This window comes from Erythranthe guttata, chromosome 2 (assembly GCF_056151865.1).
Source record: "Erythranthe guttata isolate IM_541 chromosome 2, IM_541, whole genome shotgun sequence".
NCBI classification, from domain to species: domain Eukaryota; kingdom Viridiplantae; phylum Streptophyta; class Magnoliopsida; order Lamiales; family Phrymaceae; genus Erythranthe; species Erythranthe guttata.
The window spans coordinates 7998693-8070781 of NC_142534.1; the positions used below are offsets into that span (position 1 = coordinate 7998693).

At 34.2% G+C, this 72089-nt stretch overlaps 5 protein-coding genes, 3 long non-coding RNA genes and 1 pseudogene across 10 annotated transcripts; 7 read left to right on the plus strand and 2 right to left on the minus strand.

Annotated features, from left to right (window-relative positions):
- Window positions 1-1588: 1588 nt before the first annotated feature.
- Window positions 1589-2285, plus strand: LOC148772249 (secreted RxLR effector protein 161 pseudogene; annotated as a pseudogene).
- An 8436-nt stretch (window positions 2286-10721) lies between these two features.
- LOC148772250 (uncharacterized) lies at window positions 10722-13668 on the plus strand. Its single transcript, XM_088814953.1, has 7 exons — window positions 10722-10871; window positions 10961-11131; window positions 11721-11800; window positions 11899-12028; window positions 12098-12156; window positions 13404-13524; window positions 13615-13668. Exons 1-7 carry the CDS (start codon window positions 10722-10724, stop codon window positions 13666-13668), a joined length of 765 nt encoding a protein of 254 aa, XP_088671079.1.
- A 179-nt stretch (window positions 13669-13847) lies between these two features.
- On the plus strand, window positions 13848-14320 carry LOC148772251 (uncharacterized). The gene is made up of 3 exons (XR_016030071.1): window positions 13848-13922; window positions 14005-14082; window positions 14170-14320. It is a non-coding gene; the product is annotated as an uncharacterized LOC148772251 (long non-coding RNA).
- Window positions 14321-27655: 13335 nt separating this feature from the next.
- Window positions 27656-32575, plus strand: LOC148772252 (uncharacterized). The gene is made up of 2 exons (XM_088814954.1): window positions 27656-31697; window positions 32241-32575. The coding sequence occupies exons 1-2, from the start codon at window positions 27656-27658 to the stop codon at window positions 32573-32575; spliced, it is 4377 nt and encodes a 1458-aa protein (XP_088671080.1).
- A 97-nt stretch (window positions 32576-32672) lies between these two features.
- LOC148772253 (uncharacterized) lies at window positions 32673-34063 on the plus strand. The gene is made up of 3 exons (XR_016030072.1): window positions 32673-32941; window positions 33067-33112; window positions 33680-34063. It is a non-coding gene; the product is annotated as an uncharacterized LOC148772253 (long non-coding RNA).
- A 1025-nt stretch (window positions 34064-35088) lies between these two features.
- Window positions 35089-38803, plus strand: LOC105958245 (Protein phosphatase 2C family protein). The gene is made up of 8 exons (XM_012982250.2): window positions 35089-35305; window positions 35804-36075; window positions 36164-36335; window positions 36435-36652; window positions 36740-36847; window positions 36944-37069; window positions 37142-37374; window positions 38253-38803. The coding sequence occupies exons 2-8, from the start codon at window positions 35854-35856 to the stop codon at window positions 38464-38466; spliced, it is 1293 nt and encodes a 430-aa protein (XP_012837704.2). The 5' UTR covers window positions 35089-35305; window positions 35804-35853; the 3' UTR covers window positions 38467-38803.
- A 12850-nt stretch (window positions 38804-51653) lies between these two features.
- LOC148772254 (uncharacterized) lies at window positions 51654-55441 on the plus strand. 3 transcript variants are annotated; one of them, XR_016034866.1, is made up of 3 exons: window positions 51654-52981; window positions 53630-54379; window positions 54980-55441. It is a non-coding gene; the product is annotated as an uncharacterized LOC148772254 (long non-coding RNA). The 3 variants fall into 3 exon arrangements; XR_016034867.1 differs by having other exon boundaries at window positions 51655-51995; XR_016034865.1 differs by having other exon boundaries at window positions 51658-52948.
- Window positions 55442-56682: 1241 nt separating this feature from the next.
- Window positions 56683-59509, minus strand: MTSSB (mitochondrially targeted single-stranded DNA binding protein). The gene is made up of 6 exons (XM_012982220.2): window positions 59242-59509; window positions 58820-59001; window positions 58499-58707; window positions 58301-58401; window positions 57285-57344; window positions 56683-56953 (listed from the first exon to the last, which is right to left on the minus strand). The coding sequence occupies exons 1-6, from the start codon at window positions 59315-59317 to the stop codon at window positions 56937-56939; spliced, it is 645 nt and encodes a 214-aa protein (XP_012837674.2). The 5' UTR covers window positions 59318-59509; the 3' UTR covers window positions 56683-56936.
- Window positions 59510-65809: 6300 nt separating this feature from the next.
- LOC105958246 (PRP38 family protein) lies at window positions 65810-68745 on the minus strand. The gene is made up of 6 exons (XM_012982251.2): window positions 68268-68745; window positions 68036-68157; window positions 67843-67933; window positions 67463-67598; window positions 67308-67378; window positions 65810-66407 (listed from the first exon to the last, which is right to left on the minus strand). Exons 1-6 carry the CDS (start codon window positions 68555-68557, stop codon window positions 65954-65956), a joined length of 1164 nt encoding a protein of 387 aa, XP_012837705.2. The 5' UTR covers window positions 68558-68745; the 3' UTR covers window positions 65810-65953.
- Window positions 68746-72089: the final 3344 nt, after the last annotated feature.

Genomic DNA, 72089 nt, shown 5'->3' on the forward strand with positions numbered 1-72089 from the left:
CAAAAGATGAGGCTTTTGATATGTTTATTTTCCCACCAAATTTTCAAGCTTCTGTGAAGAACATGGAATAATTCATCAACAAACTGCACCCTATACTCCACAGCAAAATGGATTGGCTGAAAGGAAAAATAGGACGTTGGTGGATATGACAAATTCGATGATTTTGAATGCTAAAGTTCCTCTCAATTTATGGGGAGAGGCTATGCTTTTAGCATGCCATATTCATAATAGAATTACGTCAAACAAAACTCATGTATCACCTTATGAAATGTGGAATGGAAGAATACCAAATCTAAAGTATTTTAAAGTGTGGGGGTGTTTAGCCTTTTATAGAGTCCCTGATCCAAAACGATTGAAATTGGGACCTAGAGGTATGAGAAGCATTTTTGTTGGCTATGCAGAAAATTCTAAAGCCTATAGACTTCTAGATTTGGACTCCAAAGTCATAGTTGAATCACGTGATGTTGAATTTCTTGAAACCAAATTTTGTAGTGATTCAACAAATGAAAATATAAGGCCTATTTCTTCTAACATATATTCCAGTAGTTCACTTAGCAATAAGAGGAACAATACAGACATTGCAAATGAACCTAGAAAAAGTCAAAGAATAAGGAAAGAAAAGAATATAGGTCCTGACTTTATATCATCTCAAGCTCTTGTTTTTCTCATAGAAGGTGATAGAAACTCTGTTTATAGAAAAATACCTATATTATTAAATACAGAAGAAGATCCAAAAACATATTCAGAAGCCGTGTCATCGAGGGATTCTACATTCTGGAAAAAAGCTATCAATGACGAAATGGATTCAATATTATCCAATAAAACTTGGATTCTTGTTGACTTACCATTAGGATCTAAACCTATTGGGTGTAACTAGGTATTTAGAAGGAAATACAATACGAATGGTATAATTCAATCTTTTAAAGCTCGGTTAGTAGCTCAAGGATTTAGACAAAAAGAAGGTATCGATTATTTTGATACTTATGCACCCGTGGCAAGAATAGCTTCAATACGAGTTTTAATGGCACTTGCGTCAATCTATCACCTCCATCTACATCAGATGGATGTAAAAACTGCATTCCTAAATGGAGACCTAGATGAAGAGGTATATATGAAACAACCCGAAGGCTTTGTTTTACAAGGAAATGAAAATAAGGTTTGCAAATTAGTAAAATCTCTTTATGGTTTGAAACAAGCACCAAAACAATGGCATGAAAAATTTGATTCCACAATTCTTTTTAGTGGATTCAAACATAATAGTGCTGACAAGTGTATTTATTCTAAATTCACTCAGGAATATGGTGTAATTGTTTGTCTTTATGTTGATGATTTACTAATCTTTGGTACTAATATGATTGGTATATTAGAAACCAAAAAGTATCTTACTGCAAATTTAAGATGAAAGATCTACATGAAGTAGATACAATCTTAGGAATTAAAGTAAAGAAACACAGTGATGATTATGCTTTGTGTCAATCACATTATATAGACAAGATGCTTATTAAATATACTCATCTTGGTATTAAATAAGCAAATACCCCATACGACCCTAGTTCAAAACTTGCTGAAAATTCCGGAAGAGCTATTGCGCAAATTGAATATGCTGGTGTAATAGGAAGCTTAATGTATGCAATGCGTTCCACTAGGCCGGATATAGCATTTGCAGTATGTATGTTGTCGAGATATACTAATAATCCAAACATTGAGGATTGGAAAGCTATTGGAAGGATATTGGGGTATCTTAAAAGGACCAAAGACTTGGGGATTTTTTACAGTACTTTTCCATCAGTATTGGAAGGTTATACCGATGCTAGTTGGATTACAAATGTAAGTAATAACAAATCAACATCTGGATGGATTTTTACTCTAGGAGGGGGAGCCATTTCTTGGGCTTCAAATAAACAAACGTGCATTTCACATTCTACTATGGAAGCAGAATTTATAGCACTAGGTGACGCAAGCAAAGAAGCCGAATGGTTAAGAAACATGTTGCTAGATATAGAGTTGTGGCCACAACCAATGCCAGCCGTTTCTTTGTATTGCAATAGTGAAGCGACAATGTCTAGAGCCTATAAAAGGTTAATAATGGAAAGTTGAGATATATAAGTTTGAGACACGAGTATGTTCGAGAATTAATTCTAGATGGAGTAATTTCTATTGTTTATGTAAGGTCAAGTAAAAACTTGGCTGATCCTTTGACTAAAGGTCTAAATAGAGACATGATAAGGACAACAACAATAGGAATGGGACAAAAATCATTTTTTGATAGTCACCAGTAATGGACACCCAACCTTCATTAGTACATCACTATTTTAAGGTTTAATGGGTAATAACAAGTTGTTGTTATGTGACTGAATAATATTGATTAATTAACCCAAACAACAGTGTTATTTGCTACTATTAGGAGGATGAGTTTACACTCTTAATGAAGTTAATATTGCAAGGATATATCTTATAGTAGCAAAAGATATTTAAATAAACTTCACCTATATAAACATTGAAGTGGTGCCGCTTCTAAATAAGATTTTCTGGTTTATTCTTATAAATGTTTATGAAACCAGGATGAAGCACATGGCCATAATGGTGCTGAATTTTAAGTTTCTCATTTTGGAAATAAATAAGTTTATGTGTGTAATTTCTCTAGTTGTAATATAAGAAGTATTGGTTTAAGCTAAGGCCACCAAATATTTCGTTAAAACTTTGAGACATTAAAACACTAACTTAAGGTTAAAATCAAGAGATACCTTGAGATATGCATAAATTTATAGAACTGATATATGTGAGTTAATATTCTCAAACTAGTGGGGGATTGTTGGATAGTTTGATAATATAAACATGTTTTATGAAGTGGTTCAAAGTTTCTAACAGCCATTACCAAGCTCCAGCGCTCCAAATCCCCTTTAAGACTATCAAGATATTTCTCAAACCAAAGATGCAACAAATCCCATATCTAATCCTTGCTCTTTAATAGTCCAAAATCACTATAAAATACATGATGCCCTTTTTCAAAAGAAAACACTTATCATCTTGAAATCTATACCGTGTCGTTCTTCATCAAAATAGCTTGGCTAGACCTCCAAGCTTGAAGAGGTAGGACTACCCCATTCGAGTTCTAAAGCTCCATCATCATCATCATCTTCTTCTTCTTCTTCTTCTTCTTCTTCTTCTTCTTCTTCTTCTTCTTCTTCTTCTTCTTCTTCTTCTTCTTCTTCTTCTTCTTCTTCTTCTTCTTCTTCTTCTTCTTCTTCTTCTTCTTCTTCTTCTTCTTCTTCTTCTTCTTCTTCTTCTTCTTCTTCTTCTTCTTCTTCTTCTTCTTCTTCTTCTTCTTCTTCTTCTTCTTCTTCTTCTTCTTCTTCTTCTTCTTCTTCTTCTTCTTCTTCTTCTTCTTCTTCTTCTTCTTCTTCTTCTTCTTCTTCTTCTTCTTCTTCTTCTTCTTCTTCTTCTTCTTCTTCTTCTTCTTCTTCTTCTTCTTCTTCTTCTTCTTCTTCTTCTTCTTCTTCTTCTTCTTCTTCTTCTTCTTCTTCTTCTTCTTCTTCTTCTTCTTCTTCTTCTTCTTCTTCTTCTTCTTCTTCTTCTTCTTCTTCTTCTTCTTCTTCTTCTTCTTCTTCTTCTTCTTCTTCTTCTTCTTCTTCTTCTTCTTCTTCTTCTTCTTCTTCTTCTTCTTCTTCTTCTTCTTCTTCTTCTTCTTCTTCTTCTTCTTCTTCTTCTTCTTCTTCTTCTTCTTCTTCTTCTTCTTCTTCTTCTTCTTCTTCTTCTTCTTCTTCTTCTTCTTCTTCTTCTTCTTCTTCTTCTTTTCCTTTTTTTTTTTCTCTAATTTTTGAGTGTTTCTTAGAAGGGTCTCAAGTGTTAAGATAGTAGACTAAAAGTCTCGCTTTTAGCTACATAATTTTATTATTGAATTAATAATATAGTTTATTATCATATTATGAGAATCTGCACTAGGGTATTCAATGCATTTAATTGATTGTTTGTCAATTAATTAAGAGCATAAGTCTAATATTCTAATAGTATTCGAGATGGTGTGCTACGGCTCACAGAAAGATCATTTCGAAAGTTCGTTTAGAATATAAAGATAAACGTTCACAATCTAGATGGAAATGGACTAACCATTGGTAAAAGATTGTAGCACAATATTTAAGTGATTGGTCTTGATCACAGTAAACAGCGAATTACTTTTGTAGTTATTGTTTTGACTTATTGTGCTAGCACACCCGGCATGTGTTGAACCAGACAAAGTGAAATAATTATTTCATCACTGTTCATAAATGAAACAGTATTATTTCTAGTTGACAGTCTTAAACCCTAGATAATTAACGTACACATTTAATTGATGATCTCTACTTTGATGTCACAATGGGAGAGATTCATATATTGAGTCAAATGGCCCCCGGTGCGTTGGGTAGAGACATTAAGAATTAATAGGTGGAAATTAATTATCAAAAGGAATCCACATCTCTGAAATATGAGATTAATAATAACCCTTGAGTAGCTTATAAGATTTGTTTATGCCAAGTCCTGGCAAGGTGGATTTCGTATCCGGCATACTCAAATAAGTTAAGCGGGTAAGACTCATAAAAAGAAACCATTTAATTTATTTAGCAGTAAATAAATTATTTGGTGGTTATAAAATATCTTAATGTGGGGAGAATCTAAGTAATGATCGACTGGAGCTCGAATGTAATATTTGAGAATATAAACAGGAGTTCAATAATTATTTGGTAGTGGAAAATAAATAATTATTTAATGATTAATTAAATGAATTCTTTTAAGATTTTGGATTTAATTAATTATTAGTTGCCCGATTTATATTTTCTCCTTTAGTCCCTATTGTATCCCAATGGATTTTCTAATTAATCGAAAAATAAAAGTTCAACCAATATTATATATTGGAATTAATATAGCCGAAAATTGAGTCCCCATTGGATTGAAATTTTCGACTAATAGAGTTATATAAGGAGTGGGATTTGTTTCTATGTAATCCTCTCTATGTGTGACTCTAATTCCTTGTGATATATAATTAAAATTGGGTTGATGAGAAAGAATAAGTTTTGGCTACACGCCTATTTCACGTTGGAAGAGAAATATTTTTTGTCTTCTTCTTTTCTCTCTTGGTTTCTCGATTATAGATTTAGATTTCTTCAAGTACATGTTCACCATTGTAGAAGAATTATGAATCCGGGATATGCAATAGAAGACTATAGGTTTTTAAAGCAAACTATTATTCCCAAAATTTCTGAGCAGTCCTGCGAAGAAATTCACCATAAATCAACCGTTTGTCCGTTTGGCTTGAAATTTATACAGTTGCTTCTAACCCATAGTAGTACAATCTGTCTAAAGAATTTCAGAATCCTATCAACCATCTTGGAGATATCGTTGAAGGAAGAGAGCTGTAAATTTCTAGACAGCAGTTTCCGAGGATTGAAGGCTTGGTGTGGATCCTTGTTCGTGCGCCGCGGATAGAAATGAATCTGCTCGCGAAAATTGTAAGTTGCTAGATTAGATTTATTCCGCTTTAAACGAATCTAATCAAAGCATGTCAATAAAATTAAAACCGGTTAATCTAGAACCTCTTGCGAATTTTCATTGAATCTTGGGCTTCACATCCCAACAATTGGTATCAGAGCTTCTTTGATTAATTTGTTTGAGGTTCACCACGTTGTCCAAAATTGCATGAAACGGAAAATTCATATGTTGCATGTAGCGTTTTATTTCTGACTTTGTTTTGCAGAATAGAAAATCCGCTATTATGGTAATGAATGTTTTATTTATGTTTTATGTGAATGAATCCCACTGCCTCGAGAGTGGTTACTTGTCGGTTTTAATTTCCACCGCGAGATATTGATGGAAGATTGTGTGCCTACGATATTTTTTTTTTTTGTAATCTTTCTAGAGGAGTTTTAGATAAAAATTACATAGATAGAATAGAGCAGATTTTGTTCTCGGAATTGTTTGCGCGACTGTGCCGTTTCTGTTATCACGGCCTTGTCCACCGTCGGATCGAGCTGAAATTTTTTATGGAGGTTCCTAATCATTGGCGTAGAATTTGACCGTTCGAATCGTATATCGGAGTTACCCAGATAGATATATAAATTTCAGAACAAGGCTGGAAGTTCCAGGACAATACCAAAATTATAAACCGCGCGGGGTCTCGACATCAGGCAGCGCGCAGCTTTCCGGGCAGCCCAAAATTCGAGAATTCTGGATTTTACGGGGACTTTTGGACTTCCTAATTTTAAGGAGTCTAAATCCGGGAGTCCCAACTTAACCATAATAGCGGAAAATTAAATTGCTTTATTTAATATTTTATGGTTGATGTGTGCTTATATTTGTTATAAGCATGATTGCATGCATTATTCATGTTTATTATATTTGGGCTTAATTTTTTTATATGATACCCATGACATATAATTGGACAACATGAAATTTGGACATGCATAAATTTGCATTTAATTTATTATGTTCGTGTTCATCTATGTGAATTATATTCGGTTATAAATGTTTTTATGTGATACCATGGATTATAATTAGATAACATAGATGACTTTGTTGAACATGATAAATTTATCATGATTCGTAGTTTTTCTATATTTGTTATATAGGATGATTAATTTGTGTATTAATAGGATCCCATGATATATATATATAACTAGAGAACATAAAAATAGAACACACTCAATAGGTGTCCATAGTATTTCTATGATTAATTATATTGGACATCGTCATAGATTTTAGATAATATAATTGATTATGAGAAAGGAGATTTATCGAATTCCGCTTCCACTCCGGGCATAATTAATTATAGACATTATCTAGAAAAACTCCTAACGGATAATTTGGAATTGATTATAGTGATACATTATTTTCTCCATTTGGTGGAAAATAGATATCATAGAATAATCAATTTAAAATTAATTGATAGTCCAAAGACATATAATTAGAGAATCTAGAAATTGAGCATGGTAATTATTTTCATAGATTCCCTCATGAAAAATAATTTTAAAAATATTAAGTGTATCGAGGAGTTTATTACTGATATGCCTAATTGGGCCAACCCAATGGGCCTACAATTTCTTTATCTAATGGGCCACAAACCCAATATTTAAGACCACTATCACCGAGGCCCAATCACCTTCAAGTAAGGTTTGGGCTCGACAATCTCAACTAAGCTATAAATAACGGTTTGAACTCATTCCTTAAGGTACGTCCTATTGACTGAGTAATACTATCAACTGTATTCTCTGGACTATTTCCACTATCCGCACGTCTGACTTGAGCGTCGGAGGGGTTTCCGCCGGACCAACCCCCGGCCTAGTTCACGTGTTCTGTGATCGCAGGTATCTCAGGGTCATCAAGCTCGTGAGCCAGTGATCCACTCTGCTCTTCCAGCTCATCCTACTTCAACTATCTAAGGTGATCTAACTTTAGCATCATCATTTTGGCGCAGTCTGTGGGAAGGGAAACAAGATCACGATGTGCGCAAGATGGCCTTGAGACTTCTGCTCAGGGGAGTGTGACACTGCTAACAACCTCCCACCTCGTGGAGGCTCTGGCTTGCCACTTCCTCCTCTCCATGCTCGGGATCCACCACGAGATCCTCCTCGTGATGTCCCACTAGATCCTCAACAGGATCCACTTCTTCCCGCCCCTCGATCGGTTCAGAGTACCAAGGAGGCCATTCAACGCCAAGGGTTATCGACTCCCTGGGGGTTTACAGTGCCCCCTAAACATTTTAGGCGCCAAGGGTTATCAACTCCCTGGGGGTTTACAGTGCCCCCAAAACATTTCGCTCACCAAGGGTTATCGACTCCCGGGGGGTTTACAGTGCCCCCAAAACATTTTGCGCGCCAAGGGTTATCGACTCCATGGGGGTTTACAGTGCCCCCAAAACATTTCGCTCGCCAAGGGTTATCGACTCTTGGGGGCCTACATCCGCCCCCCTCAAACTGTTAAGATAACCGAAGAGGACCTTCAGCGTATGATCGCCGAAACTTCAGCAAAATCAACCCCTACTTGCTCCCTAACGGTTCAGATAACCGATGAGGACCTTCAGCGTATGATCGCAGAAGCTTCAACAAAATCAACTTCTACTTGCTCCTCGAACGGTTCAGATAACCGATGAGGACCTTCAGGGTACGATCGCGGAAGCTTCAACTCGGGCCACTGAAGTAGTGGCACCATACATCATCGCAAAAGAAGCGAACGCTCCCATCGCGAGGCCCTACTTGGTCCTCAACATGATCAACTTCTCATTGCTCCTCGAACGGTTCTGGTAACCGAAGAGGACCTTCAGCGTATGATCGCAGATGATTCAACTCATGCTGCCACTGAAGCAGTGACACCATACATCGCCATAGCAGGAGTCAACGCCCCTCATGCGGCTCCAGCCGTAGCACAACCACCACTATAACGTAACTCCCACCAAGCGAGTGTGTCGTGGGCATCTACTTCGAACCTTCAATTCCGAATACAACAACTCACCGTTAAGCGCAAACTGCGCGACATCGCCTATGTTAACCTCGGAGAGCCAACACCTCTCCCTTACGAGCTCCTCATTCCAATGATGTCAAAGATACTTGGAGTTCTACAAAACCATAACAGGGTTCGTGATCGCCTCACCTAAGATGGGGGCTATCTCACCTCAAGGTTTGACATCACGCATACCATTGGTTGGACATCTTAAAAATTTTAAGGGTGATACACCCTCTTACATTTCTAACCAAAAGAGACATTCCATCCTAAGAGTTGCGTATCATCTCTCTACCACAAGGATAAAAAAATTCCAAACAGTGTGGATATCAACAAGCTATAAAAAAAAAAAAAAAAAAAAACGGGCACGATTCCTGAGGCAGCCACGTGCACGCTTCCCGAGGCAGCCGCGCGACACACTTCTCAAGGCGCGCGCGGGCACGATTCCCGAGGCAGCCATATGGCACGATAAACGAGGCGCGCGCGCGCGACACGCTTCCCGAGGCAAAAAAACGGGCACGATTCCCGAGGCAGTCGCGCGAGACGCTTCCCGAGGCACGTGCGTGCACGATTCCCGAGGCGCGCACTGCACACTTCCCCGATGCAAACAAATGGGCACGATTCTCGAGGCAGTCACGAGCACGCTACCCGAGGCGCGCGTGGGTACGATTCCCGAGGCGCGCACGATACGATTCTCGAGATGCGCATTCAATACGCTTCCCGAGGCAAAAAAAAAAAATCGGGCACGGCTCCCGAGGCAAAAAAAAACACGGTGCGTTTCTCGAGGCGCGCGCGTACACACTTCCTGATGCGTGCGCCCGGCACGCTTCCTGAGGCAAACAAAAAAAATCGGGCACGATTCCCAAGGCAAAAAATGATCAATGTTCAACCAAGTAGTGAAGGATTGCGTGATAAGTTGTAGGATAACTGATTGGAAAACTGGTCCCAAATAAATTGACCAAAATATGAGAGAGACGTAAGGTAAATAAGAAACGTAAGAAATTGTTGAAATAAGAAATATCTTAAATACCCTTAGGTTAAATCTAGGGTTATAGGTCAAAATATCTTTCTTTTATATATAAAAAGTCTTTGGTTCTTAATTTTAAGGTGTTTTTAATCTTGTTTGTATGGAAGTTCGGACTTTTTAACTCAGTTTTGCTTAGGTAAATTGGTTAAAAAAAAGTGGGGGAATTTTGATGAATTTTAACATATTTATTTATTTTGCGAATATCAATTTTTTCTTATTCTGGTTAATTTGCTCATATATATATATATATATATATATATATATATATATATATATATATATATATATATATATATATATATATATATATATATATATATATATATATATTATAAAAAGACAATACCTTGCCTCATCTTCTGACACGTGGCAATTTAGGGTTTCTAACCCTAGGGCAAGTTTTATAATTTTTACTATCTTTTAGGCGTAAAAATGAAAAATTCATATTTCATCCCCTAAATTCTATCAGCCGTTTTTTTATCATCTTCTCTAATTTTCCTCTAAATTTTTATCCCGTTAATTTCTCTTACAATACCCACTCCTCAACTGCAGAAACCGCCTATTGAAATCAGTTTTTCCCATCGATTTAATAACTTCTCATCTCCAATTTCATGTCTCATCTCTATATCAACACAAATTCTCACACAAGTCTTTCAACAATTATTACTTCCGACAAAATTGAAGCTCTAAAATCCGCCGGCCGAAAGGTCAACAAAAGTCGTCCGGGAGTCGGATTGAAGGACCCTTTGCCAGCGAGAGCCATTGCCAACGATGGTTGAAATTTCAAGTAAGAAATTTATATTCCATAATTTTTTCTATAATATGCAAAAGAGCCAAATTTAAGCAAAAACATATGCATAAGGTTGGACCAATTTATTTTAAATTGGGACCCGTGAATTATTATCATATACGTGTTGTTGGTTTTTTTTTCATTTTTTTTTTTTGGTTTTATGATTCAAGAAAAAGGCATGTCAAAAGGTGTTTTTTCGTTTTCTTTGGTTGACCCCGCCTTTGCTGACTCTTCATCTCATAGCCGATTTCCGAAATTAATTTATTAGTATTGCACATTGTCATATAATTGATGCCTTTTTTTTGTGTAGATTGTTCGAACTTACCAAATTAAAAGTTGTTCCGTACCATATGAAAATATCTTATAAAATAATATCAGATCTGAATGGAGCATGTACACTGATTTTCTTTTCCTTTCTTTTCCATATATCATGTAGATATGGCGCCTCAATTAACATGTTTCAATGATATTACACCGGACCGCTTTAACTGGAAAGTGGTGGCTCGGGTCATTCGACTTTGGAAAGTTCCTAGCAAGATCGACCAAACTATTATTAATAGTATTGATATGATCTTAGTCGATGAGCAGGTCATTATTTATTTACAAAATTTATTTCTCTTATGGCTATTTAAATTTTATTTATCGGCTTATTGATATTGTTGCATATATTTTTTCAGGGAGGAAAAATTCACGCGCCTATAAAAAAGATTCAAGTGAACAATTTTTGCGATATTGTTATAAAAGAAGGTAATACTTGTATATTCCAGAATATTTTGGTAGTGTCGAACGATGGGAAGTACAGGGCTACTCGCAATGCTCACAAGATCATATTTATAAAACCTATTCGGGTAACCAATTGCAAAGCCGAGAATATTCCAGGCATTACTTATGATTTTACTAATTTTCTTGACATCATAAATGACGGGATGACACATGGCTTATTGGTAAAATATTTTTAAAATATTAAAATATGTGTTTTCTTAATTTATACTTTGCAATATTTTTTACGCATATATTATTTTTTTCTTTTAGATGTTATTGGACATGTTATAGAAAGAGATAAAGTGAAAGATACTAACAAAAGTGGATGCAACCACAAGATACTAGAGATCACTCTTCAAGACTTATCGTGATTATTTTTAAATTATATACAATAAATTCAATTGATGCTGAATGATTTCGTATTTATGATCTTCTAATTTATTACATGCGGTTCTCAGAGAGGAACAAATAAAATGCACTCTATGGACCAATACACCGATCAAATGTCTTTGCATTTCAATAATCAAAACTCAGATGACCCAGTCATCATTATCCAGGAGATGTGTCTAGTCAAAAAATTTAATGGTAATTCCTATCTTTAATTACATTTAAATATTGCATTACTGTTTCACTTCATTTTATTAATTCACATATTTATTTTATTTTGTAGTATAGAATAGTATTTCTAATGCTTTCCACAACTCAAGATTGTTGATAAATGAAAACTCCGAGGAACATAGGGTGTACAGAGAAAAGTTAGTTCGTTTAAAACTACCATTTTTTAGTAATTCTTACTGAATCATTTTATAATGTGCAATGCAATTTGTTCTTGACTATTTATACGTATATACAGACTCATTAATCAAGATGGCACATTTACACAATCAATCAGCGTGTCATCAAATCATCGATCGACGTGGATTGCCGATGATTTGTTGCTAACGAAGCAAATGACGATAAATAATTTGAGAGATTGCACTACTGTAAGTAAGTTATTTCTCCTCGACTTATTTAAAAATTTTGACAAAACTAATTGTAAATTATATTCTTAGGAACGCGCTTTTGTTGTACTTGCCAAGGTAATTGATATCGATCCTGATACTAAATGGTGGTACGATGCCTGTCCTAAATGTTTCAGAAAGGTAGAGTAGAGAAGTACACAATTTTATTGCCCAAAATGTCCTAAGGATGTTGATCCAATCCCACGGTAATTTTAATAAATGAACTGATTTTTTTATTTTTTTTGTACGTATTTATTATAGCATTATTATTATAATTTATTTTAGGGTAAATTACACCCACACCTCTGAGGTATGCTTAAATAACTGTAAGGTCCCTGTGGTATCAATAATTACACTCACCCCCCTGAAAGGTAGTTAAAAACTTTAACGGGATAATGCATTGGATACATTATTCCGATAGGGTTCTAATGGACTATTGATTTCAGGAAGTGGTGAAGACAACAAAGAGTTATGGGTGATTTAAAAAATATTGAGGGAGCCATGTCACCCCATAACTCCCCATAACTCTATGTTATCTCCACAACTAGCTAAAAGTAATAGTCCATTAGAACCTTATCGGAATAATGTATCCAATGCATTATCCCGTTAAAGTTTTTAACTACCTTTCAGGGGGTGAGTGTAATTATCAATACCACAGGGACCTTACAGTTATTTAAGCATACCTCAGGGGTGTGGGTGTAATTTACCCTTTATTATTTATAGAAAAACTCAGTTTGTGAGCACTTGAATAATTTAAAATAGGCGCAAGTATTACTCTTAGTAGCAAAAACTCTTCTATAATTCATTACTTTATTCCAAATACTGGCCTAAGTTACTGGTGCACAAAACAAAAGAGACTAACTAAGATGACACATATGTGGATACGCATGAGGAAACTTGCCTTGAACAAGGTTCACCTTTGCTTTCTTTTGCTTTTTCTCATATTTACTTATTTCCTTCAGTTAATTGTTTTTCACAGTCGCAATTTTTAGAAAGGCTGATTACGTGTAATTTCTCTTAGTATAGACATAGGTTGTAGGCATGTAGGTAAAAGTCAAACATTATTTTCAGATTGAAGAGAATGTTATATACTTTAAATCTTCTCTATAAAGTTAAACTATAGATGTTATTGCTCTTCTTGCCCTGGGTACGAATTGATTTGAAGAAAAAAGTCTTATATAATTCATTATTTTATTCCAAATTATCTGAAGAAAGTAATTAGAATATTTTTTATAATTCATTATTTTATTCCAAAATGTGCTAAGGATGTTGATCCAAACCCACGATAATTTAATTTTCCATAATGGGAGTTGCCCTATAACTATAAGTATGGTTTTTCACAAGTTCATACATACAGGTATAGGCTTCAAGTTCTGGTATATGACACTACTGGATGCACTAAGTTTGTCATGTTTGATAAATTCGTTAGCAAAATCGTGGGCAAATTAGGAACCGAACTTATTGATGACGTGCATAAGGTAATATAAAAACTATTTTCATATGGAATGCTGAATTACTTCTATTTATATTTAATTTTCAAAAAATCCTTGATCATTATTTTTTGGTAGGATAATTTGACCGATACAATTCCTAAAGAATTTGATGCCATCATCAACAAATAATTTATGTTCAAGGTAGAATCTAGTGCAATGAACAAATCAAAAGGTTGGTCAGTGTATACATAAAAACAATGACGGGTGATCAAGAACTTATTCGACAATTTCGTGCTACACATTCTATCGAAGTACAAGTCCACAAATATAGTTTACATTTTGCATCATAAAATTATATTAAATTTTGTTAACTACGTGAATTTGTTGATGAGGATGATCACTCATCCGACAACAATGCTCAACAGCAAGGCGACAATTTGAATGTAAGAGTTGGTTATAAAACAACTATTATCTTCATTTATACACAAGTTAATGAAATCTACTTTCCTCCAATAATATTTGTAGGATTTTGTCGAACCCGATGATGACACGACACCAATCAGTAAATTACGTGGTAAAGAACTTGGTAACAACAACTTAAATGTAAGAATTATTTATAACACAACAATTATTTCTATCATTTATATATATATATCAATAACATATACCCTCCTTTAATAAATTTTGTAGGATTTCACCGATCCTCATGATAAGGCGACACCAATCATTAAATTGCGTGGTAAAGGACTTGGTGTAGAAGTTGCGCCTTTTAATTTATCCGATGATGAAACAACAAAAATGTCAACTACCAAGTCATACAAGAGGATCAAAACAGAGAAACCATGACATAATGGTCTACCACATTATTGTATTGTTGGCGGCAATACAATAATGTTAACTATTGTGGTGTTTTCAGTTTAAGAACACCTTTCTTGGGTGTATGTTTCAAGATTTTTATTTAGGTGGTCGCTATGTTAATTTTAATTATGTTTTTTTTTTTAGATTTTCAGTTTTCATTTGCAACTTTTTAACACTTGCAGTAGGAGGTTGCTATGTACTTTGCATTTTATTGTTGAAGATATTTATGGTTTCTTTTAGTTATTCGACATGGTTCCATGTAAGCCTGCTTCTTCCTTTTAAACATTATATTCGATAACTCCCATTCAATCATAAAAATCTATTTCATGTGTCTCTTACTTACTACAAAAAATGGGATCCTTTGCACAAGTGTGCCAATCTTTCTTTTTTGAATTATTTTGCAAGGATTTGTAAGATTTTTTAGAACTATTTTTGCAATTTCGTAATGCTATAATAAATACGTAAAAAATATATAAAAAATCAGTTCATTTATTAAAATATTGTATTGTATAAAAAATAATAACAATTTTTATATTATAAATCCAAAAAACTTCCTCTCACCCCATCTCCTACAAACCCCTCTTAAATGAGGCACTCCCACTACAAACTGACCTCTCCCACGTCATGTCACACCATTAACTAAAATTAACCTTTCTTCTCAATAAATTAATCAAACTCCTTTCGTTGCCTATGTATATTGCAAGGAACACTTCAATCTCAAATCAACCACAGTTCATTTGCGTGCACTTTCCCTTCATCTCTTCCTATTAATTGTAGTATCTCTTTCTCTCACTTTTTCTCTAAATTACAAAAAAATATTCTCTAATAAACTACTATTTTTGTAGTCATATATTTCATTGAACAAAGATATTTATTTATTTTTTATACTTCATTTTGCAAGTGGATACATATTCAGGATGCATCTATCAATGGATACTGATTTATGCACACTTATCGGTGTCTTTTTCCTTTTTGCAGTCTTTGTTTCGTTATTTTTCTACTTCAATCGTCATTTCCGTTGTTGCTCTTGCAGTTGTAAGTCTACCCCTCTGCTTCAATCCATTGACGCTGGAAACCATAGTGATCACATGGACGACTCTAACGGATCAATGATCGATGTCTGCATGCACTACGGGAATCATGGGCCAAAGAATGAATTGTTATGTTGCTCTACATGTCACTACACAACTATGCACCCAAGATGTATTTGTGGCAATCAGTCCAATGAATTTGATATTAATTTCTCTGATGATTGGGTCTGCCGGGGATGCGCTATTAACATTGCAACTTTTTATCAACTTATATAATTGGTAAAAATGTATTTTCTTTCTTGATTAGTTAGTGATAATAATCATATTACTATTTTCGTCATTCTTCCTTTCATCGTCAATGTTACTGGTTACTCCTACCTTATTGTTTATATTACATGGTGAAATACACTATTGAGACATGATTTTTTGTCCTAATATATGTTTCGTTTTCATATATTATATATATATATATATATATATATATATATATATATACATATATATATATATATATATACATATATATATATATATATATATATATATATATATGTGTGTGTGTGTGTGTGTGTGTGTGAAAATAAACAAAATCAATTACTACATAACATAATTTTCTTTTCTTTTAAATAATCTAACTTTTGCACCGTTTATAAATCTAAAAAGAATAATCATACTGTTTAAAAAAACATAAAAACTCATGCAGTTGGAAAAAACCACTTACATATTAAGTTTCCCACATTTGAATATGGTTACATCTTTCTACTACTGTTAAGTATATATTTTTATACTTTATCGTACCTTTTTATTTGAGCTTTTGGTGTGATTTAACGATAATTGGTGCTTAAAAGATTGATTTATTGTATTATAGGTATAAATTGAAGAATTGGAAAAGTTTGGGGTCAAAGTGCAATTTTGGAGAAAATATGGGCCAAAAGTGAAATAATCAAAAATCTGAAGAAATTGGCACGGGACGGCCGTCCCAAATTTACACCTAAAAATGGGACGGCCGTGCCAAATGCAGAAATTGGGCAGAAGGTTTCGGCGATTCTCGCGCGGCCGTGTGAGAATTGCACTGATTTTCGCGCGGCCGTGCCAACACACGCTGAAGACAATTTTGGACTTTTAATCACACAAGGAAACCTAAAATCATCTACCAAGTTGGGACATCTATTTAAGCCCAAACCAAGCACGAATTAAAAGACTTTTGACACAACCTTGGAGCGGGAGGAGCGAGAGAACGAAGAATCGAAGACGGAGAATTGACAACTCTTCATCATAATTCTTCTTTCACCTATCTTTTCTTAATCTATGACTTTTATTACTTTTATTATGTTTTTCGTTATGAGTAGCTAAGCTTTTAATCTAGGATTTTGTTGGAACCCTATGTGGGGATGGTGAACCCGTTTTCTTGAGATTATGCAATTATGATTTTATGATTATTTCTTCTACTTGTTATGATTGTTAGTGCATGAACTTGATCAATTTATGTGCTTTATCTGTGATTATTGGGATTGACTCGACAGAGCTATTTTGATAATTAGACGGTAAGTATAAGAACCTTCGAGTTGTTTTCACCGGATGAGTGTGTCAATTGCATGTGGTGTGGTAGACATACAGATATCACCTTAGGTAGCCATTTATGAGACTTGTTAGTTAATGCTTTATTCATAACTTGTTTGCATAGACATATAGTGAACTGTTTATGAATAATAGACTCATAATACACGCGACAGCAGGTTATGAGTAAATTAGTGTCTCGGGTTAATAATCATGAATCATATATTTCATAATTGAAGGGTTTTGGGTGAGCAATTCTTGCATAGGGGGAAGATAAAATCCTAGGTCCGTTTTTATTGATATTTTCTCGTGTTTAATTTCTTTCATAATTAGTTTAATTATTTAGTTGATTTAATTTAACAAACTTGCGTAGGCTGGATAAAAATCATAGTTGTTAGAATTTGGTACTTAGGATTAGATAATTTGAGTATTCCCTGTGGGATCGACATCCGACTCTCACGAGTCCACTTTTACTACTTGTTTGCGATACGTGCACTTGCGTGTTAGGTATTTAGCACCCAATAAGTTTTTGCTAAAATCATACACATGATATACAGTTTACTAATTAATTATATCTTACAAAATCCACACCCTGCTTTATGTATATATGTTTTCACTTAGAATTGTTCTTTCTATTCCTATTGGTGTAATTAATTGTCTCAACATAATATACTAAAATATATATTACAATTGAATCTGATGCCCGGCTTGAATCCAATTACTGAAAGTGCGTACCGTATTAGAATTGCTATTCTCCACTTCATCAATTCCTGAAGAAAAAATTTCATCTTCTTCATCAATAGATGATACAGTTGAGGTATACTTCAAATAAATTTCGTAGTCTAAAATCTTCTCTACTGATGAACACTACGTTTGATTAATTTCAACAATCAATTGAAAATTCTCTATCAATCCATATAATGTATAGTTCTGAGTCTCCTGTGTAACATTTTCTTGTTAAAATTATGAATTATTTATTTATTATTATACAGTGAGTGGATGAATCATCGTCTGAAAATACAAATTTCAAAAAACAACAATTTCCTTCAAGTTCCAATTGTCGCCTAGAGGATGTAGACCCATTAATATATTGAAGACATTCCTTAAGAGAAAACACAATATCTTGGTCCACAGTGAAAGAAAAAACATTGGGTGAATGCACACTAAACCGCCAAAGTGATATTTTAGGTATTCTTTTTTCTTTTTTACAACATTGCCTTTTCCTTTGTTGTTATATTGTTTAAATATTAAAACTACGTTTATTATACTTCCATCTTCATACCCATTAAGTTTCGTACTTTATTTGTTTATAAGATTTCGAAGCAGATGAAAGTTGTGCACTTACTACCGGATCATGTTATTATCGAAATGTTGGAGTCAATAAAGTTGATCAAAATATAACGCCAGGTATTTGATTTCATAAATTGAGAAATGAGTGCGATGATTTATATAAAAACAATATTAATAATCAATGTAATTAGCACGGATTTTTTTTTATTAATTAAAATATATCACAAATTTTTTTTAATAACTGTGATATTTTTTTACAGCTACCATGTGTGATTTATTTTATTCAAAGACTGCAAGATTGAACAGGAAACAATCGATGCAAAAGAAAAGGTCATTGGAAAAAAAAACGGTAAATAATTAATTTTATGCTTGCATTATCACAAATAACATCTGTTATCATCCATGTTATATTTTCTTGGTTAAAGAGTCATGTTGTATGTCAATTTGCAGGCATTGCATCTCCCTTACTTGACAAATGCAATATTTGCAGGCATTGCTTCTTCCTTACTTGACAAATGCAATAAGGTCGGTACGACAAGGTCGAAATGCGACCAAAAATATAAAAGTGGAGAGTACATTGTCAGCAACAAAACATTTGCAAAGTTAAAAGGGAAAATGCCAATGGACAACGAACACAATCAATTCATTGGCATTCACACACAAAAAAAAAAAAAAAAACTCCTTCTAAAATATGAATACATCTATTACTAGGAGCATATTAATATCTGAAGGCAAGTTTCAAAATTATTTTTCTGCATATTCATATACCACTTATTTTATGTCTTCATTATTTCGATTTGTATATGCACCAGATGGTACCAGACATTACCATGATATTGATCCTGGTGGCAGCGAAATTCCAGATATTTCATCAAATTTTTATTATGAATCAAGTAGAAGGTACATTTATGATCTTTATAATAAAAAATAAGTACATGATTGTTCAATATATTTGAGTATGTAAATCAAATTTTAATTGTAATATTATTGTCTTATATTTTTTGTATATTCTTAAAATATTAGGAATTCTCTATGCAGTGGAAAGGGTATATCCAATAGTAGAAAAATGATACAGTCTTCTTTGCATGGATTACATTTGGAATCTTCACCTAGCATTTTGGTCGACGAGGATTTAAGTACAATTAGAGAAATTACTTCGGATAGTGGAGGTAATCACTACTATTTAACAGTTCATATTTACGTAAAATTGCTCAAACAGTACTTGAGAAAATAGTCAATTTACATGAAAAATACATTTCTTTGTATAGATTCTGAATATGTTTCAAACGACGACGCAATTGATGATTCAACTGATTATAATGGTAACAAGTTTTTTCATTTTTAACCATATTATTATAACTTATTTAAGCTAAATGTAAAATGATATTTAGTATCAATTTAATTGGTATAGATATAAATGACAGGTTACGATGATCCTGGAGATCAGTCATTTGTTTGTGAATCATGTGGTGCAATGATGTGGTATGGCAAAAGGCTTGACAAACTCAAAAATACATTAAAGCCAAATTTTTCACTTTGTTGTATGGATGGTAAAGTTCAATTGCCTAACTTCAAAGAACCCCCAGCTGTACTGTCGAATTTATTGTTTGGAAGAAATAGACGGAGTACACATTTCCAAGATAACATCAGATCTTACAATATGATGTTTTCGTTTACCTCTCTCGTTGGAAAGATAGAGACATCTATAAACGACGGGGCAGGTCCATATACTTTTCTTCTCCACGGTCAAAATTATCATTTGCTCGGAAGTTTATTGCCAAAGGAAGGTACAAGGCCTAAATTTGCTCAATTGTACATTTTCGACACAGAAAATGAAGTACAAAATAGAATTAACGCCATTAGGTATGATATTATATTTGCTTATACATCTATTTTTCAATATTTGTTTTACACTAATATAAACTAATTATCTATTAATGGTATTTCAGGTCTCGAAATAATTCACATGATTTAGATCCAACAATTGTGTCTTCATTAAAAGATATGATTGATAATTCCAACATACTTGCTCGATCATAAAGAGGTGCTCGAGATCGTATTTGCATAAATAGAGAGCAAGGAGTAAAATTGAAATTGGTAAAGAGCCGAAGTACTGATGGTCGTACATACAATATTCCAAATGCCAGTGAAATAGCAGCTCTTATTGTTGGAGACTTTGACAATCAAGAAGGGGTAAGGGACATTGTAGTACAGACACAATCCAAGAAGCTTCAACGTATTAGTGAATTGCATCATCTTTATCTGCCACTACAATACCCCTTAATCTTTCCTTACATGGAAGATGGATACATAGAGGACATTCCTTTGAGGGAAACTTTAAGAGGTAATAGCAGAAAGCGAAAATATGTAACTATGAGACAATTCTTTGCATACAAAATCCAGAAAAGAATTGGAGACAACCCAATACTCTTAAATTCAAAGAAATTATGTCAGTAACTTAATGTGGATGCATTTTCGATGGTTGAATCCCAGAGATTAAATTTCATAAGGCTTAATCAAGCTCAACTTAGGGTTGATATGTACAAGAGCATTGAAGAAAGAGTTTGAAGTGGAGATAATGATGGCAAATCAGTTGGTACACGAATTATTATTCCAGCAACATTTACAAATGGCCCGAGATATATGTTCAACAACTTCATCGACGCAATACAAATATGTAATTGGATTGGATTTCCATCATTGTTTATAACTATAACATGCAATCCAAAGTGACCCGAAATACAACGAGCGTTGAAAGATATGAATTTGCGCCCAGAAGATCGACCTGATGTTTTTTGTCGAATTTTCAAGATGAAACTTGACAGCTGTATGATTGCAGATTTCAAGAAATGACATATTATCGGACGAATCAAATCATGTAAGTACCAAAATAATATTGTCTTTCACACATTCAACTATTTTGCAGATAACATAATGTTACTTTTTATTTACTTATTGTTTAGTATGCCACAACATAATTGCATGTTACAAAACTGATATTACTTTCTTTATAAATGTTAGATGCAAACATTTGTATAATTGAATTTCAAAAGCGCGGACTGCCACATGCGCATATACTAATTTGGGTGCATAATGACGACAAACTCAATTGCTCCGAAGATATTGATCGAATTATTAGTGCGGAAATCCCTGACAAAACTTCTGATAGAAAAATGTATAAATTGGTGAAGAAATACATGATTCACGGTCCGTGTGGTCAAGCTAATATAAAGTCTTCATGCATGCATAACGGTCTTTTGTTGAACGTACAGAGGCTGGTGAAGATGGCTATCATTCATACAAGAAAGGGACAATGGGAGGACCGTTACGAAGAAGAATGTTGTACTCGACAACGGTTTTGTGGTCCCGTATAACCGTGCTCTACTGCTGAAATACAGGGCTCACATCAAAATTGAGTTGTGCAACCAGAATAAGTCCATCAAATATATGTTCAAGTACGTCAATAAGGGGCATGATAGGGTTACAGTGGCATTTCATAAGTCCCCAAACACAAATGGTGGTCCAGATATTCATGGTGAGATAAAAATGTATTATGACTGCACGTTGTTGTTATTATTATTATTATTATTATAATTATTATTATTATTATTATTATTATTATTATTATTATTATTATTATTATTATTATTATTATTATTATTATTATTATTATTATTATTATTATTATTATTATTATTATTATTATTATTATTATTATTATTATTATTATTATTATTATTATTATTATTATTATTATTATTATTATTATTATTATTATTATTATTATTATTATTATTATTATTATTATTATTATTATTATTATTATTATTATTATTATTATTATTATTATTATTATTATTATTATTATTATTATTATTATTATTATTATTATTATTATTATTATTATTATTATTATTATTATTATTATTATTATTATTATTATTATTATTATTATTATTATTATTATTATTATTATTATTATTATTATTATTATTATTATCATTATCATTATTATTATTATAATTATTATCATTATCATTATTATTATTATTATTATTATTATTATTATTATTATTATTATTATTATTATTATTATTATTATTATTATTATTAAATTTTGAATATAGTTTTTCTTAAATAACTTAATTAACATCTAGTACACTATTCTAAACTACTATTGGTGTAGGTACCTATCGGCTTGCGAGGCCAGTTGGAGGTTATTTGGATTTGATATTCACTATAGAGACCCACTTGTAGTGCGATTGAGTTTTCATCTGCCTGATTGTCAAACAGTTGCGTTCAATGATAATCAACATTTACATAATGTGCTAAGCAGACCGTCTGCTAAACAAACAATGTTCTTAGCTTGGTTTGAAGCAAATAAGAGGTATCCAGAAGCTAGAGATATTAAGTATGCAGATTTTCCACAGCAATTCGTGTACAATGAAAACTCCTTAAGGTGGCAGCCTAGAAAAAGAGGGTTTGCAATTGGAAGAGTTAGAAGTGTTCCCCCAGGAAAGGGAGAAGACTATTACCTCGGACCGCTACTTAATATTCAGAAAGATTGCACAAGCTTTGAAGATATCAGAACTATGAATAACAACATTTACCCAACATTGAGAGATGCATGCTATGTATTGGGATTATTAGATGATGATAAAGAGTATATAGATGATATCAAAGAAGCAAGTATATGGGCAAACAGAGCTTACATCCGAAGGTTATTTGTTGTCCTGTTGATTTAAAATAGTTTAACTAGACCATAACATGTTTGGGAATGATGTTGGTCAGATTTGTCGGCTGATATTGCATACAAACACCAACAACGTCATAATAATCCAGGTATCTCATTTTTTAAATGTCATATGCATAATATTTTCATTTGTTCAGTATTTTAATTTTAAATTTTAATTTTTTACAAGCGAACAACCTTGATAAAAATATTATCATCTCTTCATAAATGGAGATTTGTTTTATCAGACGACAGCTTGAAAAATTATGCTTTACTTGATATTGATAAAATCATCCAAAGCAACGGTAAGAGTTTACGTAATTATGATTCTATGCCGCTTTCAATTGAATCGCTGGTAGATGAAAGTGGAAATAGGTTAGTACTCGATGAACTAGAATATGATGTGTTTCCAATGCGTGACGAACTTACAAAGTACTCTACTATCACCACAGAGCAGAAAAAAGTTTATGAAACAATCATGTCTGTTGTAACAAACAAGAGTGGTGGAATGTACTTTTTGTATTGTCATGGTGGGACAGGAAAGACATTTATATGGAAAATATTATCTGCTGCAATTCGTTCCAGAGGAGAAATTGTTATTAATGTTGCATCAAGTGGTATTGCATCCCTACTACTTCCCGGCGGTAGAACAACTCATTCTAGATTTGGACTCCCAATAATTGTGCATGAGGGTTCCACTTGCAGCATCAGTCAACAAAGTTCACAGACAGAGTTATTAACGAAAGCAAATCTTATTATATGGGATGAAGCGCCAATGATGCATAGATATTGTTTCGAAGCACTAGACAGCACCATGAGATCTATCTTACAGTCGGACGAACCTTTTGGTGGTAAGGTGGTCGTTCTTGGATGTGATTTTAGGCAATTTTGCCGGTTATTTTAAAAGCATACAAACAAGATATTGTTCATGCTACGATCAATTCATCACCATTATGGAAAAATTGTAAAGTCCTAACGTTACACAAGAATATGAGGCTTCAATCGTGTGCTTCTTCCTCTACTGTAGATGAAATAAAGGAATTTGCAGATTGGATACTAAAAATTGGTAATGGTGAAATTGGAGAGGAAAACGATGGTGAAGCTTCAATTGAAATTCCACATGATATGTTAATTCGTGATTCGGACGACCCCTTTTCAGAGTTGTTGCAGTTAGTTTATCCAGATTTCTTAAGTAATATTTTCACTCCAGATTACTTCCAAGGTAGAGCAATTCTTGGACCGACTAATGAAAGTGTGGATTTTATTAATGATTATTTGTCGTCACTCATCCCTGGAGAAGAGAAGGAATATTTGAGCTCAGATAGTATTTGCAAAGATGAGGCAACTTTTGAAGTTAACGCGGAAATTTATTCAGCAGAATTCCTCAATACCATAAAATGCTCCGGACTTCCTTCACATAAGTTGAGATTAAAAGTTGGGGTTCGGTTATGCTCATAAGAAATATTGATCAAGCTAGAGGATTGTGCAATGGAACTAGGCTTCAAGTTACTCAAATGGGAACCCACGGTATTAACTGTAAGATTCTCTTTGGTAAACATGTTGGTGATATGGTATTCATTCCTCGAATGACTTTGATACCTTCAAATTGCACATTACCAATCAAATTTCAATGGCGACAATTTCCGGTGATTGTTTCATTTGGCATGACGATTAACAAAAGTGAAGGACAAACACTTTCACATGTCGGACTATACCTTCCACGACCTGTTTTCAACCACGGACAATTATATGTGGCATTGTCTAGAGTAAAAAGCAGGTCTGGCATAAAGATACTCATCAACTCTGAATCGGGTGAACTGTGCAACTTCACTTATAATGTTGTGTACAAAGAAGTGTTTCAACGAATTTGAGGTACATATTTACTAACTTCACATTTTCAAAACAATATGGTATCTTTTTATTATTTTTATTAATATATTTCATGCAGATACAGGTCTATTGGCAATAAGTACTCTCCAACATACTTTCTCCGAAGGTAATTTAATAATAAATTTTTTTTTGAGGATGTCACATTAGTAGTAATGATTGATTTCAACTGAGTATTTATTATCATTGTAATGTTATTTTTATTGATGTTGTAGGTGCTTTGAAGAAAGTGTTGTATCATTTGATTAGGACATAATATGTATTTTAAGTGTAAGATATAATTGTTTGTTTAATTTCATATAACTTTCTAATATCATTGAAAATGTTCATCATATTTGTTTTAACAATCACTACTAACATTCACTCTCTCTCTCTCTCTCTCTCTCTCTCTCTCTCTCTCTCTATATATATATATATATATATATATATATATATATATATATATATATATATATATATTCACAATAAAAAAACAATACTTTTTTCTAAAATTGTTAGAATTATTTTTTTCCCTATGTATTCGATTATGTATTACAATATGACAAAACAATACGTATTCGATTATGCATCGCACGGGTGTATTACTAGTGAGAATGAAAAGAAAAACAAATAACGTTAGCTAATGACTACTATTTTCCTAAACTGCCAAACATAAATGCATTTGCCAGATTTGTACTTGTTTTTTTTATCGTAGATCATGGTTAATAGGAAGTTCTTTTTGATTGAGGTATCTTTCTGATATGAGATTTTCTTGAATTGGTTGGTAAGAAAGTTTATGTAATAAATTACATCATTGTTATGTGTTTTTTTTCCTTTATCTATTTTCCCTTTTTCAACACCATCAACAATTATATCCAATTTTATCAACAATTTTATTTTTCAGTTGCAACCTGCCAAAAATGTTGATGATGTTGAAGAAGATGGACAGATTACTGGCCAATTGGAGAGAACCAGCTGTAGTCGTATATATATATAATCATATGTAGTCATATATATAGCATATATAGTCATGTATAAACTCTGAAGTTTTTTTCTAATGTATGTTGATGTCGATGATTTTTTTAGTCAAAGAGTCCATACATGTAACATTTGTTTTTTGTGTGTGGACAGTGATTGAAGTTTCTTTTGTATATAATATGCGATATCCGTTTTTCTATATAATTTGGGTATACATCATTGTACTTACTATATAATCAGAAATATATTATTTCTATGTTGAAAAAAAATAGGTCTCTTCTCTCTCTTCTAACAATAAAAATGCTCTCTTCTCTCTCTTCTAATTTCTTCCGGTCAAAAACCCTAAAATATTAAATTTGTCATGTTTCAGCGCCGCCGTGATGAATTCAACGGCGGGCGCCTCTTCACCGACGGTCAATCACACCGCCGGCACATCTCATACTCACAATCTCGTTCCTTCACCGGTCATGCACCGTACGTTTGCCCAGGTTACTGCTCCTACTGTCCAGAAGCCTCCTCCTTCATGGTTTCAACCCGTCAACGTTTCCCTTCCACCACAACCTTACACGTTGATAGAAGATGAACCAGCGTGTTTATTCTCGCCTAAAGAGATGGATCTCACCTCGAAGCAATTCGAGCATGCTTTAATCATGAAGTTTTCTAGGGGACGCCCTAGTCTTCATGATATTCGACTAAAGATTTCACAAACGTGGCAACTCTCTAATGAACCTGTTATTGGTTTAATTGATCCACGGCATATCCTAGTAATTCCAGGAAACTATGATGATATGATTATGGCACTGGCGAGAGATTCAAACGCGATAGGAACATCCATGTTTCGGATCTTCAGATGGTCCAAGGATCTCCAATTCGATAAAGACTGCACTAGGGTTGCAGTGTGGATTCGTCTTCATAAGCTTCCCTTCTTCTACTTTAATCTGCCCTATCTGGAGCGAATGGGTAATCAACTAGGTAACTTCCTCTGTGCAGATTCTAAAACCATTAATTATCAAAACCTCACATTTGCTCGAATATGTGTCGAAGTGGATGTATCCCAGCCTTTGCCATCTCGACTTTGGATAGGAGAATCAAAAGAAAAAGGGTTTTGGCAGAAGCTAGATTATGAAGGCAACATCAACTTTTGCTCCCACTGTGGGTTGCTCGGTCACACAAGCGACATCTGCCGGAAAAAGAATGCCCGACCTCCGCCCCAACGTATTCCAGCAGACGCTCTTCACCCTGATAAATGGAACGAAAATAAAAAAGAATGGAAAAGAAAGGACAATAGCAAAATTATAGATCTCGAAGTGCCAGTGACAATGGAGGAAAGGCAACTAACGCCATCTGACAAGGAAAAACTTCCGTCGGTTTCTACCAACACACAAAATAAGACAGCCAAAACACCAATTAATAATCGTTTTGAGGCTCTGGAGGAAGAAGAAATGGAGCAGGTGATTGAGAACACTCCTAAGGCGATCGAAAAGCCTAATATGCAGATAATAGTACCGGCCAAAAGGTCTTCAACATCTCCTCACATAGACGACATGCAGCTAGAGAAGATCGTGGCAAAAATAAATAAAGGCAACGAGATCTCCGACGTGGATCTCCTCGCTCGTATGGAGCCTCAATACCATGGTAAAGGGTCAGTATCGGAGGGAGAACAGCAATCGGAGACTGATACGGACAAATCCGAACATTCGGACGAGGAGCAAGAGGTAATAGAAATCCAAAATAAAAGAGATACAGAGGAATCCCCAAAAGAGAATATGTCTAGGAAGACTCAAAGCCGAACACCGCCCAAAACCAAGAGAAAACGGGGAAGACCAAGAAAGGATGAAGAGGCTCGAAATCCATTAGTTTCCTGATGTCAGTCTTAATCTGGAATATCCGAGGTGCAGGGAACCCGAAATCCCTAATTTACTTACAGTCTTTAATAAATCAACACAGACCTTTTATCGTAGTTCTTTTAGAACCAAAGCAGAATGAGAACAGGTTGGATATAATCGCCAGAAAGCTAGGATTTATACATTACACACACGGCAACCCCATCAACCCTAATGTCTGGGTCTTCTGGAATGACAAGGTGAATCTCCAGATGTTAGAAGTCCGTGAACAAAGTATTACGGTGGACGTTGAGGTGGTTAATTCCTTTCGTGGTAAAATGTCTTTTATATACGCCAAATGTACTAGGCATGAGAGAATTCCTTTATGGGAACATCTGGCTCAGCTAAGCAACAATTTCAACGAGCCATGGATCGTAGGGGGTGATTTTAATGTGATCAAGAGCCTAGACGGAAAAAAGGGAGGAACCTATACGCAATTACGTGGCATGCAAGAATTTAACGAGTTTCTTCTCGAGGCCAGACTCACGGATGCCGGATTTGAAGGAAATAAATATACGTGGAGTAATAATCAACAAGGGCGCAGTTGCATATGGCAACGTCTCGACAGAATTTTAATCAATGCAGAAGCTCTCTCAGTCTGTCCGTTGAAAGTGATTCATTTACCAAGAGTAGAGTCAGATCACTGTCCGCTTAACATTCATTTTGAGCAATCTCAGCCTCGTCAGAGCCGGTTTTACTTCCAAAAAATGTGGTGTGAACACAACGATTTTGAGTCCTTACTTGCGGAAAATTGGCCAGTGGAGACTCAAGGGGGGAGGTCGAATTTTGAGGTGAAATTAGCCCATCTCCGTAAAGCCCTCAAGAAGTGGAACTGGACCACTTTTGGAAAACTTGATGAAAACATTGCTGCCCTTCAGTTTCGAATTGAAGAAATGGAAAGGCAACTTGCGGAGAACTGGGACGGGGAAATCTTTATCGAATGCAAGAAAATTAAAGCGGAGTTGGCTCAACAACTTCAATGGGAAAAGGATCTACTGGCCAGCAAAGCTAGAATTAAATTGACAGAGGATGGAGACCGAAATACCAAATATTTCCATGCCCGCATCAAAGAGCGTAGGAAAAAAAATACCATCACTCTCAAGCTTGAGGATGGGTCATTTACATCGGACGGAAAGATCATTGGAGAAAAAGCGGTTGAGTACTTTTCATCTCTCTTCACGGCCTCGACATATCATTTGGATGCCTCTCTTTTCACTCACGTTCAGCCCAAGCTCACGACCGAGATGAATTCAAAGATTGGCATTATCCCGGACGAAGAAGAGGTCTTCCAAGCAGTGAAGGACTTAGCTCCAGATAGTGCCCCAGGGCAAGATGGCTTTACGGGTCACTTTTATGTCAAATGTTGGACTACTATAAAAAATGACCTCATGCAGCTAGTACACGGGTTCTTTTTAGGTGATTATTTATCCAAGGGCATATCCACTACTATCTTGGTCTTATTACCAAAAACCACGAACCCGGAATCATTCAATAACTATCGCCCCATAAGCCTGGGGAATTTCGTTAGTAAAGTCATCTCTCGTATATTAGCTTCCCGGTTGAACAAGTATTTACCCGCAATTATTTCTGAGGAACAAACATGCTTTCTAAAAAATCGCAGCATTCATGAGTCCATCGCTATTGCTCAAGAATTGGTCACTGATATTGACCGGAAAGTCGAAGGAGGGAATATTATTTTTAAATTCGACATGTCGAAAGCCTATGACCGTTTGGAGTGGCGCTTCCTTCTTCACGCTATGCAGGCGTTGGGATTTTCCCACCAAGTGTGCGATCTTATGTACAGATCTTTCTCCAACATTTGGTACACATTCCTAATTAATGGAAAGACGCACGGTCACTTTAAATCTTCCAGAGGAGTAAGGCAAGGCGACCCTTTATCACCTCTTCTGTTCATCATCGCCCAAGAAATTCTCACATTAAACATCAAACATCTAGAAGAGCAAGAACACATGAAAAGATACAAAGTCCGACGCGGCTCTCTCTCTATCTCCCATCTTTTCTACGCAGATGACATGCTGTTGTTCACCAACGGAAGTAAGAGGTCGGTGCAGGCCTTACGAAACATGCTCCATAAATACGAAGCTTCTTCAGGACAGCTTATTAGCTTGGATAAGAGTGGTTTTTACACGTCCAAGGGAGTCGATGCGAGAAAATTCCAAAAGATCAAGGAATGGTCAGGTTGCTCGCATAAAATTCTGCCTCTTAAATACCTCGGAGTTCCTATTTATAAAGGACGCTGCCTGGTTAAGCACTTTGACTATTTGGTCCAACAAGTGCAAAACCGCCTCGAGGGATGGCAGTCCAAATTCCTTAATTTTGGCGGGCGCATTACTTTGGTTAAATCGGTCTTGTACAGCCTTCCCAATCATACCTTGTCGTCGGCTTTGGTCCCAAAGCAGGTCCTAGATCGCATGGAAAGGTTGTTCCGTAAGTTCCTCTGGGGTAAACAAGATCGTAGGGGCATTAACTGGATCAGTTGGGATGTTCTATGTCGCCCTAAGGTGGAAGGTGGGCTCGGATTTAGATCCCTTAGAGATACGCAAATGCTTTTAACGGGTAAATTAGCATGGAAAGTTATGGAAGAAAGTTCTTTGTGGGCTCGGTTTTCGAGAGCTAAGTATGGGCAGACCACAGTCTTACCCTACCACGCTTCTCCGTTATGGCGAGAAATTCACACTCATTTCGAAACCTTGGAGCAAAATAGTAATTGGCTTGTCGGTCAAGGAAATATCGATTTTTGGAGAGATAGGTGGTACCAATCCGAGATTATTGATGATAATCGCTCAATGTCTTTCAAGGTTGCCAAAAGAGACGCTCAAGAGTATAGGCTCTTCTTGAATTCGGACCAACAAAATCTTTTTGACATGATCAATTTGAACGAATCCCTGGATGATACTTTAATTTTCACTAAATCCGTCAACGGCAAATTCTCGATCGCCGCATACTGGGAGTTTCTTAGACCGAAATTCCGGAAATCAAAATTTGCTAATCGGATGTGGCACTCTAAAATCCCCATGAAAATTGGAGCCTTTTTCTGGAAGTTGTCGTATGGAGCAATCCCGGTTGACTTGAACCTCAAGAAACGGGGTCTCATTACTACGTCCCGCTGTCTCTGTTGCGCGAACCCCAAAGAGGAGAGCTTACCGCACCTTTTCATTCAATCGGACGTGGCACAAGGAGTGTGGAGATACTACGCCTCTTTATGGCACATGCCCTATTTTTATGGTTCTATGAAGCACCTCATCAAAGCCTGGACTTCCGACTTTAGTATGAAATCTCAACAAGGTGTAATAGCTCTTGGTATATTGATGATAGGGTGTTGGGAGATATGGAAATCGAGATGTAGAGCTGTGTTCGAGGATACCCCCATGAACACTACTGGGATCTTGCGTATCATTGCTCCCCAGCTTGACGCTCTTAATGAAATTATGATGGTGAAGAATACAACGGATACTAGCGGCAAGCTGGCCCTGCAACTGCTCAACCTGCGGATCAAGGACCCAACGCTGCATAAAGGCTGTTGGATCAAATGGCACCCTCCTAACTCGCCTGCCTTTAAGCTTAATGTAGATGGTTCGAAGATGGGAGATGTGAGTACAGGGGGAGGTGCTATCAGAAATCATGAAGGTCGTTTTATCTATGGTTTCTCCAACTATTATGGACACGGGAACCTTCTCCTAGCCGAAGCAACCGCCATCCTCGAGGGACTTCTTCTCTGCCACGACTTGGAGCTCAATCATGTGGTTATTGAGTCTGACTCCAAAACAGTGATCGACATGATCACAGGTCAAACGAGTGTTGCATGGGAATTATATTACGTGGTTGCTCGTATTAGAGATACCATCAAGGATAATTGGCGTATAGAACACACTTTTCGAGAAGGCAATCAGGTGGCTGATCGTCTAGCCAAGTCGGCGCACGAGCACAAATCTAGAATAGATTATTACAATTATACGGATCTTCCTAGTAGGGTTAGACATTGTATTTTATCGGATAGACTAGGTTTTTGTACTTATCGTAATCATTGGAAATAGGGGGTACTCTTTTCCTTGTTCTAGGCCGACAAGGTTTTTAACGAGGCCCCCCTGTGCCTTATCGGAATAAAAGTACATTTTTTGGCCAAAAAAAAAAAATAAAAAAAAAATATATGTTGAAAAAAAAAATAGTAATATAAAAAATGAACACGAGTACAGATGACTATAATTAAATATAATCATATTCGACTCTAGTCATATTCTACTATAGTCATATTCGACATAGTATACTTATTGTAGAAAAATATTTAAAAAAAATTAAAAAAAAAAGAAATTTATTAAAAAAAGCTAAAATCAGAAAAAGACAAATTAAAATTATATTTGCCGTGTGGTACACTTATAAAAAAAAATCAGAAAAAAATTAAATACTTTTTATCAAAAAATTAAATATTTTATAAAAAAAAATATTTAAAATAAATTTTAAAAAAATAAAAATAAATAAATAAATAAGGGATAATTTGACAAAACTGCCTCACTAACCATGTGTAATTACAATAAATCTATATGTTAGGCGTAGCTGGTGTATTCGGCGGCTCCCTATTCAGTGCTATGCATGGTTCCTTGGTAACTTCTAGTTTGATCAGGGAAACCACAGAAAATGAATCTGCTAATGAAGGTTACAGATTTGGTCAAGAGGAAGAAACTTATAATATTGTAGCCGCTCATGGTTATTTTGGCCGATTGATCTTCCAATATGCTAGTTTCAACAATTCTCGTTCGTTACATTTCTTCCTAGCTGCTTGGCCTGTAGTGGGTATCTGGTTCACTGCTTTAGGTATCAGCACTATGGCTTTTAACCTAAATGGTTTTAATTTCAACCACGGGAAAATCAGATTTTTAAGGTAAATCCAAAATATTATTAATTAATAAAAAATAATTGAGTTTCACTATTAACCTTATATCAATCCTTATTTTATAAATTTAATTTATTTTCCATTTTTGATATAATGTAATATTAAATTATAACCACCCACTCTGCCATCTCCTCTACCAACACGGTCTCCCCTTCCATGTCTGTCGCCTCATCCTCTATCCCAGCCCCCGTTCGCCCCTCTATGACGCGGATGAAGAAGAAGAAATTAAAAGAATGGCTTCTAGGAGTTTCTCATGGCTTTTTGACACTGCAAAGTTTTTCGATAAAACCTTGATTTTGACAGTTGCCAATTCCAAGGGTTTCGACACACCAATTCGTTGCAGAGAAAGCTCGAAGAGGTGATTTCTTGTCGCTCTTTTTCGTTATATTTGTGAATTATCGTGCAACCTGTCTTTATATACCCGTTTATGTATTTTTAGATGTAGTTATTTGTAAATCTGATTTTTTTTTTCTCACTGGTTAGGGTTTCAGATAGATTGCATTGGAATTCCAGAGATCTTTTGTTTTCGGTACGCGTTCAGGTGTATGCTTGTAGCTTTGAACAGATCTATGAATTAGGGTTGTGCTATGCATATTGTGATTTTCAGCTGGCAATTGCAGTTTCGGAGCTAGAATTCTGTGTACGGGGATTCTGTGTTGTTTATTTCGTTCATTTGCTATTTTTTTTCAAGTTTTGTTCTATCTGTTATATATTTATGAAACGTGAGAAGTATGTATATCACGCCGGCAATGTACGATACAGAGTATCATACTCAAATTTGGATTGAAGGTTTTCGAAGTTCAATTCTGGTATTTTCGTTGCTTTACGAAACATCAATTTTTTTTTTCATTTATTGGAAGTGTGGGGATGAATGTGAAACTCATCTAAAGATTTAGTCTTGGCATTTCTTATGTGAAAAAACATGAATTTGTCCTTCCTTTTGACATTTTGTGGAACTGTTTATCATGCATTTAATCCTTAGTTGCGAAGCTTGAGCTATCTAGATCCTTTCGTCGCTGAAGTTCATGCTATTTGTATTCAAGATTGCCTACATAGTTTGAAACATTAGATGATGAAGAATCTGATTTCTTTGCAGGAAGCTTTAAGGATCATGAGGCCTATATTTTGTGGGAATCTGGAGTTTGATGCTCGTCAATCTGAGATTGAACGCCTTTTCAGAAGATATGGAAAAGTGTTTTGGTTGGTTTTAGTCATCATCAATCTTAAGACTTTTGGTTGGTTTTATGATCCTTTATTAGTTTTCCATAAATTTTATAGTGAATTTTGACGAGTGTCTTGTGGATCTCATAGTGGTTTTCGATAGTGGATTTTGTTTGAATTTCACGTTAATTTCATAGTGTTTTCTGATAAATTCATAGTAGTTTTCGATGTTTATATAGTTGTGTATACATAGTGGTTTCATGTTTAATGTTTATATAGTTTTTATACAGAGTGGTTTTTATGTTTATATAATTGTTTATACTGAGTGGTTTTCATGTTTATATAGTTGTGTATATATAGTGGTTTTCATGTTAATATAATTTATTTATACAGAGTGATTTTCATAATGTCAGGCTTTGGTTTCTATAAATTTATAGTGGTTTTCAAAAAAATTATGGTTTCGATAAATTTATAGTTATTTTCAAAAAAATTATAGTGGATTTCGTCTAGTTCGTAGTGGGTTTCGATAAATTTATAGTGGTTTTCAACAAATTCATAGCGGATTTCGATAAATTTATAGTGGTTTTCAACAAATTCATAGCGGATTTCGATAAATTTATAGTGGTTTTCAACAAATTCATAGCGGATTTTGATAAGTTTATAGTGGGTTCCACTTTGATAAACGTGCTGGATTTTTTTAAGATTAAAAAAAATCCAAGAAAAATTAATTAAACAAAACATTTTTTTATTAAAAAAAACTGGGAAAAAATATTAAAAAACCATTTTTACAAAAAAAATCAGAAATGAAAATAAAAATAAAAATAAAACCATTTTTTAAAAAATAAAAAAATGAAGAACATAAAAAATACAAATAAGAAAAAATAATTTAAAATAAAGAAAAACGAAAATTAAAAAATAAAAGAAAATAAAAAAGAAAAGGAAAAATAGAAATTGAATTGGCGTGATATGGGGAAATATTAAGAAGATTTACATATTTAAAAAGAATAATTGATTTTCCATAATAATATAATATAATAACTTTCAATAATATTAAATAGGGGTATTTTAGATAATTTGAGTGAGTTGGATCTATCACAAATATCACTTAATAAAAATGAATTTATCATTAATTAAAATATCAACTAGGGGTGTTTGTCATATTGCCCCAATAAATAAATTGAAAATAATAAATGCAGACCAAATAGGTGGGGTTTATTGCTAATGAGTAATGATCCCCTCATTGTAAACATCTGGAGGACAATTTGGTCATTTAGGCCATTTCGTGAATAATTTCATAGCAAAATAATAATAATAAATTAATAGTAAATGTCTCAATCAGTATCCGTGGCATTTTGCCCGAATACCCGCTGCTCTCTTTCTCTCCGCGTCTTCTTCTCTCTCTCTCTCTAGATTTTGCTAGCTACTCCCTCCAATCGAATTATTCATACATAAACACAAAAAAACAAAAAGAAAAAGAAAATCTCCGTGCTTTCTCTCTCTAGGGTTTCTAGCTCTGATTTCCGTCGATCTACTTCAATTTACCCCCTTCAATGTCTTCGCTGTAAGCTATTGCATCTAATTCATCATTTTTTTTTTCCTCTAATTGCACTTTTTCCCATTTTGCAACACTCTTTTTTTTAGCACATTTTTTTTAGTACTGATGCAAAAAGGTGTATTGAATTTCTAGGCAGATGGAGGCAAGATGCTTCTCTTTATTTTTCTAAATTTATGTGCAGCATTTGAGATTATTTTTATCAGTTGACTTTAATTCACCCTCTTTTTGGTCCGTTGAATTTGATTATAGTTTTGCAGAAGACTTTGGTTTCATTGCAACTTCATGTAACGACATTGTCGATGTATTGTCCTGGAGTCAAGTTTTAATGAAGTATCTATGTTTAGTTTGAATTGTTTCTATTTGCGTACATTCGGATAAGGTTCAAGCATGGTTACTGCTTTGGGTTGTAAAAGAAAGTTGGGTTAACTTTTTTTTTTAGATCACTTGTTTCAAATTGTGGTTGGGAATTTATTCTAATTGAGGCTGCTCTGGTTTGGGGATCAGGGTTTGGAGATGACGACGATTGGAGATATGCTGGAAGAGAGAGTGCTAAAATGAGCCAGACGACAGATGTATACAAGATGAAGCAGAAACAACAACAGCCCATTCCGCTTGGGACTTTGATCGGTCGCGAATTGAGAAATGAGAAGGTGGAGAAACCCACTGTGAAATACGGGCAAGCTGCTCTCGCTAAGAAAGGAGAGGACTATTTTCTTGTCAAGCTTGATTGCCAAAGGGTTCCAGCCGATCCATCAACATCTTTTTCAGTTTTTGCCGTATGTGGAAACTCTCAATTATTTTTTAAATTGAATCCCCACTTTGTCGTATTTTTACTAATTATTATAGGTTTCTCTTGTATGATAGATTTTCGATGGGCATAATGGTATATCAGCTGCTATATTTACCAAAGAGAATTTACTGAACAACGTATTAAGTGCTATTCCTCAACAACTTGGTAGGGAAGAGTGGCTTCAAGCCCTTCCTAGGGCATTAGTAGCTGGGTTTGTCAAAACCGACATAGAGTTTCAGCAGAGAGGCACGTCTAATTTTAGTTTTCAATTTATTTTCCACTAATTTTTTACATATAAATGCTTTGTGTTCTTGATCTTGATTTAAGTTTGACCAAAAATGACAGGTGAGACATCTGGAACGACAGTTACTTTTGTAGTGATTGATGGTTGGACGGTGACTGTTGCATCTGTTGGAGATTCTCGGTGCATATTGGACACACAAGGAGGTGTTGTTTCTCTTTTGACAGTTGACCATCGTCTTGAAGAAAATGTTGAGGAACGCGAGCGTGTAACTGCTAGCGGTGGTGAAGTAGGAAGGCTTAATGTGTACGGGGGCACTGGGGTAATTTTGATTAACTTGTGTCCTTTTAATATTTTATACAATAAAAAAAAATCGGCACTTGTTTCTAAAGTGATTTATTTGGTATAGGTTGGTCCATTACGATGCTGGCCAGGTGGATTGTGTCTTTCAAGGTCAATTGGTGATACAGACGTGGGCGAGTTTATTGTCCCGATTCCTCATGTTAAGCAAGTCAAGGTTTCTATGATTGTCATTCTTAAAGATGATTTAACTGTCTTAAAATAATAATAATAATAATAAATAATTTATTAAAGACATGTTTATTGATGTTAGCTTTCAAATGCTGGGGGAAGACTTATAATTGCGTCAGACGGTATATGGGATGCCTTGACTTCTGATATTGCTGCTCAGTCTTGCCGAGGTTTACCTGCGGAACTTGCCGCAAAATTGGTCGTTAAGGTATTATTATTTTACGTGATTGAAGAAGTGGATTTGTTGTGATATGGTAATTATAACATGTTTTAATTGCAGGAGGCTCTGAGGTCACGAGGTTTGAAGGATGATACAACCTGCTTGGTTGTTGATATTATTCCTTATGACCATCCTGTTTTGCCTCCACCGATGCCTAAAAAGAAGCAAAATTTGCTTACTTCACTTTTATTTGGGAAAAAATTCCACAACTCTAGCAAAGGAACTAATAAGCTATCAACTGTTGGAGTTGTGGAAGAATTGTTTGAGGAGGGTTCCGCTATGCTTGCTGACAGGTACTGTTTCACATTTTATCTCTTCTCTTACTTATATGATACATAAAAACTCGTACTTTTTCACATTTTATCTATTCTGGAAATTGTTCAATACATGATCCTCATAATGTGATGGAAGTGATGTTAGATTCATTAAACCAGTCGATGAGCCTTTTCCTTTTTCATTTTGATATTGATTTTCCCTCAATAACTATTGAATTGTTTTTGCAACATCGCATAATTTCTTTGGACATTTTAGACTTAAATCTAGCTGGAAGTTCTTTCAAAATCCAATTCCTCATATACAATATGGTAGTATTGCTTCCCTTCCTTTTTCATTCCGAGGATGTGAAATTTAGGCACAGGTATGACAGTGAATACCAGTAAGATACACTGTCAGTGATTTTCTTTTTTATGCAAGCATATGGTGAATTTTTCGATACCAATTTTAACGATTTAGTTTGGTTGGACATATAATTTTCGATGAGTGTTGAATAAGTGAAGGTCTTGAGGATGATACAAAATTCCCTTTGAGAGTCGATGGTGGCACATTATTCTTTTGGGTGAAAGGTATCAATGTGAACAAAATGAAGCCTTGAAATAGATATTAATCATATAGAATCACTTGCTACTAAAGTTTTTTTCTTGTTTATGTTGCATCGCGTTGTGTTGCTTTTAGTTGTCTGTGTGCATCACAGGCTCAAATTTTAGTGTCAAGATCTCGCTAGTTTAGATAGTTATGTTTTGTAGCGTGTCACAATAATGAATGATTATTTCTTGGATACATGCAATGAATTATAATACCCCACTATTTACTGTAGAAAGGTAAATAAATCTTTTAACAGTAACTCATTGTGGTTTGGATAAAGAATTAATGTTATGAATTGAATGAAATCCAGGCTGGGTAAGGATTTTCCTCTGGATTCAAACTCTGGGCTGTTTAGATGTGCAATATGCCAGGTGGATCAGCCAGCTAGTGAGGGTTTATCTGTAAACTCAGGCCCGTTTTTCTCGCCTTCATCAAAGCCATGGGAAGGTCCTTTCCTCTGTGCTAGTTGTCGTAGGAAGAAAGACGCTATGGAAGGGAAAAAGCCTTTTGCGGTCACTGCATAAATTTCGTAACCTATAAAACATATATATATATATATATAAATATTGATACATATTTTTGTGCTTGTGTGAGTGAATGAGCTTGCTTTTCCATCTGCGGTGATCGATCCTTATATCAATCAATGTGTTGTGTGTGTGTAACAAGTGATTTAGTAGAAGAGATATTTTATTTAGGGAGCACTCCTTTTTTTGTTGTTGTGGTTCCTCAATGTGTGTTGGCTCGTTTTCCGACCGATGCTTTGACCCGAACAGAAATGTGATTGTGATAATCTGACTACTAACAGCTTGAGAGTATGTAATTAAGGAAATGATGTTTGCAAATCAAGTGTTCTTCATTCAATTACTATTCAATCTGTCAGTCTATCTTCTTAACTTATTAATACATATGTTTTTTTTGTTCAGTATATTGTCAATCTCATCTGCCGAAGCCATTCTTTAAGTCCTTGAACAAATAAATAAATACCAATTTTATTTTATTACAATGTTTACGAACGTTATTTGTAGAATTTATGCAAGATAAATATTTTCATATCAAATTAAATATTTCAAATTTCGAAATGCTTCATTCCAAAGTTTTTAGATTAATAATGATGTTAAAACTTATGATGAATGAAATGTATCTTTATATGTACTTGTTTGAAACAAGTATTTATGAATTTCAATAGACCCTAAAATCCTCAGAAAATAATATGTTTTTGAAACTATGCAAAAGAAAGTTATGCTGATTGGTAACAGTGAAAGTTATTATAGGACTAATGTCTAATTTCAATATTATAATAAGCTATATGTATCTAATAATATATTTTTGAAAATTTTGAAAAATATAAACAAATTTTTATCTTCATCTTATTTTTTAGTGTGATGTTAATTAGATGTTTCGAATAAGTTAGTGTACATTTGTTTTTATGTTAATGTTAGTCAAATGGCTCAGATGGACGAGCTTATGCTTCTCATTGTGTGGGATTCTAGTTGCATACTTACAAGCAGTGTAGTCAATATCGCGATATACCGCAATATATACTGTGATACGATATGATTTCTGATGATGCTAAAGATAGATCACCTTAGAGAATTGAAGTAGGATGAGCTGGAAGAGCAGAGTGGATCACTGGCTCACGAGCTTGATGACCTTGAGATACCTGCGATCATAGAACACGTGAACTAGGCCGGGGGTTGATCCTGCGGAAACCCCTCCGACGCTCAAGTCAGACGTGCTGATCATAGAAAATAGTCCAGAGAATACATGTTGTAGTATTGCTTAGTTAATAGGACGTACCTTAAGGAATGAGTTCAAACATTTATTTATAGCTTAGTTGAGATTGTCGGGCTCAAACCTTACTTGAAGGTGATTGGGCCTCGGTGATAGTGGTCTTCGATATTGGGCTCGTGGCCCAGTAGGTAAATAATTTGTAGTCCCATTGGGTTGAGCCCATTAGGCATATCATTAAGCCCCCCACTCTCGAGTCGATGTGGGGCCCATGTTGAAATGGGTGACATATTGTGTCGAGAGTAAAACTTGCAGTTGTCGATGGTGTGCGAAAACGCGTTGGAGCGTGTGTCGGAGGGGTGTGAAGGCGCGTTGGCGCGTAGCGCGACCAAGTTGTCGCGATGTAAGTTACTTGAGTCGTCGGTGTTGTCCCACGACGATGTGGTAGTGCGGATCAAGTTATCTCCTCGTGGGAGTTGTCTCGTCGTGTGGTAATAGAGTTGATCGAGTTATCTCCTCGTGGGAGTTGTATCGCGATAATGTAGTGGCACGGAGCTAGTATTCTCCTCGTGGGAGTTGTTATTTATCGACATTGTCAATGTTTTGACGCGTTGCTTGTATGTGTTTACATCTAGCCTTGTGCGTGATGTACTTGAGGAGGGGATCAGACTCTCAAGATTTTTTTTTTTATGGGGATCGTGCCCCTTGTTAGACCGCGTGGGTCGTAAGTATGTTTGGACCGTGGCCACATTTTAATGAAGGACCCATCGAAAACAATTAGATAAATTTTGAGTAGTCAAGCTGGCCAGGCTATATAGATTCCCATAATATCTCTAAGTGTTTCTAGGGTTGTAATCGTGCTAACTTGAGCTTGCAATTATATAGTGAATTTCAGGCGAGTTGTCTTGCAGCGAAGTCATTGGAGCATTAGATGACGCGCGACTGAGGATCGTGCGGATTGTGGTTGCTCTGAGCGAGTTGTCTCCTCGTGGGAGTTGTCTCGCAGCGAGTCTTATCATCGAGCGAGGTGGCTGCACTTGTGAGTTGCATTGCAATGGGTTCGTAGCGCCGAGCAAGTTGTCTCCTCATGGGAGTTCTCTCGCTGCGGGTTCGTAGTACCGAGGGAGTTGACTCATCGTGGGATTCTCGCAAGGGGTTATAGGACCGAGCGAGTTGTCTCCTCGTCGGAGTTGTCTCGCTGCAGGTCGTCGGTCCGAGCGAGTTGTCTCCTCGTGGGAGTTGTCTCGCTGCGTGTTGCAGGATCGAGCGAGTTTGCTCCTCATGGGAGCTGTCTCGCAAGGGTTGTAGGACGGAGCGAGTTCCTCCTCGTGGGAGTTATCTCGCTATGGTTTCGTAGACCTTAGGGAGTTGGCTCCTTGTGTAGGTAGTAGTACTAAGGTAGTTGGCTCCTCGTGGGAGTTTTCTCGCTACGGGTTGTAGTTCCGAGCGAGTTGACTCCTCGTGGGAGTTTTCTCGCAACGGGTTGTAGTTCGGAGCAAATGGGCTCCTCGTGGGAGTTATCTCGCTGTGGTTTCCTAGACCCGAGGGAGTTGGCTCCACGTGGGAGTTGTCTCGCAAGGGGTTATAGAACGGAGCGAGTGGTCTCCTCGTGGGAGTTGTCCCGCTGTGGGTAGTAGTTCCGAGCGAGTTGGCTCCTCGTGGGAGTTGTCTCGCAACCCCTCCCACTCTCGGGACGATGTGGGAGCCAAGTCGAAAAGGGTACCGGGTCGTGTCGAGAGTAGATCGGTGCTGTAGTCTTGCGTTAATCGTTGGCATGGCGTGGAGAAATAATATTTTTTATTTATCCATTTGATAGCGAACGCGATTTGATAGGCGCATTATAGAGCTCGCGCAATTTGGTGGTGCGCGTTGAAATTCTCTTGCGATTTGGTGAAGCGCGTCAAAATCTACGCGCAATTTGGTGGAGAGTAGTAAAAGTTGCACGCGATCTGATGGGAGCGCGCGCTCCAAGGTGGCCTTGGGAACGCGCGCGCAACTGCTGGCCCCCAGGCGCGTGTGAGCACGAGCTTCGCAATATTATTAATTTATTTTTTCTTTTTGGATTGAGGCGCGCGCGCGGCTTGGAGGGGGCGCGCGGTCGGCTTGGCTGCATTTTTTTTTTTAATGGAGCCGAGCGCGCGGCTTGGCTGCTGCTTCTTCCCCTTTTTTTGTTTTTTTGTTTTTTTTTTAATGGAGCCGCGCGCGCGGCTTGGCTCGCGCGTGGCTTGGCTCGCGCGTGGCTTGGCTCACGCGCGGCTTGGCTGATGCTTCTTCCCTTTTTTTTTTTTTTTTTTCATCTTCTCCTTTTTTTTCTTCATCTTCTTCTTCTGTTTTTTCATCTTCTTTTTTTTTCTTCTTCTTTCTTTTTTCTTCTTCTTTCTTTTTTTCTTTCTTCTCCTTTTTTTTTATTTTTTTAGTTGGTTGATGTTCACTCTTTGGGGATGTTCTATTTTTTGAGTAGGGAGATTATACTCGTCTCTTGAGATGAGATGTGCACCCACTTGGGGTTGAAAGGTAAGGGTGATGCCAACCTTGGGATGAGATAGCCCCCCACTTTAGGATGAGGCGCTCGAGACCTATGGTCTGAGGTGGATGCGCACGGTTGTACCAATACTTTAGTAGCAACACGAGTTGAAACTTTCGCGGTCGTACACTGAAGGTCCTTATCGGTTATCTGAACCGTTAGAAGAGCAAGTAGAAGTTGATCTTGTTAAAGGTTCGACGATCATACGCTAAAGGTCCTCTTCGATTATCTGAACCGTTCGAGGGGGGAGGGGGGTGGGGGGGGGGGGCGGAGGTAGGCCCAATGGAGTGGACAACCCATGGGGAACGAAATGTTTTGGGGGCATTGTAAACCCCCAGGGAGTCGATAACCCTTGGCGAACGAAATATTTTGGGGGCACTATAAACCCCCAGGGAGTTGATAACCCTTGCTAGCGTTGAAGAGCCTCTTCGGTTGTCTCAACCGATCGAGGGGCGGGAAGAAGTGGATCCTGTTGAGGATCTAGTGGGACATCACGAGGAGGATCTCGTGGTGGATCACGAGCATGGGGAGGAGGAAGTGGTAAGCCAGAGCCTCGACGAGATGGGAGGTTGTTAACAGTGTCACACTCCCCTGAGCAGATGTCTCAAGGCCATCATGTGCACTACGTGATTGTGTTTGCCTTCCCACAGACGGCGCCAAAATGATGATGCTAAAGATAGATCACCTTAGAGAGTTGAAGTAGGATGAGCTGGAAGAGCAGAGTGGATCACTGGCTCACGAGCTTGATGACCTTGAGATACCTGCGATCATAGAACACGTGAACTAGGACGGGGGTTGATCCGGCAGAAACCCCTCTGACGCTCAAGTCAGACGTGCTGATCATAGAAAATAGTCCAGAGAATACATGTTGTAGTATTGGTTAGTTAATAGGACGTACCTTAAGGAATGAGTTCAAACCTACCACCCGAGTAACCCCTTAACCACACTAACCCACTAATTTAATTCATGGCCACTAATAAAAAACTACCCACTAAGATATCATTTGACTAATTCTAATTAAATTAAATAATAAAATATATCACTTGATTAATTATTCATACAATCAAAAATAATAACAAAAAATTCAAGTAATATATTCTATTTATAAGGGTACACTAAAATCCCCTTTTACGAAATTTAGTACCAACGCACCTTTCCTCCTGTCGATTGGCAGCTACTACGGCAGTTAAGAGAGATGGGTCGTGGTGGACTTGCGGCAGTTCGAGAGAGAAGAGGACTTGCGGCAGTTTGAGAGAGAAGAGGACTTGTGGCAGTTCGATACAGAGAGAAGAGTGAAGCGTATTTGGAGAAATTGAGAATTGATTTTTTAACTTTTTTTAGGGGAAAGAAACGTGTAAGGAACGAAGATGAAAAGTCATTAAAGAGAGAGAAGGAAAAATTAAATTTTAAAGGAAACAAAAAAAGAAAAATATGTTATTTTATTTTATTTTTATTAATCTGAATACTAATTATATTTAAACATAAATTATATATGAAGTTTACTTATTACTAACGGAGACAAACCGTTAGCAATTTATTAATTCACTTAAAAAATAAAAACAATTATGCTATTATTAATAGTAACATATGAACTATACTTCCAACGGATATATCTGTTAGAACTTTCTAACGGCTAATATCCATTAGAAATCTTAAATTTGTGCTGTTAGAAAATCCCTTATTTGGTGTAGTGTCATTTTAAATGATAACACTTATATGTCAAAAGATCCCCAATATAGCGGGATCTGCAAATTCGTAAACAAAAGAAGTACCCAATTGAAACCATAATACTTTGAAACCCCAAAATACAAATATTGAACCACAATAACAGAAATTCGTAATACTTACACCTCTTCGAGGACACGAGATAAATCGACGCCCATGATTTTTATCTGTCCAAAAAGTTTGTAAACCCAACTTCAAATTGCAACCACAAAAACCAAAAACTTTTGGGATGTAGCCGTTTTCACGAAATTTTTTGTGAGATGCGCTTCCACCGACGTCGTTGGTGGACCCAGAGCTCATCTCCAAATATATTAGTTAGGAGAAGAATCGATTGAGGATAAAATGAAAGAAATCGACTGAACGACTGCGTGAAGCTCTTCAGTAAAGAAACCGAATTTTGATTTTTATGTTACGAATATATTATATGTCAATTTATTATTCTTATAAAAAGACATTTTAGTGTATTTGTCACTAATTATATCATCTTCCACAAAACAAACGTGTTAGTAATGTATCTACAAAAATATACTCAAAAAAAACAAACAAGAGGATAGTAAAATTACACAATCATCTCCACCACAACTCTATCTAATATATACTAGGGTAAATTACACACACCCCCCTGAGGTAAGCTTAAATAACTGTAAGGTCCCTGTGGTATCGATAATTACATTCACCCCCCTGAAAGGTAGTTAAAAACTCTAACGCGATAATGCATTGTATACATTATTCCAATTGGGTTCTAATGGACTATTACTTTAAGCTAGTTGTGGAGATAACATAGAGTTATGGGGAGTTATGGGGTGACATGGCTCCCCCAATATTTTTTAAATCACCCATAACTCTTAGTTGTCTTCACCACTTCCTGAAACCAATAGTCCATTAGAACCCTATCGGAATAATGTATCCAATGCATTATCCCGTTAGAGTTTTTAACTACCTTTCAGGGGGGTGAATGTAATTATCGATACCACAGGGACCTTACAGTTATTTAAGCTTACCTCAGGGGGGTGTGTGTAATTTACCCTATATACTAACATACTAATCCTTACCACAAAAGCAAAAGAGCCCTTAATATATTGAGTCTCTCATACCAAATCTAAGCAAAAGAGCCCTTAATATATTGAGTCTCTCATACCAAATTTTATTGGAACTAAATGACAATCCTAAACTTTTTTTTAAATACACCCTTATTTCAAAATATAATATGTTCCACATTAATTATTTTTTTTAATAATTTGCCCTTTTATCTTAATTTAATATTTATATTCACGTTTCACTCCATATATGTTTTTTTTGTTATGTATCTATATATATCTCTCTATCTCAATCACGAACTTCCTCTTAGGGATGATAATTTGACCCGTCCCGATGGATCCCTATTGACGCAGAAAGAAAGCGCGATAAATAATTAATTTCACAAACTAATATGAAAAAACACGAGGACTCTAGAATCTACCAGACAATTGAGAGAAAACTCATAAGTTTTATTGATAAGAAACGATGCTGAAAAAATAAACCCTATAAGAACTATTTATATTAATGAAAACTGAAAAACCTAATCAAACTAGGAAAACTAGAACATTACCAAGAAAAAGGAAAAATCGAAATAACTCCTAAATCTAATAAAATACAAAAAGTTGGAAATATCGCAACTTGCGGATTTCAAATCCGAATTTTCTAGAATTAATTATGAATTATTTAAAACTTTCATAAAATGGCAAAAACGTCGTTTTGAAGGCCTAAACGACATCGAAACGCCAAAATCCATCGCACATCACAGCATAGATGTGAGATCAGTTCCCCTCTTAGTTCCAATTCGGAAAACCTTGGCCTCGCCAATTCCGCCTCCGTCGCCTCTTCATCACGCGCACAACCCTAAAATTTTTCTTCTCCAGACCACTCCTCATTTGTCGTTGTGTCACATTCCTCTTCTTTTCCATAATGCCTCATCGCTACCACATGCCACTTGAAATCATGTCAAAGGTAACTTGTTATGAGTTGGGTAGTTAGGGTAGCGATAGGGGTTGATTAGGCAAACTATTGGGCTCATATAAACATTTGGGCTTGGAGTCCGTTGGTGGACTGTGGCCCAATAAAGTTATGCTTAATTGGCTTAGAATTAGGTCAAACCTTAAAGATAGGTATATATGACTTATAAATACACTACATTTTCCTCCATAAAAGGTACCCTTTATTTACACACAATACACACTCCTACACACACTAAATCACACGATCAAATCACATGTCTCACATGGTTTTTCCTATTTCGTTTTCCTTGTCATTTTACTCTTTCATGAACTATTTACCCAATTAACTTGAGCGTCAAAGGGTCTCCCCGGGGCTCAAGCCCTGGGATTTCAGATGAGCGGAACAATTTTTCAACGACCGAGATCGGGGAAGGTGTTCAAGAAGAGCCAATGTTGATGGTGGTTAAATTGACATCCATCAGGTAGTTATTAGGGTTACTAATAGCATTTAATACATTAGTAGGGTTAGTTTGGCAATTAATAAGAGGTTAGGTGAGCTGAATAAGTAGTCCAGCTCATTAGTTACGCATGTCAATTGTCACTCGCCGCGTGGCAACGAATCCAGCTCAGTAAATCTGAGTTGAGAACTCTATAAATAGCAATTCGTAGGAAATGGAAAGGCAGTTATTTGGCAATCATTCTCACTTCCAAATTCATATTGTTTTGTGTGCATGCTTCACACTTCACACACACGCACGATCTCATTATTTCCGATCATCAAGGTTGTTCAATAGAATTCCTTGGAGGAATCGCCGACGAAGTCGGACCGGAGATGTGAAGGGTGGAGCTGAAGTCTAACATAACCAAATGTTTTTTTAGGCGACTAAAAAAAATGGATGGTTCTTGAATTAATAATATGAAAGTATTATGGGGGTTGCTCCAATATTGGATCCACAATTCAAGATGGTGTTAGTAGAGTCTTTGTACCGAAAAAATTATGGAGATCTTGTTTTTCTTAGGATTGATAAAGTCAAGAATATTTGCTACAAATTACTTGATGAGTATAGCTCCAAGAAAAGGGATAGTGATGGTGTATCATCGTCTTCATCAATGGTGTTAGATGATAGTCAATCTTCTAGTGGTGACATTTTTTGGAATATGGGGGGGGGTGTGGAAAAGTGTAGTTGGACCGTTCATGGAGATGTCGTTGTACCAAGGAGTAACAATTTTGATATTTTATCTTGATGGAAGAATAATGGACTTAAGTACCCGACTTTGAGATTGATTACGAGTGAATGTTCTAGCTATTCCCCTATTTACGGTTGCTTCGGAGTTGACTTTAGTACAAGTGATCGATTATTAAGTCCACATCGAAGTAGACTACATTCAAAGATGATGGAGGCATTGATGTGTTCCCAATATTGATTTTGGGCTCAAATTAAAGGCAAGTTAACATACACTATTTTTTTTTTTATGTTTTATTTAATTTAATTCGTACATGAAACTTACTTTTATTTTTAGGGGTTTTTGTGCATAAGTCCCCCAACCAAGCATCTATATTATTCTAGGTTAAGGGGCTATATCTCTTTCACCAATAAGCTCATCCATTTAATAGTTATTATCAATAAAGGAAACATTCATGTATATGACAATATTACCCCCAACCCTTTATACCCAATTCTTAATTGTAACCCCAATTTAATCAATTTTGTCCACAAAAATCCAATTTTGACTTCTTTTTTTCAAAAACTTATTTTTTCAAAAAAAAAAAATTGGCAGCCGGATTCTGGCGTTGACTTTTCGATTTTTTTTTTTTACGTCCGCCGCTAAACGTTGACCGTAATTATGCTGTCACTGATAGTAAATTAACGTAATTGTATTGCCGTTGACAATGCATTTATGTAATTGTTCTACCGTTGACAGTAAATTAACGTAATATTATTATTTTTAATTCTTTGTTATTTTGTTTGATTTGATGATAAGTCAACGTAATTATATTACTTTCGTTAACAGTAAAATAACTGTAAACACAATAATATTACTGTCAACAACATCGATATAATTATTTTTTGGGTTTTTTGTTTTGTTTGAGTTATTCACAGAGTAACGTAATAATATTACTGTCTATTATTGAAATATTACTGTAAACACAATAATATTATTGTGGTTGACGGTAATATTACTGTTGTTATACTAATATTGTTGTCAACCACATCAATATTATTATTTTGTTTGGATTTTTTTGTTTGTTTGAGTTATTCACGGAGTAATGTAATAATATTATTGTCTATTATTGTAATATTACTGTGGTTGACGGTAATATTACTGTTGTTATAGTAATATTACTTTCACTCACAGTAATATTAATTCTTTTGGCTTTTTATTATGTTTACATTTGTTGAACGGTCAACATAGTAATATTACTCTATTAGACAATAATAATGAGTTTTGTTATGTTAATATTACTGTGCTAGAGATTAATATAGCAATATTATTGTGTTAAACTGTAGTTTAGTTAATTTTACTGTATGTATTTCACAGTAATATAGTTAATATTACTGTCAATCGCAACAATATTGTTGTTTAAACGAAAATAAAAATATTACAGAAAGAAAAAAAAAAAGTCAACGCCGGAAACTGGCGAATAAATCCAGAAGAAAAAAGAAAAAAAAAAAAGAATCGAAAAGTCAACGCCGGTCAACGCCGGAATTTGGCGTCAAATTTTTTTTTTTGAGAAAACAATTTTTTTTTTGAAAAAAAAAATGTTTTGGGTCAAAATTTAATAACTTGTGAAATTTGGGGTTAAATTGAGGTTAAATTAAATTAAGAATGAAATTGGAGCATATTAAAGTATGAGGGGCTATTTTAGTCTTTTACAAAAATTTGGACTATATGTGGACTTATTTGCAGTGTTCTAAAAATCGGCCGAGGCGGCCGATTAATCGGTCTCCGAGGCGGAGGCGGTCCAAAACCTTTACGATTTTAGTGTAAAGGTTTGAATAAACGGTTTTTTGCATGTGAGGCGGTCCGAGGCGATCAAACTTCGGTGGTAAAAATAGGCCGAAAATCGGTTTTTTTTTTTTTTTAATACTTCAAAATAAAAGTTGGGATTTTAATTAAAAAAAATATGAGTTTATGCTTTATTTTGTTTATGTTAACTATTATTGTTAAAGAACTAATGATTTATGCCAGGAATGTTCAAGAATAAATGTAAATTAAAAAACATTGTCTTTTTATTTATATTTTATAAGGATATTTATGTATTATGATCTTATTATTATTAAACTTTTATTATGTTATTAGGATATATACATGATGGAGATATAACTATGTTGAAATATCTTTTTATATATGTTTTGAGTATTTATAAATAATATCTAAAAATATATTATATAAAATTTTAAGAACCGATTTATTTACGATTTATCACCGATTAATCGTGAGTCGGTCCCTGACTGCCTCCGACCCGATTACTGCTTTTTATAACCTTGCTTATTTGTAAAGGAGTTTTTTGTCTGGATCTCTTTATGAATAAGTACCCATTGATGGACTTATTTGTAATGACCCCTTATTTTTATTCTTGTAGGTTCGTCTTCACAAATAGTACTTGAGAAAGCGATGCAAAATATTTTTGATGGTGAAGATGATGATGATCGTGAAATTGATGATGGTGGTGAAGATGTTTTGGAGGATTATTAGAAATAAAGTAGTTTGGTTTTGGATTATTTCATGTTTAAATGTGATGGATATTTTCATTTTATGAAATTTTGTATGAGATTTGAAGTTGAATTTGCACTTTGTTTGTTTTTTTTTTTTTTGAAATAAATGTTTAATTTATAAGTAGATTGCATATTTATTATTTAAAAAAAATGCATATGGTAATTTTTCTGGATGGGTACCCGTTTGAATTTTACGGGGCGGGTTCGGGGATTCTATTTCATAAAGTTCGGGGATGGGAATTTCTATAGTGGGGCAGGAATGGGGATTGCAAAACCTGCCCCATTGCCATCCCTATCCTTTCTCTCTCTCTCCATCTTGTTCTCTCTCTCTCTTACACCGCGAAAGACTGTATAACAATCATAAAATATATCTCGTGAGTCAAATCGTACCAAATTACAACCAACAGAAATCCCTTGAAGAGAGGAATCATGTGGTAGGTGAACAGTCGAATTCCAACCAGCGGTGGAGAAGTTATGCCTACAAGAATCGCCTTCCCCGTCAAAATTATGCATGCACAGTAGGTCACTCATAAAAACAGATTGAGAGATCTAAATCTTACAAACTCACCGCCCAAATATATCACTTGACAAGGAGAATCGAACCATATAAATCCCGTCACATTCCAACCGACGGAGCAGGAGATAAGCCTCCAAACAAAACATTCGACGTCCACCTGCGCGCGCTCGGTAGAACGCCCACAGATCTAGCGATGCAAATCGTACGAAATCACAGCCCAAAGAAAGCCCTTGATGAGAGGAATCCAACGGTGGTGGAGGTGGTTTATGGCGACTACTTAAGAGATAGTGGTTTATGGTGCGGTATTTATGGCAATAGTGGAGGCGGTGGCTATGACGTTACCGGCAGTAGACATGAACACCGGTTCGGTTAGAACCGGAACCGCAACTGAATCGGGGTCAACAGTTTTAGAACCAAATTGGAACCGGTTTGACCAGAACCGGAACCGGAACAGAGAAAATCGGTTCAGTTCCGGTTCCCCATTTTTGGAACCGAGAACCGATGATTAGACCCGCGTTCTAACGGTTCAACCGTTTTTTTTTAAGAAAAAATTAAATTATTTAAAGTTTTCTTTAAAAATTAAACCTTTCAATTTCTTTCCTTTTCCTTTTTTAATTTTTAAAACTAAAACTAAATCCTTCAAAATTTTTAAAAGTAAAAAAATATTTTTTTGAAGTATTTTGAAAGACACAATAATTTTTTTTAAGTCTTTGAAGTATTCTTTCTACTGTATTTATTTAATTAACTATTTTAAATTATTTTTCTAAGTTATATATAAAAAAAAATTATTTAAAGTTTTAACTTTAAACTTTAAAATTTAAAAATTAAGTACAAGCCCTTTCAATTTCTTTTCTTTTCCTTTTTTTATTTTTAAAACTAAAACTAATTCCTACAATTTTTTTAAAAGTAAAATTTTTTTTATAACATTTTAAAAAAGAAAATTTAAGTCTTTGAAGTATTATTTCCACTGTTTTTTTTTTTAAACTAACTATTTTTAAAGTATTTTATTAAGTTATCTTTATATATAAAAGAAAGGTTTCACCTGAACCCTAATCCCAATTTAGTGAAATATTTGTTGCCTAAACGATTTTTTGTTTGTTTACTTGAAAGTTATTATTATTAAAAAAATATTTTTTTGCACAATTTCTAAATTACAGTACACGATTACATATTAAAGAAAAATCACGATAAAATATTTACCCACAATGTTAAAACCGCCAATTTCCATTTCAAAGGGTAACGGTGCCCTCCATTTCGGAATCTGTAACCAGAACAATGTTTTCACTGGGATTCATCGGAATGCCGAGAAATCGGTGGGATGAGCGAGATGGAGCCACGAAATGGCCCCGGCACCGCCGAAACGGTGCCGGAACGGCGCAGGAACAGTAGAAATAATAGGAAAAAAAACATAATTTGACTACAAAAAAAAACGGAAAAATGACTAATTTGACTGAAAAAAATAAGGAAAAAAAAATAAAATTAACTTTTTTGTAATGGCTCGTGACTTTTCTACTGTTCTTGTTTTTACTATTTGACTTGTGACTTGTGAATTATTTCTTGGATTCTAATATTTTGTATTATGATGAATTTGATTTTACTATTGGGTACAAATTTTCACATCATCACATGCACTCCTCTAGGCTATAGCCTTTCACATCCATGTCTCCCACAAGCCACAATTTCACTCAATAATTGAACTAATAATAATACAGATCGTGGATTGATATCAGCTTTTATCTTCAATACATAATATATATATAGAGAGGCATTGCAGAGGCATTGGAGGATAGAGAGTAAAAGAGAAAAATATAAACAAAGTCATTAAGAAAAAAATTGAAGTGTTCAATCATCAACTCTTCTCTCCAAGGTACAATTTGATATCTTTATATATAAAAGAAAGGTTTTACCTCGAAACCCTAATCCCATTTTAGTGAAATATTTGTTGCCCTAAACGTATTTTTGTCTGTTTACTTGAAAGTTATTATTATTAAAAAAATAAAATTTTGCACAATTTCTAGATTACACTACACGATTACATATTAAAGAAAAATCACGATAAAATATATACCCACAATGTTAAAACCGCCAATTTCCATTTCCATTGTTCATCAATTCTCGCCATTATCGGCATATATGTAAGCATGGTTAGCCAGAACGGCGTGGGAAACGGCCGGAACGGCCGTTTCGAAAGGGGAACGGTGCCCTCCGTTCCGGAATCCGTAACCAGAACGATGTTTTCACTGGGATTCATCGGAATGCCGAGAAATCGGAGGGATGGGCAAGACGGAGCCACAGAATGGACCCGACACGGCCGGAACGGTGCCGGAACGGCGCCCGAACAGTAGAAATAATATGAAAAAAATTACATTTTAACTAAAAAAAAAGGAAAAAATGACTAATTTAACTGAAAAAATATGGAAAAAAATATATAATTAACTTTTTTGTAATGGCTCGTGACTTTTCTACTGTTCTTGTTTTTACTGTTTGACTTGTGACTTGTGAATTATTTCTTGGATTCTAATATTTTGTATTATGATGAATTTGATATTACTATTGGGTGCTTATTTTCACGTCATCACATGCACTCCTCTAGGCTATAGCCTTTCACATCCATGTCTCCCACAAGCCACATTTTCACTGAATAATAGAACTAATAATAATACAGATCGTGGATTGATATCAACTTTTATCTTCAATACATAATATATATATAGAGAAGCATTGCAGAGGCATTGGAGGATAGATAGTAAAGGAGAAAAATATGAACAAAGTCATTAAGAAAAAAATTGAAGTATTCAATCATCAACTCTTTTCTCCAAGGTACAATTTGATATCTTTATATATAAAAGAAAGGTTTTACCTCGAAACCCTAATCCCATTTTAGTGAAATATTTGTTGCCTTAAATGTATTTTTGTCTGTTTACTTGAAAGTTTTTTTGCACAATTTCTAGATTTAGGAAATATTTTTTTGCACAATTTCTAGATTACACTACACGATTACATATTAAAGAAAAATCACGATAAAATATATAACCACAATGTTAAAACCGCCAATTTCCATTTCGATTGTTCCTCAATTCTCGCCATTATCGGCATATATGTAAGCATGAATCGCCGGAACGGCGTGGGAACGGCCGGAACGGCCATTCTGAAAGGGGAACGGTGCCCTCCGTTCCGGAATCCGTAACCAAAACGGTGTTTTCACTGGGATTTATTGGATCGCCGAGAAATCGGTGGGATGGGCGAGACGGAGCCACAGAATGGCCCCGACACGGCCGGAACGGTGCCGGAACGGCGCCGAAACAGCAGAAATAATATGAAGAAAAAAAACATAATTGGACTAAAAAAAAGGAAAAAATGACTAATTTGATTAACTTTTTTGTAATGGCTCGTGACTTTTCTACTGTTCTTGTTTTTACTGTTTGACTTGTGACTTGTGAATTATTTCTTGGATTCTAATATTTTGTATTATGATGAATATTATTTTACTATTGGGTGCAGATTTTCACATCATCACATGCACTCCTCTAGGCTATAGCCTTTCACATCCATGTCTCCCACAAGCCACAGTTTCACTCTATAATAGAACTAATAGTAATACAGATCGTGGATTGATATCAACTTTTATCTTCAATACATAATATATATAGAGAGGCATTGCAGAGGCATTGGAGGATCGAGAGTAAAAGAGAAAAATATAAACAAAGTCATGAAGAAAAAAATTGAAGTGTTCAATCATCAACTCTTTTTTTCCAATGTACAATTTGATATGTTTGTTGATTTTTAATTTATAATTTTATACGTCGCTAAAAGATTGTAGTGCATAATTTAATATTGATAGTCATATTGTTTTCGTAATTTATAATTTAATATAGAATATTTATAGTGATATAGTTTACGTAATTTATAATTTAATATAGAATATAGATAGTATGAAGAACGAATAATTGTAATAATATTTTGCATATTATTGTATTGTAATGTCGTTATTAAAAACATATTTGAAATATATTGTATCTTTTTAATAATTAAATTAAAATGTGTCATTTCCGGTCGCGACGTTGCAATGGAACTGGAACGGCAGTGTCCGCGACAATGCACTGTTCCGTTCCGGCGAACCATGTATGTAAGTCTCAGAATAACTCCCCATTTTTCCACTCATAAAATTTGTTTTCCTATTCTCTTTATATTTCTTCGCCGTTGTCAACGTTGGCTGCAATTTTAATACTACCTAATCGCAATGAAGAAATGGTTAGTGATCTTTCAGTTTTAGAGTTCATTTTGCGTGCTCTGAATTCCTAAATCGATCAACGTTTAGATTTTTGTTTTTGGGTTTTATGAAAATTACCCTTTAATAATAGGTTTGGAATATATTTTTTTCTTTATTTTGTTGAAATTTCATTTTAACAACGATGTTTATCAACAGTCAGTCTCACATGCTATAATTAAAAAAGTAGATGTATAATTCTTCAAATTTCCGTGGAGTGTTGTATGAAAACTGTTAATTATTATTTTTGTTTAGTACACTTCTTAGACAACTTTTTAGCAATTTTATTTTTTTAAATGTTCATGATATTTAGGGAATCAACAGTGACATTTGGGGAATCAATTGATGAGTAGTTATTTGTTCTTTCTATAAGAAAAGGAATCGAAATGTTTGAAGTTGTTGCTATTTTATTTGGTGTCACTGTAACATATGTTTTTTCGTACACCATGGTCATATACTCATTATTTTCAGCAAAAAAAAAAAAAGTTTTACTATTTTCTCTAATATCTGATATATGCAATAATCAGAAAATAAGAAATCTCACAACAAGTATATTAATATTGTTTTTCTCTGTTTTTTCACAGGTTTAGTACCTGGTGATGAGAATATCTTTTTGCTTCTTTTAACAGTTTTGTTTAGAGTTGTATTAGTTTTGTATTTGGAGGTGTTCTATGAAGATCCTGGAAGATTGCTGCTATCTTGAGAATTTGGGATGGCAAAAAAGAAATCAAAAGCAAGAAGATTCATCTCTAGACTGCTCCATTACATAAATGATAATTGGTGCATTTAGTTGGGTGCTCACATGAATTAGTTGTTGATGAATCGAACATGAGGACGAGACAACATGGTATTATACTATAATGATTAATAACAAATGTTTTCTGATTGGCAATGTAGTTTTCTTTTCCCCACCCCTCTAAGATTACTACATTTCCACATTTTTCTTTGTTATGTAAATCTATTTGCTCTATCTGTTGATATTAGCAATTCATTTTGTATATTGATGTTTTTGCTATAGTCATGTATTAAATTGGTCATTTTATTTATTTTTACTTTTGAAATACTATTCCGTGCATCGCACGGGAATAAATACTAGTATATTAAAAAAACATAGTCAAAACCGACCGGTTCTAACCGGGAACCGTAAAGAACCGAACCGCAAGGAACTGGAAATATTCAGTTCGGTTTTGGTTCCTCCAAAAACGGAACCGGAACCGGCGGTTTGGAACCAGAATCGGAACCGAACTGAACTGTGTTCATGTCTAAGTGGCGGTGGTGGGGGATCTGGGGTTTCATATTGGATGAGTGCGGATGACTACAAGTGACTATGAATAGCGGCTGGAGTTCCAATGGGGGCTAGGGCTTTCAAATTATGTGACTACGAATGACTATGTGTTCCTATGGTTGTCTATATATGACTATAGTAGAACAAAAAATCTTTTGATAATTTTCCATATTTATGTAGAAAAAAATAGTTTTTTTTATAATAATGAAAAAAAATACTAAAAAAAAAGAGAGAGAGAGAAACATTTTCTACATAAATTTTTATTTAACAAAAAGGGTAGATGCAAAATTTAAAATATTAAATGGTAAATTAAAAAAATGATAAATGCAGCTTAAATACATTACTTAGTGATTTTTTTTCTTTTTCGTGTGTGAAGGACAATTTTGGAATGAATTTAATAAAGAATGTGAAACAAATGTTTATTTGAGTTTGAGTTTAGTTCTAATACCAGGGACGTGTATATATATATCTATATATATCTTAACCCCTTTATTATGTTACGTGGTAATTTGAGCAAGAAAATATAGTTTGAGAATTAAGAAAAAATCGAGAAATGTGAATTCAGAGAATTAGAATTAGGAAAAGAATTAGAGAAGAAAAAAGGGAGATAATTGATTAATAAACTTCATAATACTTCTTTTATCAAATCTCCACATTTACATAATTTATACTACTTAATAATAGAAATATAACTACCCACTAAAAGCATGTAGTAGTGCAAGCTACTCTTGCAACTAACACCTATTTTCATGCAATTAATTTAAAACTATCGACTAATCCCTAATTTAACTAATTCTTTCTACTAATTTAATAATTAAACGTCTCATATTATTTGATTAATTAAATTATTAACTATTATATGAAAATATGTTTATATAGTTCTATTTCGTGAACAAACAATACAAAAATGCCTCGTATTTGTCTTATAGGCCTCTCAAACCGTAGGACCGGTCTGGTGCTATCCAACAAAAAAAAAAACAGTAAAGCCATGAAGATTCGATGTAAGCAAAAATGAAAATTCGAACGGAAAGTAACGATTAGTTTCAAGTAAACTACAAATTTGTGTTAAACTGCGAATCCGAGACCATCACCCGTTGCCAGAGAAGGAAATACCAATAACCATAGAAGAGAAGCATAAATATACATTACAAGGTCCCTTCTATATTATAAATACTCGCATACATTTCTTCATCCGGACACATACACTTGAAATCAACTGTCACTTGTTAAAATATGACTCATCATCTGCTCTTCCACTAAAATAATCCTTCTCCTGCACACAAAACAATTAATCAAATGCTATCGGTGCAGAGCAGTTATAATCGAGGATGTAGTAAAGAACGATTTTATTGCAATTAGTACCCCTTTATTACATCAAATTGCTAAATTAATACCCTATGTTACTTTATTGGCGAAAACCCCCTATGATTTAATAATTTTAGCAATTAGTACCCTGTTTAGGGGGTTGTGTGCTTAAAAAAAAATAGGGAGGTTTTTGCCAATAAAATAACATGAGGTAGTTTTTTAGCAATACGATATAACACATGGATACTAATTGCAATAAAGAATTGAACACAGGTGAACAATTAGAAAAAGAAACATACGCAGCTCATCGATGGAAATATTACTCATACTTTCCCCTGCCTTGATAAGTCGAACCCTTCCTGCAAATATGCAAAACAATTATGAACTGTATGGTAACATCACAATACACAAGCTAATGCTATATGCTAGAATTAGTGATAATCACTTGTCAACCATATATTTCAGTCATCTAATTCCTATAAATAATTACAAAATATTCGAATAAATTCCAATAAATCACACTTGGTGCATAAACTGGAGCTCGAGGGTGGTGTCTATTTGTTACTGTTCAAGGTTCCAATACGAGGCAAAGGCTCCAAAACCGAAAACATCTTAGAATTTCACTATGATATGAGCTGAATCGTATCGTAAATACGTAGAAGCCTATATTAGCTACTATTTCTTCTTCCATTTATTATATAATATAATCTGCTCATAAATTTTGCTACGGTGGATAATCAACCCATGCATTTATACGACAAGGAAATGATGGGTTAATTGGTTTCATAAAGCATTACTCATAAAAAATTCAACATGTTAATTCTAAGACAACAACAAAACACTCACATTACAATTCCTTTTTTTTTTCACAATCCCATAACCCACGACATTGCAAGAGCCATTAAACAAAATAAACCACCAACAGATCAGATCCCATATGATTCATTTAATAAATCTATGATCATAAGTCAACAGTAGTGGCATATCCCATCAGTATCGAAACTCAGAATTCAAATAACTCAACAACTTAACATATTTCCTCTCTACACGATTCTTACGTTTAAAATGGGGTCAAAACTTCAATGCAACTGTACAAGTTCTTAATAAAAACGAATCAACCATATGATTTAACAAATTTAGAAATGAAAATACAAGTTGCAAACTTGAATTTATGATCCACGATGATGTATTCTAATCAACTCTGTAAATCGATGTCAAATGAACATCTTTAGTGTTATTCAATGTTCCAAGGCATCATAATAAATATGCATAAGTTGATATCACATAATAAAAGAGAAGATGTAAGTTAACATACCATCACGGCGCACACAGATTTCGGGGATGCTTTTGACATCTCCATTGATGCTGTCATTGTAGACTCTTGTTTCAATATCACCCTCAACATAAACCGAAGAGCTGTAAAAACAAGCTCCAAGTAATTAATATACAGACACAACTTTGGAGATTTTAATATATTTATAAATAATTAAATTGAAAAGAGAGTGTTTGTTACTTTTTGACAAGTTGCTGAACGGCATAAGCACCAAGCATAGGGTTATGGACAGCAACACGATGCCATTGAGGTGGTTTAGGCAAGTCATTTGCACCTATAGTCCTCTGATCGAACATGCCTCCGGTTCCCACTGTAAATGTCGTTACGGTTTTACCGTTTCTGAGGATCTTCTGTACGGGAGATTGACCAACTTTTCCGCATACAATAGCCTGACCAAATATAAAAATAGAATGATGATGGTTCTAATGAAGTTAGAAAAATGTTGACATGGAAGGAATTTGAAGAATTTGAAAAAAGAAAGGATGGTGGTATGGGACGTACACGGTGGACACCACGGAAATTCCAGCCTTTTCTGGGATCAACACCTTGAAGTTGTAACTCAGCCTTGTCAGGGAGAAAATCGTCATCGTCGATTTCGAGACCTCGGCCACCACCATGATCCGTGTTATCATTCACATCAGTTGAGATAAAAGCATTGGACCTCCTCTGCACACCCATCATCACTGTAATTGAAGAAAAAATAAATCAATTTATAATTCAATTGTAAGAGAATCTAAGAAAAACATGGTCTACCAATTTGAAGCTATGCCTATTGCCTACTCAAATATGTTCACCAAATTTATTCAAAGAAACCAGTGATTGTAAGTGGTAATACCATAAATCAATTTCACCCCAAAAAAATAAAATAAATTACAAATTTGAATTGAAAAGGCTGAAAATGAAAAAGTGATAGATAGACTTACGAGTAGAGAAATAAGAAGGGGTGGGGGTGTGAGGAATAGGAAGGAGCTTCATGAATTTAGGGTATTGAGAACTCATTCCTAGGAGCCTGCCTTCCTGCTAATAAAAAAGCCAGCCGGTATTCAATTCAAGGAGCCGAGGAGCCGAGGAGGAGAATGAGGGTTTAAGTAAGAGACAGGGGTCTGGGTTTAATATAACATACACAACACAAACTAGGGAACCAAATAAATATTTTTTTTGTCTCCTTTCTTTAACCATTAATTTACCCAATGTTTTATAATTTATGGTTATATTTTAGGGATGCCCCTAATTTAAGAAATATATAATACTATCAAGAAAATTACATCATTTGTGATATCTTAGACTTCTTTTTAAAATTTGACATACTCACTTGGGTCACATGAAATACATATTCTATCATTTTGAGTCAGATTTCTAACCAACTATAATGTCTCTTTGTATTTTATTTTTATCTCATATTCGAATTTTCACCCCATAGTTTTCCGGCACAGAATGGTGTTTCTCATGGCCATAACTTTCTCTTTGTTGGTTGAAATTCGATGGTTTAATCTCCATTGGATTACTCTCATCGAGCTATTTCTTTTAATGGTAATGTCGTACGTTTTGGAGCTCTGGATCTGTTCTTGTGGTTGTTTTACAATGTATGTCTATTTCGACGGCGACAGCTAGAGTTTTGGTAGAAGACGTTTGGGGTGAAGAGTCCTTACCGTTTTTGTCTAAAATTTTCGTAGCATTCGAAGATATGACCTCTCTCTCTATCTCTGTCTAAAATTTCGTTGATTTTGAGTGCTATGAATCTTCGACATTTTTTAGCTAACTTGTTCTAAAAGTTAAATTAAAGAACACAATCTTGTATGCAATGTTACTAGCATTGTCTCCCCAAATAACACAACCAAATATTTTTTCTTGGTTTGGTTTTCCAATTGCAGTTTAGTGGAAGCTATTGATTTTCTCCTTGATGGTGCCAAATAATGTGGTTGAAGTTGTAGACGAATTTGGCGAATTTGACATACGTTTCAAGCTATAGTCGATTAAATATTGCACATTACTATGATTATGCATAGTATCCTATAGACTATAGTAAGTTACTAACATATGGTAACACATTAAATATGCATGTGTTTGTGTTTTTCGATTTGTATTTGTTGGTTACGAGTTGATTTATAATATAAATTTTAAATTGTGAATTTTGTTGTTGATGTTCTTGATTTTTTTTTATTTTTTTTGTTTTTGTATAAATAAGCGGTGATCTTCGTGTGCGTACATAATTGGCCGACCTTAATTTTGGGGCAAAAAGAAAGGACATAACTAAAAATAAATATAGTCATTTGTAGTTGTTTTCAGTAACGTAAACATATTGGGAAAAAAAATTAAAGAGCTAATAAGTTTTTTTAATTAAAAAAAACATATTTATATAAAAATAACAAAATAAACCAAAGGTTTTCATAAAAAAAATCTAAAAAATACTAAATGCAGGACAAAAGATATTGCATGTTGATAGCGAAAATGTTGAATGCAGTTAGACAAATATTGCATCTAACGGCAGTATAGTATTTTTGTTTCTCCTGAGGGTTATCAAGGGTTATTTTAGCTTAAATCTTTCACTAGTTTCACATAAAATCAAACAAGAAGACCGTAAAATACAACATGGACCAAAATGATAAAATATGGGTCTAACTTCAAATAATTAATTAAACTCCAAGTTTCAAAAGAATGAATTTAATCAATCATTAATAACTATTTATTTCACTAGATAATTATTAAATAAATAAAAATGAAATATAAAACGAAAATATGTATGCCTTATTGCCTACTCAAATATGTTCACCAAATTTTATTCAACCAAACCAGTGATTGTAACCGGTAATATCTTAAATCAATTTCACCCCAAACAAATAAAATAAATATGTTTGTGTTTTTCGATTTGTATTTGTTGGTTACAAGTTGATTTATAATGTCATTTTAAATTGTGAACTTTGTTGTTGATGTTCTTGAATATTTTTTTGTGTACATAAGCGGTGATATTCGTGTGTGTACATAATTAGTTGACCGTGACTTTGGGGCAAAAAACACGAACATAACTAAAAACAAATATAATCATTTGTAGTTGTTTTCAGTACAGCAAACATATCGGAAAAAAAATTCTAAGAACTAATAAGTTTTTTTTTAAAGAACAAAATAAATGAAAGGTTTTTATAAAAAAAATCAACAAAAATATTAAATGCAAGACCAAAAATGCTAAATGTTGATAGCAAAAATGTTGCATGCAATTAGGCGAAAATTTCATCTAAGTCAGTATAGATTTTTGCTTCTCATAGGGAGTATCAAGGATAACTTGAATTTTTCACCAGTTTAATAGCTCCCAGGGAGCATCTCAAGTGAGCCCTAAATTTAAAAATTAGATTTAATTTTATTTATTTTTTATTTTTATTTTATAGAATTAATAAATACTTAATAGGGCAAAGTACAGTGTACACTCCTGAACTATGAGGGTTGTACCACTTTGCCCCATGTACTATAAAACGTCTCAAATACCTTCTCCATTTAATTTCTGTTTGTGAAAGCTGACGTGGCACTTTGATTTTATTGCTTATAGCCGTTTTTTGTACTGTTGGATATTTTCTAATGATTTTACCCCTTCATTCAAGTATATATATGTGTGTGTTGATCAAAGTCCTTTTCACGAGCTCATTTTTTCCTTTTTTTTTTTTTTTTTTTTGCTAAATTGCTGCATTTTTAGTCAAGTCTTTTTGCTCCATCTTCTTTGGGTTTTTTTTTTCTCAATTTTTTTTTCTCATTTTTTTTCTCCTCCATTGAAAAACCATTGTTTTTTTTCTTAAAAAATTATTAAAATACCAATAGTAGCTCAACTACCCAAAAAAAAATTCCTGCACAAAAATCAACAAAACTGAAATTTTAAAAATAATACTAAAAGAAAATACCTACAATTATCAATCCTAAAAATGAAAAATTTCACAAAAAATAAACACAGTTCTAAAATTAAAATACATCAAGTATTCACAATTTCTTATCAAAATCGACAAATACATCAAGTATTATACAATTATTAAGTTTCACACAACAAACCCTCAATCAAAATTCAACCCCTAAACCCTTAAACGAAATTACGAACAACGACGAGAAAAACCCTAGAAATACGACTAATCTTTGCCACAGTCTTCAAATGTCTTCTGTCAGAATTTCCGTCGGTTAATTAGCTACCAAATGTTCAATGATGTTTGATTTTTAGACGATGGCAAGATTCTAAGAAGAACAAATTATTTTCTGCTTTGGTTTGGTGTTCTAGTGAGTGAAATTGTGAGATAGTGGAGAAGGAAAGGTGGATCCGCATACTACTTTACCCTGATAAGGGCAGATATGTAATTGCACCATTAAACTAATGGTGATAATAATTTAACGTTTGACCACAAATAAGAATGGAATATTTGAGAAGTTTTATAGTACAGAGGGGGCAAAGTAGTACAACCCTCATAGCTTAGGGGTGTAAATTGTATTTTGCCCTACTTAATATTGATATTAATCATATATATTTAAGGGATCCATTTGACTACTCTTCGCGCCTCAAAAAACTAGAGATAAAATCAATCTAAAATTCATATGCCTCCTCATGAGGTAAAAGAATTATGCTAACTTCATATGCAATTTTCGCCTAATTGCATTCAACATTTTCTTCATTTGCATTTATAGTCAATGAAATTATTACTTCAAAACGGATCTATAATCAATATTTTGAAACTAAAATAGATTAAAATTATGATTAACATTAAATTTATATTTTTTTTAATTTATGTGGTGAAAAGTAATAGGAGACCAAACCAAATCATATTCTCTATAAATAGTAAAATGGTGAAATATTATTATTTTATTATATGGTGTTAAATTTGATGGAATTGATGGAAATCAAACATACAATTTATTCACCAAAAATAGTGAAATTATAGAAAATGATGTGCAACGGGGGCGGGGGATGAATCCATTTTTTCACCACAAAAATAGGATTAATTGGTAACGTTGGAAGATGCTCTTAACTGCAGTACAAGCATGAGTGAATTTGTTTTAACTTGTCGTATTGTATTTGAATGAAATTATTTAAGAATTAAGATTAGGAATATTAAATTAATAATAAGAAATTATTTGAGTTTGTTTATTGATCTATTTCGTAACTGATTTGAAATTCTTAAATCTTACATTGAACTGATTTTAGAATTATTATGATGAAATTGAAATTTACTTTATACTTGAATACTGTTTTCACAAATATTCTCATTAGATTTAAATCATTTAATCCATATAAGTAGAGGATATATTATTGCTAATCTAATCTTTTGGGTACAAATCTAAAGTAAAAACAAATGGCTTAATTCCACTTTGCACCCTTGAAATATACCATTTTGGCACTTTGCACCCTCGAAATAAATTAATAGCACTTTGCACCCTCGAAATACAATAAATCATGCATAATGCACCCCAAATGAATTTTTAAAGCTAAAAAATATAAATCTAATATTTTTAGTGATATTTTTTTAGAACGCCAAATGTCAAATATTTTTTTTATTCATCAATCATTTTGAAACTATAAAGTTTAAGAATAAAAATACATTTCATCAACATATTTAAAAATTATATTTTTTATCAAAATAAAATATTTTACGAAAAAAAATCATTCAGCTATTCCGTTATCAAGTTATCTGAAAATCATATTTCCTTCTAAATATTTTCACCTAATATTTTTAAACAGTTACATAAAAGATCCATTAATCGAATAATTTAGTGATAAAAGCTTATTTTTTATTTTTCTTTTGTAAGAAAATGTAGTTTTTTTTAATACTCCGGTGTAATTTTTATTTTTTCGCACTTTGTCCGCTCGAAATTAGGTTTGAAGTTCAAGAAAATAACAATTTTTTTTTTTATTTTGTACTCGGAAAATAAAAACACCAATGAAAAATGAAATTGCCTTTATTATTCAATTGAGGGTGCATTGTGAATGATTTATTGTGTTTTGAGGGTGCAAAGTGCTATTATTATTTTTCGAGGGTGCAAAGTGCCAAAATGGTATATTTCAAGGGTGCAAAGTGGAATTAAGCCAAAAACAAATATAACATCTAGAAAACCGTAAAAAAATGAAAATATAATAAGTAATTACCTCCGAAATAGGCCATCTTTCAACACCCCCACTACTCAACTATCCCCCCCCACTATCCCACACTCCACAACCTCGTTTCCTCATCAACAACTATATATATATATCAGAATCCAAAGTTGAAGGTTTTCAACATAACTAGTGAAGAAAATGCTGGAAAAAAAAAAGAGGCATAATAGTAATGGAGAGTGCAAGCAGTGGGGGAAGTGGTGTAAAAGACGAATTTTTTTGACGAAGAAGATTAAAACTATATTCTCCATTGCAGGTAGAATAAGAAGAAGAAAAGAAGAAGAAGAAATAACTAAAAAAGCAGCAGACGAGCGAAAGGTGTTGGAAGTTCCATTTGGTGAATTGAACAAGAGTTGTTCAATTCAAAAACAGCTAATGGCAGGTTTCAATTTCAAGAAATGGAAAACCATTAGTGCTAAAAATGACATTAATATTAGTGCTAATATTGCCACGAAGCCTAGTATTCATCGTTTGACGGCTAAGATCGTACGGAAAAGGGATGTGGTGGGACCGGTAGAGAAGAAGAAGAAGAAGAAGTTGATGACGTGGTGTCGTGAACAAGGACAGGAGACGAACAAAGAACTAGAACTGTGCAAGAAGAGGATACTAATGGGAGAAAAGTGCAGACCCTTAAATCGATCCGGTGCTCTTCACTATGATGAACACGGAGTTCTCCTACCAGAAGATCTTGCTGCTACATAGACCATCATTTATTTATTTATTCATTCATTTTTTTTTTTTGTTATTTTCATTAATTTTATGTTTTTCCATTCGTTGTATATTTTGTAATGAAAGCACTCTTGTGTTTTCGTTCTCAGTTTATGTTTGGTGTGCGCAGACTATATATATATATCATTGCAAGTGATAAAAAACTTTACGGTGTTACCAAGTCAGGTAGCTTGAAATGGAATCACACATTACTCCATCTAGTGTTCTGGAGTATATGATTCATGGTATTATAATTATCAAAGATTTCCTTAACCTAAAATTATCCATAATTTCACGATTAAGGTGGTGTTTGCAAAAGCTTTTTTAAAGTGATTATGAGCTTTTTTTTCCTCATAACATGTTTGCAAAATCAACTTTTGCTTTTACTTCTCTTAAAATAATCTGTTTTAAGCTATTTTTTTTAAAGCATCCATTAACCTGCTTTTTCTATTGAAGTTCATTTTCCGAAACATTAGCAAACGCCCCCCATATTTTAGAAATAAGCACTTAAAACCAACTTAACTCACAATCACTACCTTCTACTTTTAAATAAGCTTTTGCAAACACCACTTAAGAGCAGAAGAAACATAACAAAAGCAACAGCAGCTCTCAATTTTTTTTATCTTTTCTTTTAAACTTGGTACAACATACTTGAAATCTGGGAAAACAAGTCGATAAAAAAGCCTTGCATACCGTACGTATATAACTTGACAATAATATATCCAACAGCTACATACACACACACAATTCGTAGATTAATTTCATCCACTGAAAATACAAAAAAAAAAAAAAAAAAACAGATATTATTAATATTGTCACGGCCTGAGAGGCTTAATACCAAGAGATAAACGAATCCTATTCTGTTCAGCAATTTCAGGATCAGGATGGTCAGTTCCATCATCTCTCATAGCAACAGCCTTCTTCTCTCTCTTCCTTTTAGGCTTCTCATCCTCGTTCATTTCACCACCACGCTGCCTTTTGGGACTAATACTTCTACGATGATGATGATGATGCCTTCTACTACGATACTCGTCACCATCTTCATCTTTCCTATCTCTACTTGGGCTCCTTGAATAGCTTCTTCTCCTGCCCCTTTCTCTTCGTCCATCTCTATCTCTTTCTCTTTCTCTATCTCTATCTCTATCTCTATCTCTGTCTCTGTCACGATCTCTCTCTCTGTCTCTGAGATCTCTATCTCTGTCGCGTCCCCTTCCACGTTCTCTTTCATAATCTCTCTCGTAATCTCTATCCCTCTCATGCTCTCTATCCCTGATATTTTGCAGGATCAACTCAATTCATTAACCAAAGTTCAACAAATTCATATCCGTAATAATTTACTTTTTCTTGAATCTAACCACAAGTACAACAAGGTGAATTGCAAGAAATCAAAAAAAAAAAGTCAAGTATTTGACATAGTAGAATTGTTAGACCCGTCATACTTCTCAGCTGCACACTGCCAGTGCAGAGAAACCTGGCAGGATCAACATATTTCAATGTAGGAAGCTGTTATTAGCCACTTAGGGCTTGAAATGCCATGGTGGTCAGGCAACCACAATACATGTGACCAATCGTCACAATTGTGTACATATTCCCTTTGAATAACAGCTTCCAATCCCCTGCCCATCACTTGGATCGAGCAGGAAAAGAAATTTAAAAACACCAAATAATCAAATCTTCTTTACCACAATACAATAGAACATAGATTACAAGTAACAGTTTAACCAAATCGACCAAATAAATTACTAGTGACAAGGAATATTGAAAGGTAAGCCAGGTTTTTCTTTGGTAGCTGTAAATACAATGCTATCATGGTTATCCCTCTATTAAATTATCTTAGTTAGAACTGAAAAGTTCACATTTAACAGTAATGAAAGAACTATTCCACACCTATTAATAAGCATCAAATAGTAATATTATCCTACAAAATATCGGGAAATATTGACAATTCAAGTGCTAGCACAGACCACAAAAAACAGATAATTGACAGCAGTTGATGCGGAATTCAAATCCTAATAATAAGCAACTTGAAGCAAATAAGAACATATTCATCACAAACGAAACAAAGATTGCCCCAGATTACGCGAAGAAAGTAGCTCCTTGAAGAATGTCATGAAAAAACTCAAATGAATGGAACTGAAAGACATAAGATACACATTGAGAAAGGCTTACCTGTATCTATGAGTATCCCGTTTCTTATCTCGATCTTTTTCCCTAGTCGGACTCCGTGCTCGATAATAATCCTGTAGTACAAGATTATAGTCAAGAAAAAAGAAAGTAAAAAAGAAAGAGACAATGTCTGTTTATGTGGATAGAATATTGGAGACCTTGTCATTGCCCCCGAGGGAATCTACTCCGTCTGCAATTTGTTCATCTTCTTCATCTTTTTCTTCCTCCTCCTCAAAGTCGTCTTCGAGAGCACTTCTTCGTGGTTCTAACGAACCAATTGCCTCAAGTGTCCATCTGAGAGGGCACAAAAAATAAGCACATACATCCAATTAAAACAAGACAAATATGACCAATTGACAATATTTTAAAATCAATACAAACCAAAGAAAGAAAACAAGAGAATGAAAAACATATCAAACAATTTAATAATCATCCAATATCAAGTTCGACAGAAATGACAATTCAGAAACCAATAACCTAACAAAGAAATGGTATATTCTTCAATAGCACATTCGAAGAAAAGATTCCACACACATACCTTTTCTTTATCCTAGGCAAGGCGATGTCGCATGAGTAATCTTTAGTCAAAAGCTCGTCAATGTACTCATCAACATGTGTTAGTGTGAATTCTGAGAATACACAATTCAAGAAACATGAGGAAAACGGTAGAGCATGGATTGAAATGTATATAGAATAATAATAATAACAATAAAAGGAATAGAAAATATTACTTCCATCATTAAGCTGGAGCCTCAGCTTTCGGTAATCGTTGTAGAGAGGCTCGAGGTACCGATAAACATCGACATCTGTCCCAGTAAGTCGCAAATAAAAAGCACCAAGCACACGAACATATCTGATACAAAATAATTTTTAAAAAATAAATAAAAATAAAAAATAGCATTTTTAATGCAACTGAATGAGTTAGAAATAGAAAGGGGGGAAATGAAGGAAAGAAATACAAACTTGTAGTCGGGATTCTTGATGAACTCGACAACAATTTCCTTGTCGGGCTGAATCTGGAGCATCTTCATAACAAGGCACATAAAAGGGGTGGGTCTGCGGTTGCCGCCATTGGTGCCGCCGAGGTGGTCGAGCTCCATTGCTTTGTCGACAAGGGTCTCTGCAGTAAGACCGAAACATTGCTCCTTCCAGTATGTGTTCTGATATATCTTTGTACGCAATATCTTCTCCACCAAATTTTGAGGGTTCGTACCCCTTATGCTCTTTGCTAGCGGGTCTGTTCGATTCGCCATTTCAGAGAAGATCCAGATTGCGGGGCTCCGGCAGAGAAAAAATAGGTCGAAACCCTAAACCCCCAAATTACCAATTTTCACAATCTGACTGTGAATCCCTTCCCACTCCCTTGGGCTTCAGGAATCATCCACTTGGGCTTAAGGAATTTGGGCCTCCTTTATAAAATAATATATATATTATCTTTCTCTTTTTTCAATATTATAATCATCTTAAAATAGGGAGGCGGTCAATAGAGAAGTTTTTAGGGCAAAATACATTTTACCCCCTGTATCATGTCTTATGTAATACTCATCCACTCGTACTATAAAAAATACACTTACATCCCTTCATTTAATGGTCAACGTGTTAATTAGTGTTAGACTATTAGTAGTAAAATAGTTTTAATATATTTTTATTAATTTTTAATAAACGACACCTTATTTTTATTTTAAAATAAGATATGTACTATGAGTAAATCAAATAAATAATATTTAAGATAGTAATTTTTTTAGAACCTTGGATTGAAAATTATTCACTTGTTGAATATTTAAGTTAAAAAATAATATTTAGATAGTATAATTTTTCATATATTGGATGAAATTATTTAAATTATCAAACATGTACATTAAAATTTAAATAATTATTTGTAACACCAAATTTCGTACAGTTAATTTTAAATAAAAAGACCCAGATAAAACAAATTTGATGTTACAAATGAATAAAATAGAACATTAACATATACCGTTAAAACTTAAAAAAATATTGATGCACAATTACAAATTTTAATATCAATATCTAATGAGTAAATATTTTAATTCACTATTTGAAAAAATTATACGTGTTAAATATTTATTTACTATATTTATTGACAGTGCAATTTTTTTTTAATAAAATAAGTTAATCGTTAAGATTAGAGGTATACGTATATTTTGCAGAGTATGAGGGGTAAGTGTTACATAGGACATAGTACAAGGGGGTAAAGTGTATTTTACCCTAATTTTTAAAAATTTAAACAAACACAAAATCGTTTTGGGGAATAAATAAAAATGAAATAGAACCCAAACCAACATTGGGTTGATAATTTTTTATTATAAAAATAGTATTTAATTATTTTTATTAATATTCTATAGATGTAAATATCATGGGTAATGTTCACTGATTAAAAAAATCCTGATAGATAATGTCTAACTATTTATGTTTTATACTAAAAATTAATCTCTACATTAAAATCCCTAATTTTGAAAACAAAACCCGTAAAAAATAATAAATCTTGTTTATTAAGTTTTACACCCTTATAAATTAATATGTTTTAACAATATTCGTTCACATGATACTTTTTTTTTTTTTTTTTTTGAGTAAATTCAAGTCCATTACAAGGGGAAGTAGGGGAGGGGGGACTCGAACCCTAGACCGTTACCCTATTGGTAAAGACTAGGTACCAACTCTCCTAACGAGGGTTGGTTCGTTCACATGATACTTGGAGTATGCTCAAACTGTAATACACAGAAGAGTTATTGCAAAATTCACCCCAGGTACAACACACCTATATTGAGAATAATATTCACACTAGTAGTTAGCAAAGCAACAGGTGAGTCGCTATCACATAGCACCGCCCAACGTGGGATTGTTGGGAAAATAATATTCTTCATTTATTTATTTATTTGTTTCCACCATCAATTGCAATTTGCAACCACCGCATTTCACGTCAAATGGGCCCACATTGTCGTATTTTATATTTACTCTCTCTCTTGAACATTTCACATGTTTAAGAATTTCCGGAAGTGTTAATAAAAACATATTTTGTTGACAAAATGTAATGTATTATGAAAACAATATATTGAAAACACAGGTGTCGAACCAGGAATTTGATTTGGGGGGGGGGGGGGGGGGCGAGGTTGTTATGAAATAATATAACGAAGGAAGATTAATTTTTTTTGGGTTTCGGTATAAGTAATATTTTTTTTATTTGAAGTAAAACGGTATAATTTTAACAATAATATTTTATATTGTAATAATAAATATGAAAAGGTATATATATTTACGTGAAATAATAGAGAGACAAAATGTAATGTACTATGAAAAGAATATAATGAAAACATGATACATGTGTGATGTGTGGATATGTTTTAGACGAACTAGTATTTATATATGTGCGGATAACTTGAAAATATAACATAAAAAGTGGGCATTACAAAGATGCTATTAGGATTGTTAAGAAAAAAATAAATGGAATAACAAAGAAACTGGAAATTGTTCTATTGGAGAAAGAACAAAATATTAATTAGAAAATTATTCGATTTTTTAATTTTTTTTTACAACGATGTCATTAGGGTTGCCCTAGTGGCTAGTACCAATACCCTAGCATTAACTTCTTTTATATATAAAATGAATTCATAAGAAATATTGACACAATGAAATCTTATATATAAAAGAAAATAACATAAGGCAATCTTGAGCATCTCTAATAATATTTTAGTAAAAAATAATAATTATCTAAGTTAAAAATTAAAACAAAATCGTGTAGAATCCTTTCAACATCAATTTTTTTTTCTTTTTACAACTATGCATCTCTAATTAAACTCAAGGTCAATCCTAAGTAACCCTATGACATTTTTTTTTTAATTTTTATAATTATTTTTTATCTACTAATTTCTTAACTATAAAAAATTAAGAAAATGCTAGGCAACACAAGTGGTATTATTATTATTTTTTTAAATTATTTTAATTATATTTTCTCTACTAATTTTTTATTATAAAAAACTCAAAATTCAAATCAAATAGTGTAGAATCCTTTCAATGTTGATCTCTTATTTTCCAAAACAATTCATCCCTAATTAAATGCTAGGGCCGGCAACCCTAAGCAACCTTAATGGCACTTTTATAAATAAAAAATAATTATTTTTTTCTCTAATAACTTTTTTTTATTTTAAAAAGTTCAAAAATAAAAAAACAAATGGTTAGATTCCTTTCAACATCAATATCTTGTTTTTAACTATACACCTCTAATTATATTTACACCGTTTTTTTTTTCTCTATTTTTTTGTTTTATTATAATTACTTCATTTCTTTAATGATCAATTTCATTTTATGACATTTATGCTAATATAATCTTTACGGAGTGAATTTGTATTATTCGATTTGTATGAGTGCTGTAATTTAAATATAACTACTAAAGTTTATTATAAAAGTGTAATATATGTTTAATTATAATTGTCATGCATTTAATAATTACTTTTTTTCACTTTAAAATATTATCCCGCGCATTGCACGGGGACAAATACTTGTTAAATTGAAAAATTGAAAAATCTAATATATATATAGTAGGGCATTTTACAAATAAACTTTTTTTTTCTTCTTCCTGATTTTTCCGCCGCCGGTTTCCGGCGTTGACCGGTGACTTTTTCGATTGTTTTTTTTATTTTTTAACATCTTTTTGCCCCCCCCCCCCCTCCCCCCTTTAAATAGCAATGTTGTTGTGGTTGACAGTAATATTAATTATATTACTGTTAAACATAGTAATATTAACTATACAACAATTTAACACAATAATAT

Coding starts and splice junctions, on each gene's coding strand:
- LOC148772250 (XM_088814953.1), top strand. CDS start 10,722: ATGGCGCCTCAATTAACATGTTTCAATGATATTACACCGGACCGCTTT. Junction 11,801..11,898: donor CATAGGGTGTACAGAGAAAA/GTTAGTTCGTTT, acceptor ACGTATATACAG/ACTCATTAATCAAGATGGCA. Junction 12,029..12,097: donor ATTTGAGAGATTGCACTACT/GTAAGTAAGTTA, acceptor TTATATTCTTAG/GAACGCGCTTTTGTTGTACT.
- LOC148772252 (XM_088814954.1), top strand. CDS start 27,656: ATGTCAGTCTTAATCTGGAATATCCGAGGTGCAGGGAACCCGAAATCC. Junction 31,698..32,240: donor TATTTTATCGGATAGACTAG/GTTTTTGTACTT, acceptor TCTATATGTTAG/GCGTAGCTGGTGTATTCGGC.
- LOC105958245 (XM_012982250.2), top strand. CDS start 35,854: ATGAGCCAGACGACAGATGTATACAAGATGAAGCAGAAACAACAACAG. Junction 36,653..36,739: donor ATGTGTACGGGGGCACTGGG/GTAATTTTGATT, acceptor TATTTGGTATAG/GTTGGTCCATTACGATGCTG. Junction 37,375..38,252: donor TCCGCTATGCTTGCTGACAG/GTACTGTTTCAC, acceptor AATGAAATCCAG/GCTGGGTAAGGATTTTCCTC.
- MTSSB (XM_012982220.2), bottom strand. CDS start 59,317: ATGAGTTCTCAATACCCTAAATTCATGAAGCTCCTTCCTATTCCTCAC. Junction 58,402..58,498: donor GTTCAGCAACTTGTCAAAAA/GTAACAAACACT, acceptor TTGTTTTTACAG/CTCTTCGGTTTATGTTGAGG. Junction 57,345..58,300: donor AATCTGTGTGCGCCGTGATG/GTATGTTAACTT, acceptor GCATATTTGCAG/GAAGGGTTCGACTTATCAAG.
- LOC105958246 (XM_012982251.2), bottom strand. CDS start 68,557: ATGGCGAATCGAACAGACCCGCTAGCAAAGAGCATAAGGGGTACGAAC. Junction 67,934..68,035: donor GCTCCAGCTTAATGATGGAA/GTAATATTTTCT, acceptor GTGTATTCTCAG/AATTCACACTAACACATGTT. Junction 66,408..67,307: donor CGGGATACTCATAGATACAG/GTAAGCCTTTCT, acceptor GCAAAATATCAG/GGATAGAGAGCATGAGAGGG.